The sequence below is a fragment of the Indicator indicator genome, chromosome 3 (genome assembly GCF_027791375.1).
Source record: "Indicator indicator isolate 239-I01 chromosome 3, UM_Iind_1.1, whole genome shotgun sequence".
NCBI lineage: Eukaryota > Metazoa > Chordata > Aves > Piciformes > Indicatoridae > Indicator > Indicator indicator.
The window spans coordinates 39974327-40046415 of NC_072012.1; the positions used below are offsets into that span (position 1 = coordinate 39974327).

The window sequence follows — 72089 nt, forward strand, 5'->3', positions numbered from 1 at the left end:
CAAGTTTAGGATTCAACTTGTGAACTCTTGGGAGAAAGGAAAGGATATACATTTTGCTAAGTCAGAAGCTGAAGTATTTGGATATCTATTAAATTTATTCTTAATATGCAGAGCCTACCTCAACACTTCTATATCATAGGGGATAAACAACTGCAAAAATATACAGCATCCTATTTATTTACAATATATATATGTACATAAAAATGAAATTTCCTACAATACAACACAACTGCATAGATTTGTCTTCAGAAACATAGGCATGAATACAATTTGTGAATTCTAGACTTTTTCAGCCCTGTACTTTTTATTAATTCATTATCTTTTTTCTTTTTTTTTTTTTCACAGTTTTATTACAGAAATCCTTACATTAGATACAAATAAAACATTCTTTGTGTACGTAATAGGAAATAAGGATTTTTCTGACACCAAGGGCTCCAGGAAATTGTTTAAGAAAGCACCCTGGTGCCAGGCGATAAAGCCATCTTGTGGAGCTGCTGATGGAGCTGAGTACATTCTGCTGTGCCTTTCTCTGACAGGCACTGGGGTGGGACAGTAGGACTGGGGGTGGGATATCACCACATGGAAAGTTATTTTTTGACCAAGATGCTCTTTAGCCTTAATGTAAGGTTCAAGCAAATAAATGTATTCATTTAAAGACAAGCTAGAGATACCATTCATTGCTTATTGTTAACACTATCAGAGAGAGCTCTCGTGCTTACGCATTGTAAGGCAGATGTACAGACACAACCCACATATCATCCAACCTGCATTTGCATGTGTGACCACTGCAAGTGGTGCACAAGCTATGGGTCAGTGTGTGGCTCAGGAAAGCAGCCCTCAGGAGCGAATGGGCACCCCTATCCCTGACCTCACAGGATGAGACACACCGTTCTGCCCTGGCCTGCACACAGGCTGGGCACCACTCAGCACATCTCAGCCCCACAAAAGGTTTGTGCCGGTGCACGGATTTGGCATTGGCCCTCTGACCAGGAGCAAGCATCACCCAGAGAGGTCCCTGGTCCTGAAGGACTGTTCTCAAATACCAATTTACTGTGTTTTATTTACTGGTATGTTCACCACTGGACAGAGAAGGGCAGCTGTATTCTGCAGCCTTATGGGTGCTTCAAGCTCACAACTATTTTCTTTGCGATGTCCTGTGGACTAGAAAAAGCAGCAAGACCATCTTTTAAGTCTAGGACTACTACAGTCTCATCAGGAGCTCCTGCCTCTAATTAGTCTTTCCTTGTCCAACACCACTCCATTGTTGTTATTAGGCAAACAAGAATTTTAAAATATTTTGTTGTAGTTATTATTAGGAGCAACTTTGCATCCAGGCTATGACATTTGCAGTTCTCACAATAGTGATAAACTCTCTATGAAAAGAAAGCATGCTACCAGCTACTAAGTAGATATGGTCCTCTGGATCCTATTAATTTAACATCAGAGAAACTCCTACAGCATTTCACTGTGCTCTTAAAATCCTAGCTAAAATGTGGGACTCGTACATTGTTGGCTACAAGTTCACTATTCCAAATGAACTGAATAACAGCAGTACATTTTACAGATAACCTCATACAAATATTGTCATCCATCACTGATGTTGACAGTTACAGCAGGGTCTATTGCATTCTGTTAAGAATGTATAAACCTGATGAGAAAACAAAAAGCACGTTATTTCACGTTCATTACCACAGACATCAATAAACACATGATTCCTTTCCATAAATATCTATAAATATGATGCCAGTAAATCAGTCTAAGCAAAATTCCCTGTGGGTTTTTTTTAATTTTTTTTTCTGCCTTTTTTTTCCCCACAGACCCAGAAACAACGTCTGTTTAAAGACTCCATATTTTGGGTATCTATTTGTCAGTGTCTAAGCTATGCTTTGATGGTCCAGTACCATGGGTAGTTTCACTCTATGCATACACCCAGCTCATTCTTCTCCCTATTTATCCAGTAAAACTCCAGTATACAAATAAACTGGGAAAAAAAAGGTGGCAGAATAATGGGAGAGAGGGATAGCAATGGAGATAGGAGAAGATGAAGGAGCAGTCACCCAACAGCCCTTCAAGTTGAAGCTGGGTGATGAAACACAATAGTTGGTATTTTAAACACAAGACTACAGATTATTTGAGGGTGGGAAGGAGATGTCACAGTTGTGACCTTGCCAGGTCCCTGTGCAGCAGATCAGACTGCTAGCTCATACCTGGGTACTTGCAAGGTGTCTCCAGGATCTGGAATCACAAACCCCTCATGCACAGAGCTGCACTGCTCTTAAAGCAGTACTAGAAAAAGAATAGTATAAGGAGAGAGGAAAGCAGAAGAGTCCTAGAGCATCTTGAGGATAACACTGTACAGCATTCTCAGGTCTCAGTTAGGTTTTTTAGGATAAGATCCAGAGAGATTATAAGGCACCTCAAAACCTGAAATGTGACCCCATCAAGCTGAGTCAGAGAAATGCGAGATGCTGGGCTTCTGCTGCAGTGACCAGGAAGGGCTGGATTCCTGCAAAAGGAGATCTACAAACTTACATCCCAAGGTGGGAAGATGTCTGGAATGAGCTGTGAGGAGAGAGGAACCAAGCATAGGTTCTACTCTCCAGAGCTTGACTAACACCTGGTCTTGTAGGCCATGGTATGGGCTTCTCCATGAATAAGGGTAAAGATCAGGCTCGTACAGAGACAGCCCAAAGAGAAGTGGTGACATGCAGCAGTGCAGGCAAGGGTTTGAGACCAGCTGCAAGAAAGCACAAGTGACCTCAACGCCAGGGTTGCATGCTGGGCTGAGGGGTGCTTGGGAGCCTGTGAGGCCAGGAGAAAAACAGTTATAAGGGAGCCCCAGTCTGCAGTCTAGCAAGGGAGAAGGCTTCCAGTTTTGTTCTTGCTGAAGATCTGGGCAGCCTGCAGAGTCCACACTGCCTTATTTCGGCATCACAGTGGAGCAGAATGAGGTGCTTCACTGCCTAGGCTGAGGTACAGATCTAGAAATCAGGATTTAGTAGGTGTAGTTTCTGCAGCATGAGCTCTCCGCATCTCTATGCCCAAATTCCAAGGAAGGCCCAAAACTAACCTCTCTGGATGTTACCCTTAGAAACCAACTTGCGAGGTCCTGAGAAGTGCTCTTATGCTCTCAACTTCCAGTGATTTCAAGCCATTTATGAAAAGGCTGAGGCAACTGAAGCAATTCAATAGTTCACGGAAATCCCAGGGTGCTGAATTCTCTATCCCTAAACTTAAAAAGAGCAAGCTGCAATGACAAGTTCCCCACAGCTGATGACAGTCTACTTCCACAGTTACAAGAGCTACTGGGAACAAGAGGGTCACTGCATACTGATAGGTATGGCTCAAGCACATCGAGGGCATCACTCAGCCCATGGGTATAAAGTGGGGCTCCCTTTAGCCATTGGTTCTTTCAGTGGGAGCTGGGTTCATATTTTGAGACACATTTCAGCTCACATCATGAATGACACAAAGTAAACACATTTACACTGCTGGCAGTGCACTACTGGAAGATGTCTGCTCAGGATGGTTAACGATCACCTGCTTAGCGTCTGAGTCTCTACAAGCACTTCTCTACACCAGCTATAAGGCATTAGGCAAATGCTTATTTTCTGGATAACAGATGCAAGTTACAGTGTTTTCTGCTAGTAGTAATTGAATGTCTTTAATTGTTCTGGAGAATGAATGAGAAATGCAAATGAACTATTCTGAATATAAAAACGTTTGTTTAAAGAAACTTTACAGATTTCAATTTCCATCAGAAATCCAGCAGTTTGGCAATGTGAGTCAAATCTTGCTCCCATGGCTGTCAAAAATTGTGCTGACATCAGTGGGAGGAGGGTAAGAGAGAGAAGCCAGTCTCTACAAGGTGTGTACAGAATGGAAAAGGCATGAGGTATGATTGAATGCATAGGTTTTGATAAAACTGGAGCTTGGTGGGGTTTTTTGGTGGTGTTTTTTTTTTTTTCCCTGGGAGGAGCAGGACATTAAGAGAGTTTAATATTGAAGACAATGCAGACTTCCCATGGAAATCTCCAAGTGTCTGTGTCTCTTCAGGCCCAAGTGCTTGTGGTTTGGGGTCAAGTCTAGTTCTGGTCAGGCTCCAACTGAACTGTTTGAGGGGAATGATGGCTGGTGGTGGTGGCCGTCCTTCTGCTGCTCCCTGAATCCCCTCACAAACACACACAGAGGGCTGTTCCCCAAAGCTGTAAGAGAGCCAAGCCCTGGGCCTGTCTTCCCAGCCAGAACATCAGAGAGAAGCACCAGATTTAAGACCTACACTATACAACACTCATTTACACTCTCATGGTGCTTTTTGTGCCCATATCCAGAATGCTACACTTAACCCAGTGAAGCAAATGGTGGTCAAAACAGCAAGAGAACAAACAAACCAACAAACCAACTGGATATATACAACTGGAGAGCAGAGTTTTAGCTAAAAGAGAGATGGGAAGGGTGTGAACTGACATCACTTCAGTTGAAAGTGGTAACGACAGGCACTGCTACCCTAAAAGAGCAGAGCTGATGGTTGAAGGGCTAAGGATAACAACAGAATAATGCAGTTCATGGGTGGAAGAGGGGAACCATTAATTGTGATGAATTCCTATGAGCAATGCTCTATATAGTCTCACAGGCAACACAGATTTGGCGCTGGTCTGACAACTCAGTATCGGGTGACAGAGTGATAACCCTGTTGGAGAAACAGGTCTGTTTTCTGCAAGAAAGTACACCCATAACAGTATTTTCAGTACTGGAAAATCATTATTTGGATTTGATTTGAGTAAACTCACAAAAGATGGAATAGGTAACAGAATGGATGGTTGAGATTTTGGTGTGTAGCAAACGGGGGTGTCTTCTTTTCAGAAGGAGGTGAACTTCAGTGGCCTTCAGCACTGCCTCCTGATTGGACCCAGTCGTAGATGACCAAGGGAATGCTCACTAGGGAAAACATTATTCCCAATGCCAAGAAAAGAGAAGCCTGGAACAAAAAGAAAACAAAATTAATGAATAAAAAGAAAAAGACAATTAATTCAAGTGTGTTAACTTCTCCTCTTAAAGAGATTAACAAGGTGATATATCAAAGTTATCAACTAAAATGGGATAGCGTTTCTGGTAAGGACAAAACCCACAGATAATTAAACAGATTAGTGTCATTAATAATTACTAAGTGAACTCTAAACCAAACTTTTTTCTTTCAATTCACTTCTTAAACACTGTTCATCCTTAAAGAGGATTAAGTGAACATTTTTAGGACTGGTTGTCTCTGCTCTTTTCAAAGCATCAGGGAAGTATCTCATCAGCTATGTGTCCATCAAAGTTCAGCCCTCTTGCCTTGATGTTGTTGGATACAGCCACAAGTGAGACACAGGTTTCCTGCCCGTCTACTCAGAGGGGGAAGGTGTGAACTTACAATGATTCTAGTGCATGCTCTGTTAAGACTGGGAATACACAGGAGCATTCAGCTGCAGCTCTTTCTGGGGCTTAGAGGAAATCTTCCCAAGGCCCATTCCTATCTGCCTATGGATGCCAAAGGGCTAGCACGTCAGCTGGCTGCTTCTGGTGGAAGCACCCTAAGTCTGACCTGGGTCAATTAAAACCATGAGGAAAACTGCAAAGAGCACTTTGCATGTTGTCTGGATCAACACACTGGAATAGAGAAAACTTGCTGGGCTGAAAGGGTTGCTGAAGCAGGCTGGAAAGGTACCTGTACCCGGCTGACAGCTACAGCTGTTTGCAGAGCTGCTGTCTGCCAGCTGGGGAAGGAGGTCTCACCCTGCAGAAGAAGGCCCCCCCACAGAACACAAGCTGCCCTGTGTGGTACCTGCACTGGAAGACCCCAAAGTTAAGCAAAGGAGAAGGGCAAATGTGGCTGCTGACTGACTGAAGCAAGGAGGGAAAGTAACATAAAGAAGCTCACACATATTTTCAGATTAAATGTTTTGCATCTAATATATTTTAAGAATGACAAGATGAAAATGTTGTTTTGATGGGAAAGGAATGCATACCCAAATCCTCTGAGTCAACTTTGATCCGTCCTGCTGTGTAATTTTTAAATACAATGATGAAGGAAGAATGAAAATCAGCATGTTGGCAGAAGTGACCCCTGCAAAATTAAAGTAAATGAGTTTTATTAGCTGTCAGCACCAGCTAGCTATTGTGTTGCTCTGATTACCAAGTGTCTTTTATTAGTAGTACAAAACCAGGATACTGTACCTACAACTCCAAAAATATCCTTCATGGATGGGATAAAAATGACTAGCAGGTTGATGATAACCAAAAGAACCAAAGTAACCAAAACATGGCGGTATAAATCAAATTTTGTTTTCCTAGCCAGCTCAAATAATGATGAACGCACCTGTAGGAGGAGAGAGTGTTCTGTTAGAAACAGTCCATAGGCCAATTCAAAGCTTCCTGTGTCTATTTTAACTGGATTTTCATGTGACAAGTATTTCACAGACATGTTAAGGGTCTCTGATGTAATGTCCTTTGAAATAATACTTAATATATTTCAAAACTGTAGGTGTACATGCAATAGGCATATGCATATATTCCTCTAACATGGAATCATTCTGCACTTAAACATGAACTTCACCTCTGAGCCTGCTCCAATGAAGTCGTGTCAAGTAAGAGAGGACGCTCATGGATTCAATTTAAAACAGATTTAAACCCCAAAGCGATTAATTTATTTCCTGCAGGGAGAACTTTTCCAGAAGTTAGTGGGAGTCTAGTGTGGGAAAAGACTGATCCAAGCTCAAGCTCTTTTTGTAGCTGCAACAGCTCTGTCTGTGGTCAAATGATGAGCTGTGGTTTGCAGAAAGGCACCCTGTACATCCCTTGCCGAGATCCAAGCCATGTGGAGGTTTTTACTTACAGTGAAAAACAGCACTGGCACCGTGAGTATCACCGCAACAATCACAGCCAAGCGCACGGTCAGGATAAGGATGTCATCTTTGCTCTGATACTTGTGAAGCAGATCTGACTGCACATCGTCTATGGAAAAGACAGCAAGGTAAATGTTCTGGGAAAGGGCAAGTTTCTTCACAAAAATCATTGCTTAACAACAGCCTTCTTGAACAACAAGTGATTTGTCTGCAAACGAAAGAGTATGGAATGAAACATTCTTGAGTTAAAACAGTGCTTTGAACCAAATCCTAATGATCCCATTATTCCAGATTAATCCTTTGGAGGGCTGATTTAGGAATGCATCTTAATTCATGACAGCGTGTGCCTAACTCTAAGGTAAATTTCACTGTAGGGAAGACAACAGTGAGACATACACAAAAGTTTGCTTACATGTATGAAAAAATAAGTGAAGTGAAATAAGCTATTTCTAATTGTTCCTGTGGGCCTTTTTTTTTTTTTTTTTTTTTTTACATTTCCAACGGTCTAAAAATAATTGCATGCACTGCCAAGGCTGAACTGAATATAAACCACAAGGTTTTGAGCTAAGTTAGTCTAAACAGCAAATAAATGTCCAGCAAAAAGCAGTGCCCCTATTCTCAACCAAGAACAAAGCTATTGGGTCAGCTCTCAGTGGGATGTTCTGACATTTGCACTCAAATCCCTCAGCAGCTCTTCTGAGGGCTGCCCTGATGTTTTTTTTCTCCTGAGCCTGCCACCCTACAGCAGTGCTTGCAACCTCGGCTCCACGCCAGCTGGCAGCCCCAGCAGCCAAGACAAATCACAGGGGGTGCCTGATGGGGAGGTACTGGCTGTATTTTAATATGACCTCCTGCAAAAATGTTTCCTTGAAGCTGTGATAAATAGTGCAGAGCTGGTCTGCGTCTGCTAACCAACAGGAAAACCAAGTTGCTGAGGGATCTTTGCTTTGTAACTTCTAAAAACAATAACCTAAGGGGGCAGCTGTTAAGCGTGCCAGGAAACATACTCACTGCCCCTTTTTAGGCTCATGTTTTGTTTCTGCCTGCTAATCTTAGAAAGCTGGTGGTAGAACATAACAGCTATTAAACCAAAGTCCTTAAAGGGAGCTTGGCAGCCAGGTCTCATTTAAAACCTTTGGCACTTGGTAAAATCTCAACTATTCTAGAGGCATGGGGATCTGTCTTGTGGCTAAATGCCTGCACTCCACCCAGGACGCCCTTCTGGGGAGAGGCATGGGTCAACATCACCTAGACAGTGCTTGAATCCCCACTAGGAGAAAGAAAATGCTCTCCCACCTCCCTGCAGATTAGGAGTGGGGTTTTCAAGCCGGGCACATGCACAGCTTCTGCAACACAGAGCTTACTCTGCTCCTGCAAGCACAGACTGCAACTTCTGTACCGCTCACGGACTGCAGCCAGGTAGGAAGTGAAGGGCAAGGCTTACAGTTGAAGGTCTGTTTTCCTTTCAGCTAGATACACCACAGAGCCCAACCACAGTGTGACCTTTTAGGGGAAGAAAAACACCTCTTTTCTGTAATTCTGCAATGTAAATATAGTCATCACTGCATCACTTTCGAGAACATAGCAAACAGACAAGTACTATTGGTGTAAAGAAGAAAAGGCCACAATAAAAAGGCTGTTCTTACCCAGGTAAGGGTAGAGAAGAGGGTTAGAAAACTGTAAGCGCATATATGACAGGTAAGGTCTTGTCAATCTCAAGGGGAAGAAGGATCAAAGTGGAAGAATTTTATATTCCAGAAGAATTTTATATTCCCTCAATGTCTTTTTTCTGCCTGTCATGGTACTGACCCTTGCAGAAGCCCCTGCAGAGCCACACAGCTTCCACCTGCAGGCTCTCGGTGCTGGGGAGCAGGGACGCCTGATGTGGGGAGAGAGAGGCACATGAGACACCCCAGGGATTCCTCCGCCATTCCCCCTCAGGAGGGCCAGAAGGTCGCAGCCCCTACCTCCTCCATGGACTCCAGACCCTCGTCCAGAGAGGAGCGCCACGGATCTGCCTCCTCAGATCCCTGGGGCAATCACATCAGAATCTCCTCCCTGCCAAAGCGAAGGGGTCCATGCTGATTTACACCCACTTGCTCCCTGGGGCTGCTAATTTGATGCATTTCTATGAAAATGTGTTAGACAGGAGCAGTTGGATGAGAACGGCTGTAGCTGTTGCCACTTACAGCATATTCGTGATTTTATTGGGAAAATTAGAACAGATGACCCCAAGTTACTTCAATACATGCAGACTCAAGGCCTCATAATACAAATGAGAGCCTGAGAAAATGCATGTCAGATAGGTACACCTTAAAAAAGAAAACCCACATTTATTTACTTATTTTCTTTTGCTTGCTTACATGGGTCACAATGAGGAAATTGTAATAAAAAGGTCACTTGGAATAGGGTGGAGAAGACTAATGACCTTTTGTGACTCTGAGGTAAAAGGCAAACATCATCTTGTCATCTGTCTTGTAACCCCTTAATGGGACATGGAAAAAGACACTACTTTCCAATATTTCCATTATACTGGAACAGGGAGTAGCTTCCTGGGCAACATTCATATTTTCCCCTACTTAATGATTATGCCTTTAGGGAATACATGATATCCTTTTGTGATACAACATCATTTGTGGTTGTTTTTTCCTTTCAGTGAATTGATATGTGTGAAAAGAGGGTGCAGGTCTCAAACACTGAAATAACCATCCTTTGGCAGCTGAGCTGGGACAAACACTGGAAGCTTCCCAACCTTCACTGCTGGTTTATTTAACCAGGACCTGAAGGGGTCAGCTCTAGGGACACAGGGAAAACATTTGGTCCTTAATGTCTGTGATGAATGCATCAAGAAGAAAATGAAAAAGCTGTGATCATAGAATCATGGAATGGTCTGGGTTGGAAGGGACCTCCAAAGGTCATCTAGTCCAACCCCCCCTTCAGTCAGCAGGGACATCCTCAACTTAGACCAGGTTGCCCAGAACCCTGTCAAACCTCACCTTGAATGGCTGATTTTATCCTCATTTCCTAGGACCTACTCTCAAATCTGTCTCATTTTATACAGATATGTACGCTTCAGGTGTTACCAATGTACACAACATTCGGGTGAGGACCTTGGAACAAGTATCTTAGTGGAACCCAGCTAATCCTCAATTCTATTAAACAAATCTCTCCCTCATATTTTGAATGTGTCCTTTTGCAAATAATATTTTCACTTGTGCTTTTCATCCACAGGATGAAAGGAGGGAAGGATTTGTACTATCAATGTGAAAACTTCAAGGAAAATTATTTGCAAAAGTTTTTGAATAGAAGTAGCTGGGACCTTCCTTTCCAACTGGGCTAATGCTATTAATTTTCCATGTATACCTTTTTTACTTTGATCAGTAAAGAACTGCATACTTACCATAGAAAGTCAAATAGCCAAATATGGCAGTCATAAAGTACATCACAAACATGGCAAAAAATGAGATATTAGAAACCAACTGCATTTTTTTCTGAGAACGACTGGAGAAAAGAAAAAAAGACATAAAATCATCAGGTCAGATTTTTCAATAGCTATTTTAAAAATGTATTAAGTTTTTGCACAAACAGTAATTCTAGGGAGATGCATGAATACATTTTAATTTAAATCAGGAATTCGTTGACAGCTGCACAAGGAAGTGAAACACTGGGGCTTAAATCAAGAAAGAAATGGTCTGCTCTGTGGCTCTGCTCCCTGGCCATACCTGCTTAAACAGTGAAGGGTGAAGCTGAGTGGAGAGGGAGAGCCCTTAAACACTTCGGTAATTAAATTAAAGGTAAAAATAAAGGAAGAGTAAAACTATAGAGTGAAAAACCCCAACATTCTGAATGTTTGCTGAGTACTTGAGTACCCATGGATAGAAAATCACAGAATAGGAATGTGTACAGACCACTGTAGACCTGTTAAGTAGGTTAAGTGTAAACATTTCATTTTTGGGTATTTGTTCTGAAATATTCACACTCCAGCACCTAGATTTAAGACTTTTAAATCCACACAGGGCTGCCTAAATAGGCACCTGGGAACGTCTGGGAGCCACTTGAAACTCAAAAGCACCAGGCAAGTGGTCAGGATGTAAGGGCACCCATGGGTCTGAGTGACCCTGACCCCTCCCTCCATAGTCCAGGACTCCACTGCAGCTTCCCACCAGCGATGTTGCGGCAGGCCCAGTCTCCAGCTCCCCATAAGCCCTGCCTCCATAGCTCTGGCCAACCATAGTTGTCAGTGACACAGCCATAACAGCAAATGTCTTTTCATATAGGTGAGGCTTGAAGTACTTTTTTCTTTTTTTTCAACCCCTTCCCCTGGTACGACAGAAGGTTTTTAGTTGCACTGGAACAAACACCATTAGCTAAACACACCTCTCTCCTATGCCAAATAACAATCGGCACAACTTGGCTCTCCTCAGGCTGCTGTGTACTTCCAGAGAAAACACCCAAAGTGCTGCATTATCCTCAACCTCCCTCACCCCCTCCCCAGCAGCACGCCTGGAAGCCCAGATTTCCTAGCCGACAGCCATGCTCATTGGTTTGTTGGGTGTTATTGAAGCACACCTCCTCCAAATGGCACAAATGACTCAGAGCACCTCTGCACTAACATTTTCCATGTAAAGTGATTCAAAACAATGAACTGGGAAGAAAAAAGGGGAAAAAAAAAGAAAAAAAGAGAAAGGCTTACTCTTTAAGCTCGCTGTAAATCGGGAGGACTGATGGGTGGCACACAAACGCAAAAGCAATGGTGGGCAAAGCATACACGGTCTGTTGGGAGAGAATTTCAGAAAATAAACTAAGGAGAAGTATTTCCCCCTGTGGCATGAAGAAATGATCCACGTTCAACTACCTCAGCTCCCAGCTCTCTGGACTCTTCAACCTAGTGTTGAGAGCCTTCAGAGAAGGCAGAGGAGCTGTCATTTAGCCTGTATTTAATCAAACATGGAGAGCAGCGCTCTTTCAACAGAAGGATAAAGTCTTGGCGCTGGTCGTGCAAACACAATCCTGCCTGTTCACAGAGCGCAGTGCTGAGTGCCACGTGGCTGCTGGTTTTTCTCCCTGGGATAGGTTTCCCTGCCCAGCTACTGCCTTGGTAACTAGCACACCGCCACGCGTAAAAGGGACGTATGGTGAGTCACCGCTACGCTACCCTGCCTTGGCATGGAGAGGGGCGCACACCCGTGGTGCTAAGGCTGAAGTCCTGAAGTTGAAGCCCATATCCAGACTGTAAGAAAAGAGAAGAGGAATGCAGAACTTACAAATAAATGGATATTTCAAGGTACCAGACTGAGTCCCTTCATTTCCCAGGCCAACAAAAGGGCTAGGAAGGCTGTGGAGGGAGCATGCTTTTCCTTGGGGAAAGAGAGAGACCATTATGTCACCAGGAAGCGCAGGAGGCCTCTGGGAGGGACCTTACCAAAAACCTGAGTGGGTTTTAGTCCTCACCATACAGCCAAACTTAACAAATGATCTCAGTGCCCAAGCACTTCCATTCTCTCCAGGGAATCGATATGAGCAGAGATCACACAAAAAAATATGTCCTCCTGGGAGGACAAAATGAGTCCATCCCTACATGCAGCTCTCCTCTGCCCTCTGAGATCTGCTTGTGCTAGCCACAGGCAATCCCTTCCCACAGAAGCTGTCCTGGAGTATGTCCCAGGCTCCACAGATTCAGTGGTCCTTCCTCACTCAGGCCTGTGCCACAGCCTCTCTTTCACTCAGAGAATGCAAATGTAGAATCTCTATCTGTGGAGATATTCAGAAGTTGCCTGGACACAGTGATGGTAACCATCTCTAGGCAGCCTCTCCTGAGCACAAGGGTTGGAACAGATGACCTCCAGAGGTTCCTGACAACCTTGGCCATCCCCTGATTCTGTGAAACTGTCTCTCTTCTCACACACCAAAGCTGCTAAAATACCAAACTGTTGACTCTGAGGGTAACTCTATAGAGTTCAGCTCTAGGGTGACTAATTCAGATGGACCAATCCTTCCAGTGTGCATCCATCAACTCTGAGGCGAATATTAACACTTGTTGTAGGAGAAGATTGTCCTTCAATGCAATCTAAAATATACCTACACCTAAGCTGCTAGTGCTCTTAATTAATTCTTGGTCTGTCACACTGTATCTGAGTTGATGCTAACCCCAACTAAAGAAAAGTGCTTGAATTGGCTTCTTCGACTGATGCTGGTATATAAAAAATTTTAAACAAAAATTTAAAAGATTGTTTATTGCATTCATGTGCTACACATGCATATTGCCTATGAATGCAGCTGTGACACCCTGAGGAGCCTGTTGGGTAAGGTGCTGTTTGATGAGCCCTGCTCCCCAGCACAGCTGACAGGAGCAACCTTCCTGCTCCCACAGCTGCAACCAGTTGCTCTTTCGCTTTCTCTTGACACAACTTTTCCTGCAGCTGTGTGGCAATGGAGGAAAGCATCCAGCTGAAAGGCAATAAGATCTTTGCTGGGTTAGCTTTCAACTGTATCCTTTTTGCAATCCAGTTCACCATACAGAAACACATATCCTGTCACAAAGTGGTCTGTGTGCAGAATGACAGAGGGATTACTTCTGAACTTTGGATGCAGGAATGGCTTACTCAGCCTCTGTTGAACCACAAGCCTAAAGGCACAGTTGCAGCATAGACAGTAAGAAGCAGTGGAAAGGAAAACTCTCCCAAGGAATACATTAGTCATCCAGTAGCAGCTTGGGCTCACAGCCATAGCACATCTACTACCAGGGCAGAGCAAGACTGTGAGGTGGTACATTCAACGCAGCATCTCCATAGGTCTGGGCTAGGAGACACAATGTGCATTCTACTGTATGGAAGCATGGAGATTCAGGCTCTATGTAGTGCTGATTGGATTAAGAACACAGGGTGCAGGTGTATATATAATGTGAAATAAAAATAAGTATTATAAAAAGAAACATACCTTGGAATTAAAGATAACATACTTTGGCTTACACATATGTTCATGTGCTGAGCTATTTAATAGGATAGATGAAGTTGCATTTAGCTCTGGTACACCACAGGAAATTTGAAACTTCTTGTAAATAACCTGGAATAAGAGTGGAAGACAGCTCATTGCTAAAAATAGTAATAAAAAGAAAATTTAAAACTAAAACATCAAGAGAAATTGTGAATGCCCCATTAAATGACTATCACCTAACAAATAAAGCAGGCTGAACTTACCACAACCAGGAAAAATACCATGCAGCTTAATGAAAATCCACTGGTGTAGCCAAGATACCCTGAAAAATTTGAAAGGAAATCTCATACAAAACTATTTTATTACCCATATCTTGGTTTTTACTTCTTTTTGCTGCTTCATGAACAGTTTAAATGTATCATACATTTAATATGTATCCTGAGCTTCTGAGCAGGACAAAAGCATGTCCTGCAGGTGTGGGAGTCTGGCATGTTGCAAGCCTTCCAGCTTTCTGACAGACCTAAGCTTTGCTGTGGCTGGTTTGACTTACTGAGAGTAAAACTTTACAGCAGTTTAAGTAACTTTACTTTTGAAGAATTTTACTTGAAAGAAACCTGAAAATGTGTAACTGCAAATGTAACATGACCCTGATTCCTGATAGGAGCCCCGTTAGTCAAGTACATTTTTTTTTTCTCAAAAGGATGATTCCCAACAGGAGTTCAGAACCAAAATTTGTTACATGGTTTTAAAAAATATATAGTGCACCTAATGGCATGTTTGTAGACCCACATCTGAAAATGCCATCCTCTATACACATCTTACTTCAAAGTCCAATATCACCCATTGACCTTATCACTAAGAATTTCAATACTGATAGAAAAATAATTTATTTTTTGTAATCTCACAATTTGTGAACTTATTTTTACAGGATACACATAATATAGAATTTCCTTATGAAATGAAGAACCTCTTAGCTATATTTTTTTAAAATCGATTTCCACCATTGAATGGATGAATCTGGTTTTTACTGAGATCAACTGGTGTGACAATTTAAGCCCACTTGTTCCAACATGATGAAAACATAGCTTATTTCTGGAACAGAGAGGCTGTTTAGATTACAATGACAGAACTTTAAAAAATTTTGTTATTTTAAAATATAGTTGAATTGCCAGTGTGGCTGTCAGTGTCTAAGCTCCTTTATTTCATTCCTGCAATGGCATTTGCATCTTACCTAAGTTCTTAAGGAGGCATAAAGGGAGTATTATACCAAATGTCACTGTGACAACAAGAATCCGTCCATCCACGTACCATTCCCTGTACAAAACATCAAAAAAACCCAATATAAGCACACCTTGAACCCTCTCTAGTTTTGCTCACATTCAGTCATCCTTTTATCGATGCAGTTACAGAACTATCTTTGTTCTCCTTATCCTACAAGCTCCTACAAAAGGAGAGATGGGAGCTACATCTAAATCTTGTAGACTCTTTAAGTATCTAGTCTTCAAAACATTGCACTGCTCTGACTCAGACAGAGATTTTCATAGCCACTAGACAAAATATCACACTACTGCTGTGATCAGCGAGTGGGACTGAGACAAAGAACATCATCCTCTGTAACCTGATACAAGCTACTCTTCCAGGACAAAGAAAGATCATGCAAAGGGCCACATATACAGCACAGTGGGACAGGGAAGGCCACCAGGATTCCTTTGCTAAACCACATCAGCACATGCTTGTGCCAGCAAACCAGGCTCCTGTGGACTGGCATGCATTAGCCAGCCCAAGGCTGTATCTCTTTCTAGCAAAGTGTTTTGAATCCTGCTGGAAAGCAGGAAAGGGGAGAAGGGTAGTTAGTGACGTTCTGAATGACCTATTTCCAGTGCGTGGTCCAATTTAGCATAGAAGTCAGAGGAATAGGATCTCTACCTTCTTCTCATGAAGTATGGCACACTATATAACCCAGTGCAAAGGATATGTACCACTACAAAAAAATACTGCCCCTCTACTAAAGAAGCTGGTTAAATGTCAAGGAGTGAGTCGTGGCAGAAATCCAAACATAATATTCTGCTATTGTCATATACTGGAATGGAAGAACCTCACACTACAGACAGTATTTCAGGGGAAAAATCCTGTAACATGTTAAGAATGCAGGGAAATACGTAATTCCTTGAACTTGCATTGTTCCAAATATCTTCAAGTGCTGCCTAACACTGTAGAAGATTGGATCCCATGGTAAAAGGTTTGCATAAATCACAATTCTTAAAAAGATATGTATATGAAGAGAGTGACTACTCATTATTTAGCCTTTCATTTCCTATCCCTCCTCTTTTCCTTCCCAAAGCTGTTTTGGTTTTCATCAATCTCCTGAGATATTCCTATGAAATTCTACTTTGATGACACTAAAAAGTACCTAGTGCTTAAGAACTTTTACAAACATATGCTTAAACTTATACAGATAACTTTAAATTCTAGAATCTAATGACCAAAATTAATTCAGTTTACCAGAAATTTTCTTCTTTTCCCATTAGAAACTTTATGGCAGAGGGCAGCTCATTTTTGACTATGAAGAGATAGCTCAACATTGCTGGAGGAATAAAAAAAACAGTTTAGAAAATAAGATATTTTGTGGAACAAGTACACAGAAGCATCCTGAACTTTTCCCATATCGTCATCTGATGATAAAAAAACCCAAACTGTAACTGTCTGTAAACTACTGATCATTCAGTAATACTGCATTTTTAAAGGAATGCATGCAAAGTGTTAGCCACAGCTATGCTAAGGAGCATAAAGATAGAATCATAGTCACAGAAATGTCAGAGAGCTCAAAAACAATCCAGTTCCAACCCCCCTGCTGAGGGCAGGGACACCTCACACTCGATCAGGTTGCTCAGAGCCACATCCAGCCTGGCCTTAAAAACTGCCAGGGATGAGGCTTCCATCACCTCCCTGGGCAACCTGTTCCAGGGTCTCACCACCCTCATGGTGAAGAACTTCCTAACATCCAATCTGAATCTACCCACTTCTAGTTTTGCTCTGTTCCCCCTAGTCCTACCACAACCTAATATCCTAAAAAGTCCCTCCCCAGCTTTCTTGTAGGCCCCCTTCAGATACTGGAAGGCCACAATAAGGTCTCCTTGGAGCCTTCTCCTCTCCAGACTGAATAGCCCCAACTCTCTCAGTCTGTCTCCACAGGAGAGGTACTCCAGCCCTCTGATCATCTTTGTGGCCCTTCTTTGGACATGTTCTAGCACGTCCAGATCTTGTAATAGAAATCCCAAGATGCTACTGAGAGAAGGAGGAGCCTGACTGGTTGCAGCCGCAACATTATAAAGATTTTCATGCTGTTTGTTTTTCAATACCCCTCAGTCTCCTTTACCTCCAACATTCTGGAGAGATGTGGATCCAAAGATAATGATTTTCCCTGGGGTACCAAAGACCTGCTCACCCAGCTTTTCATACACCATGCAGCCTGCATGAAAAGAAACGAGGAAAAACATTCACAAATACACCAGTGAAAGCTACCAAAAGAAAGCCTTATGATTCCTTTTCAGCTAACCACCCATCTGTGCAGCTGTATCTGCCCTTTGCAGGTAAATAGAAAGCTCTCTTGTAATTACTAGGGCTGAAACTTACGTAGGAATGTTTTCTTGACGTCTATAAATGTTATTGTTGGCTACTAGTCACTTTTGAAATTGAAGCTCTTAATGAAGCTATTACACTCCTTTAATGAGTCTGCCTATACCCTTAGTGACATGTTAAGTTCTGGTAGCCCCATCCTGGCATATTAGGTTTGCACCCATGGTGGGAGTGACGTAAAAAGCCACCTCTCCAGACAAACCTGGGTACAGCAGGATTCACAACTCAGCACTGGCAGCCTGGCCACAGCAGACACAGTTCCGTGTTTCTGCAGTTTTGTTTGCTTTGACTAAATGATCCAAACAAGGGCAGTCACTGGTTTACAGGATGTTTCACAATTTCTAATGGCAAAGCCATAACTTGTGAAATTCTCAGTGTGCTGTGTTTTCGGTAAAAGCAGGGAAAGGTGAAAATTATAACTAAAACTTCTTTTAAAGTATCTGTCAGCCTTGAGGAATTCCTCTATTAATTGGTTTGTGTTTCTGTTAAATGTTTGTTTCCTTACCTGTGTGCTGTGGTTTTAGAGCAGACAGAAACTCTTTTACCCCTCCCCAAAGGAGTAAAAGAAAATGCTTCATGCAGGATTGTAAATTTAAATTGAAGTACTATCCACAATTATGCATAACAATACAAAATACACAAATTTCATATTCAGCCTTAGCCCAGCTCTTCAGCCAAAACCTCACTAAGCTTCCAAAACCTTCCCCCCACAACCAGTCCTCAATGCCCTGGCCTCAAAGCCCCCCCCCAGCCAGGCCCGAATGATGCAGTAAAAATTAGCCAGGCCATTCAAAGCCAAAAAGCCTCAACTCCTCCGAAATACCAGCTCGACAGGCTGGGAGAATAGAGAGGGAGAAACAAAGAAACTGACTATGCAGCCAGTTTATATAGGGAAGGGAGATGCAGGCTGATGGGAATGAAGTGCACAGATTACACCTTTCCCGTGTCCACTTCCTGGGCTAGCTGGTCCCTTGGAGGACTTTCAACTCTGTGGTTAAGACATCCCAGTCTTAAACCCACAACACTGTGATTTAGGCTGAGAAAAAGACTGGACTTTGCAAAGATGGCAAGATACATGAGAACAGAAAGAGAAATGCTGCAAATGTTACACTGTACGAATGATTTAAAAAATGCATCCCATTGTTTGGTTTTCTCTGTGTTCCCTTACAGCTGACATTTCTGCTTTGAAGCTTGTATAAACAATATGTTTGAGCTTAAATCTACCAGCAGCAGCAAAACCAGAGCTTAGATTCTGGGAACTAACAGGACACAAATGTGTCCACAACTAGGCGTATCTACTTAATTTAAATAGGCAGTTGCTGTCATTATACATGCTGCAACAGTAACTCATGTGTGTCTAAATCACACATTAAAATATTACAGTGTTCTTGTGCACAGATAATTTAAAAAATCTGGTTTCAGAGATGACTACCCAATGACAGAGAATCATAGAATTGTTAGGGTTGGAAGGGAGCTCAAGGATCATCCAGTTCCAACCCACCTGCCACAGGCAGGACACCTCACACTAGATCAGGTTGCTCAGAGCCACATCAAGCCTGGCCTTAAAAACTGCCAGGGACAGGGCTTCCACCACCTCCCTGGGCAACCTGTTCCAGTGTCTCACCACCCTCATGGTGAAGAACTTCCCCCTAACATACAATCGGAATCTACCCATTTCTAGTTTTGCTCCATTCCCCCTAGTCCTATCACTACCTGACATCCTAATCTTAGATTTCAGAGCACAGTGACATTTAATACTTACTGTAGGCAACTTCTAATTTCTGTGTTTAGAATATATTTTGCTTACAAATACACTTCTCTCTGTGCAGCAACTGTTCCCTTTTGTTTTATTTTAGGAAACCTCTTACTACACCATAAAGGTGATCAGGAATTTCACATTAACCCTTAAGGACAAAAGGTATTTGCAGGCAAGCTTATTCATAGGCAGAGATTTGTTATATTTCATCTTGCAAGTGGCTTTGTAATGCAAAGAAACAACATGAGCTGTTTCTTCTAACTCACTGAAGACAACATCTCACAGTAGCAAAATCCACTCTTTGTTCTAAGTTTTTCTCTTTATAGTGATGGTCAAATGCTGTTCTCTGTTGCCATGTCATAAAGTCTTGCTAATTCTGGGCTTCTGGCCCAAAATGTTTCAGGATTTTCTATTGAGTCTGCAAAGTGATAGCTCCTCCATCTTGCATGAAGCACTTGGCCTTATTTGAGAACTGTTCACCTCTTGTTCTTCATTGTTCTACTGAAATGGTATAACAACATCTTAAATTACCTGTTTCCTTTGCACACACCAACAGGAGATATATTGAATAAATAGACAGCAGTGTCACCGAAACCAAAAGCAGCCTGCAAAAGAATGGCAAATAAAACTTACTGTAAGAGCTGAGCTCTAACATTGCAATATTTCACATCAGGTCATATTCCTGTTGACTCTCAGGTAATTTTTATACTTTGACAACGCAAAAAGTATGTAATTCATGTGCTGTTTGCAGGTCCACTACAGCACTGTGAGAAAGCCCTGCATGTGGGGGATTCAACCAAGTAGAACGTAGCAGAGCTGCAGAGCACAGCTTGTTAGTGAGTTACACCTCCCCATACTGAAAGAAGAAGGAATAAAGATATCTTAGCAGGTAAGAATCAAGATTTAATCAGAGCAGGGATGAGCCAAGTATGTCCCTCACCATACACTCTAAAGACTTTTTTCTGGAAGCAGAGATTTCAAAGGGACATCCTCTATTTAAGGACTTCCATACCAAATGGAAGCACGTTTTCCTAGGACATGTTTCATTTGCTACCAAACAGGTGCCAAAATGGCTTTTTACGTGCCTCTCAGTGCCCAAGGAGAGGGTAGAAGACAGAAATTAAGGCTCAGCTGGTTCTCCTTTGGAATAAAGGCAGAAACCAAAGGCTTATACTTTGTCTAGGTGGGGACTGGTATTCCCTCACTGATGTCACTCCTGGTCTGCTGTGATCCATAATTTGACTTCACACAGAAGAACTGCAGGAAGTAATGACCAAACTGTTTATGTAGAGAACTTGCTGGCACAAAGGATAATTAGTCAGTGCTGGGGGCTAAGTGCATAAAACCACATTTGCTTATTGCTCTATGTCTTTAAGCCAAGCACCATGTGTGCCTTCCCTTCCAACACTCTGACACACAAAGACCTGATGATGTTTTCATGATGTGTGACGAGCATTCAGATAATCTGTTGGCAATTCCGCTTTTTATTATGACAACTACCCTCAGGACACTGAGAAAAACAAGCCCAAAATTTAAGAGAAGACAAACTGCTGTCATAGATAGACAGCAATACATCTTTTTCATAGGAATATTTATAAAGAACAGGATGAGAAGCCACCTCCCCTGACTTTTTAATAGTTTTAGACTAGAAATACTTCAGCGCCAAATAATAAACCACAAGTTTCTTGGGACCAGAGGAGCAGAGAGAAACATAAAGAGATTCTAGGAGAAATTGCTCTTTTGCCAATAAAGAATGATGGTTGACAATAACAACACACTCTTTGTACAGCCCAAAGGGTGTTTCTCCTCAAGGAGGAGAAGGGAAGAGACATTGCACTGGCTGAGGTCACTCTGCTCTGTTTTTCACAGATTTGCTAAGCCCTGCTCCTGCCCGTATTCCCTACAGAGCTGTTACACCCCTGTCTGCCTGCAGGCATGGTGCTCACAGCCCCCAGTACTTGGCTGCTGGGTTGACTCACTCCCAGCCCCAAATGGCTCCAGCTCCACATGCCAGCATCAAGTCTATTTTAATATTAAAAACTCCTGTTTTTCAGGGTCTGAGCTCATGGAGCCTTTGCAGCAGTAAAAATAACACTCCCAAGCAGCCAGGTATTTATCTGATCTGTTGTCCTTAGCTCTCCATAGGGTTCTTACAGAGACACTTGGCATTTTCATTAGGACTATATGAAAAACTTGTTTGTGTTAGTACTGTGGTATGGACAGGAGTACTCATGCCAGAACCACCCCTTGGAAAGGAATGAAAAAGTCTGTGCCGCTCACTCTGCACAAATTCAAAACAGAAGCAGGGGAGCTTGCTCTGCACTCCCAAAAGCACTCCCCTAATTTTTCTTTTTCCTGCATTTAAAGAAGTACTGCCAGCTATGCAAGCAACCAGAAGATATAAAAGTCACCTTCCCCCCCACAAATCCAGAATAAACAGTTTAGTGCAGGGGACTGGTACAGTGCTGGGAAGAACAAACTGTTCCTGCAATGCCATTGCTGTTTGCTCCCAGCTGCCACATTACCCAGTCAGCTGAAGCATGCATTGGCCCCAGCCCTCTGTGATGTCCCTAACTTTGGAACAGAAGACCCATGAGGCTCATGCACAGAACAGCTCTGAACCCTTATAAGTTACTGGGTGCAGAAAAGTATGGCAGAGCACAGGGTTTGCAGCAGTACAGCCTCCCAGAGAATCAGTCTCAGATTGCCCTAAACCTCTGGAGGAGTTAGGTTGCAGCTTCATGACTGCTTCCAGACAACCCTAGCAGAAGCAGCTGTAGAAAGGAGTGTGAGACTTCAGCTGCAGTCTCATCTATCAAGCCTCTGTGCCTCAGCAGGGTTTTTCAGATCACACGCAGTGCTGGCTAAATGAAGGTTGAAGGCACCTTGCATGTGGCCAGCCTGTGTTTCTGCAACATGATCCATCACTCTGGTCCTGGCTCTCCAGGATGAAACCACAGGCAACAATAAGTGCTCCTGACGTCGCAAGGTGGCCTGACCTATCTCTAACTTTCCAAGCCTTTTGTAACATCTTTCTGCAAAAAAGTTTTCTCCCATTTCACATACACAAAAGGATGTTCTTCTTTGGTCTAGGCTGCAGTTATCAACAATACTGAGATTAAGTTCCTCTGGGCTCAGTTGTTTTGCCTAAAAAGTGTGACACTTTGCTATGGCACTGAGTTATGCAAATAGGATGTGAGAGTATACACTCATTGCCATGTTATTTTGCATGTCTTATGCCAAGAATATAGGATCTGAACTGATCCAGGTGTGCATAGCAGTGCACACTTCACACTGCAGAAGCCTAAAAGCTGTGAGTATGGATCAAGCTGGGTCTGCTTTGCTGGCACTGAAAATGCTTATTTGATTTTCCTGCCTCTGCTTTCTGCTTTTCAGGGTTGGTGTATGCCAGCACTGGATAAAGCACCTAGAAACTTTCCAGAACTGTGCTACTTAAGAGCAATGAATTTAAGTGCTTTCTCATGTTCAAAAAGCAATTAAAGTATTGCTAAGACTCTGATCACTTGTAAAGCAGAAATGTTTCTTAAATCTATCTGTTACAGTGATAGTGGAGCAATACATTTATGGGAAAAATGCATTGAGTGAGTGTGAGAAAAGATCTAAGACTGTTGGACCCAGTTTAACTCTGAAATTATTGCATGACAAAGAAACATTTCAAGCCATTCAACTTTCAAATGCAACAACAGACACCACATTAGGATCCTGTCTCTCCAGGCTTCAAAGGAGAAAGCTCTGCTTGCGTGGTCAGTTAGGTCCTGCTAGCTTCCTTACCTGTGATCTCACCAGGCTGGTCTATCTCCAGGCCAACACATCTAAAGGCATTATAAAGCCAAGAGAAACAATTGTCCATGTGTGTAGAATTAACACAGAGTTAATTCTGTAGAGAATGATGCTGTTATTTATTGTATAGAATCCCTACATTCAGGTTTGGCAGCTTTTTGTACAGTGTAGTGGTACAGACCTATACACTCACTACTTGGGCCAAAGTGAACCCACGCACCATCATGCATCACTAGAAATTTCTCTGGTGTTCACATTACTGGTCTGATCTACTTAAAAGAAACTGCCTTTTTACATGCTTCAGAGCAAATTTTCATACTGCACTTAACTTGCATTAAAAACTACTGAAAGAATGGGAAGTGGATGAGATTGTAGAAAACTAAAGCGCAGAGGAGAAACTGAGGATGCCCCTTGGCTGAGACACGACTCTCACAGAAGAGGTAACAAGGCTGAAGAAAGGGGACTGTTTTTTTTCTGATTACAGAAGTTTTAGCAGCTACCAGTCTGTGCCCTCAGAGGTATGCCTGTCAGAGCAGGGGTGGAGTATCACATGCAGGTTAGAGGGTTTGGTGAAAAAAAGCAGCAAAAATAAAATAACCTAAGAAACATGTACAATATACTCCAGCTACTTTATAGCCTAGTTTGGTCACAACACAATTATGAGAGTTTGTACATTCTTAATATAAATGGAGGAACTCCTTTCATTATTTCTAGATTTTACCCAACCACAGCAAATTGTAAGCTAGCAGCATGGATGTAGCTGTCCTGGCATAAAACCCCCAGAACAGATGGCTATTCACCATCCACTCTGCTATGTACATGGCTTACATTATGAATGTCCCAAAAAATTAAGTAATAAACAAAGTCCTGTATTTTTAGAGTTGACATCCAAGAAATGTCACCTCTTAAGAGTAATCTGTAAACTCAGTAACTGTGTTGAACAGTCCTCAGACACTGTAGATTATTGTATTTTCTCCCTCAATGAACATTTATCACTGGAATTGGCACACAATTCCCGGCTGATTTCCTAACAATTGCTTTTCACAATGAAATGTCTCATACTGCAATCCAGAATAACACAGAACAGCTCTGTGTCTTACTCATTCACTGGCACCATTTCATTGTTAAGCTATAAAATTCTCTTTTGCAAAATGCCTCCTTTTTTTCTTTCCTTTGCTGAAGTACTCTTTTAATACTAAAATCTTGGCTATATTTATGTTGGCTCTCTAGGACTGTCACAGAAGAAACTGTAGGAGCGAGATGAAAATATTATATGTAATATATAAAAAAATATAAATATTCTTTTCTTGGGTTAAAAAAAGGGTAGTTATTGCACCATGCTTTGACGAAAGTTCCAGAGATCTTGTGACACAAGCAAGAACTATCCCACTGCAACTACTGCCACTGAGTATTTCTATGTATGTGTACTATAAGACAAATCCCTAGCTAGGCTCAGGTCTGTAGTAAATAACATGGACTTAATTAGCATTACAAGTAGTGGCTTTCCCAGTCCCCTCTCCCCACCACCAAAAAAAAAAAAAAAAAAAAAAAAAAGGGAAAAAAATGTCCAAAACTTGTAGCTAACATTTTCAGGCTTGAATTAAAGATGGAGTGTAAGAGCCTCTGATTGGTGGCAGTCTACTTGAAACACAATGAAACTGCATGGGGATCAGCTGCTCACCATGCAAATACTTACAGAAAAAGGAGAATTCCTGTGTTGGCTAAGGCAAAAGCAAGACCCAGAATCCCACTGCCCATAATCGCATTGCTGAGGTTGAAGACAGACATCCCCAGCGAAGTAGTTCCTGGGATCTGGAGAAGTAAAGACAGACAGGTCAGCAACAACTTGGAACAGAGCAGAGAAATGCATCTATGCTTCAAACTAAGCATTTTGCAGTATATCAGAGAAAAGTAACTACTGTTATGGAAGTAATTTAAATTGGTTTGAAAGAGGAAAAGCATCACTGAACCCTGTCACAGCCACACTCTTGATTGCGGTCCTATAGATTTTGCCAACTGACATCAATGGTGTAGGCAATACACAACTCATACCACACTTTCAATTTTAAACCTTGTCTTTAACTGTGCCTGTGAAACATCTTAGGCACTATATTGTAAGACCATCAGGAACCGTCAGGATTTCCTGCCTAACACAGGCTAGAGGGATTCCCTTGCCTCAACTCAACCAAAATGCTTGGGGTGTGTTTTTTCCAGTTTTTTTCCTTTGAGTGGTCAGCACTGGCAGTTCCTAAGTGGAACCTGAATTTCAGTTACAATTGTGTGTGCCCAGCACATCTGAAGACACTATCTAAAAGCCCATGGCAGACACAACATGTATTTCATTTTGACAGGGAAAAGAACAACAACTGAGACTTACATATTCATCACATTTCTTCTTCTCCAGGTGGCTGTTTGTGAGACTTCTTCTGCTTTCCCGATCCGAAATAAACTTACTGAAAGAAGTGAGAGGATTTATTTCCAGCAGGTGTTTAGGAAATGTGAAAGCATTAATTCTGTCAGCAGCATGTGATTACAAAATATGCAACATATAAAGACTATATGCAAAACCAGGTCAAACTTGTAACTGTTTAGTGAGTCAGATTAAGCTCCACTGATACCTACAGACATTTGGCATCAAGAAAAGTTACACTAGCACAACATCCAAATAAATCTATATATACAGAATGTTTTTAAAGAAGATTTAGGAAAGCAGCAGCACCAATTTTGTGGACAGGGAAGAGATTTATTTTCACAGATATGAAGGGGAGATACTTCTCCAGGTGTCCTGTGGACATGTATGTGACCGATACCCATCCTCCCCCAACGCCTGCTCATGTGGTTAACATAACTAACACCATTTTATAAGACAAGAAGCTGTTCCCTGTAACTGAGTGGGTCACATATCTATTCTCTTCTCCTCATTATCAAGTCCTGAAGGTCCTGTGAACCAAGCAGACAAACCAAATAGCTTTATTCTTCCCCCCACTATTGGCCCTCAAGGCTTCTAGGCGTCAGCCTGATTACTCACTTCCTTGCCAGACTTGAAGGTCCCAGGCACCCAGCCTGGCAGGCAGTGGTGATGACCCCTCACAGAAGAGGGAAATGTAACAGCACTGAGAATACTCTCTGTACAATCAAGCAGTTACGAGTCCTACGTGGGGAACTTGGACTGGAGCTGCTGCTGGACAGTGAGATGTGGGACCCTCCAGGGACCAGAGACACCTCCACTGTCTTCTGCTTCTTTCAAGGACTGAGGGAGTGATTTGTATTTTTTAAGATGATTTTTGAGTCTACACTATGGTTGCCACACTGATACAGAAAAATATGTGTTAAGATTTGACCTGATCTGCAGAGGGTCCAAGTGATTAGAAATCATAAGTTAAGCTGCATTATAAATTCTCTATTATGCTACTTACAGACTGTACTATGTTGATTCTGCTTGTAGAAATCCTGTGCCATTCTAATAACAAATTCTGTCCTACATTTATAATATCCCAATATGAAAAAAAAAAGAATTGTTGCTATGATTTAGTGCTGACTCCATAAAGGATCTCTTAAAGAGTCTGTCTGTCCCCTCAGTGTTGGGTTATGGCATGGCACCCTGAGAAACCCTAAACTGCCACGATAAGGTCCATATGGCCAGAGTTAAGAGGAGGAAGAGATGCTGCATGCATCCAGACCATCCTCAATCAGGTGATGTGTTCTTTTGGAGCACCATTCTGGGCTACTGCACTTTCATTTAAGTGTCTTTCAGAACTCAATACCGAATTTACCAAACTGCAAAATTTAGACATGTCTGTACAGGGAAACATTGAATAAACAACTTTTCTTTCTCTGAATCCTTTACTTGTTTATATCCTTGATATATCCACATTTAGGAACTTGCAGTCATAAGAACAAGATTTGTCTCCTGCAGCTGTGTCAGTATCCTTGGGATTTACGACACCTCTGATTTGGATGAGCTGTTATTTACTCCCAGATCTTCTCTTCAGCAAACATTTTAGTTTGTATAGAACATTCTTTCAGCATTTCATCTTTTGAAGGTTTATGCACAATTAAGTCCTTGGTATCCTCATTAATCCACAGATGGTTCTTAGGCTGCACAGGATCAGCCATTGTACATGTTACAGATCTAACCAGGGGCTGTCACCAGGTTGTCAGAGACTCTTTTTGTTGTAGGTAAATTAAGGTAGCTCTTCTTAAATTAAAACAGACAAACAACATGCTGAACAGAGAGAAACACTGCTGTCCTTTCCCGCAGCTGGAAACTTCTACTGGCCAGGAATGTATAGTTTGAATTGTGACTCAAGACTGCATCATTGAGCAAATCCAGAAGTATTCAGGCTGCTAATATAACACAAAACCAGAGCTCCATCAAACTTCTTTACTACCCCAAGTGTGACCTAATTACTAGTGATAGGTGCTAGCCCAGCGTCTAAGTGTATGCCAAATTACACAGTTGCAATGCTGCTGACTTGGCTCCCACAGATGACAGACTGTGCCCAGTGCTTTTAACATTTTGGGTACTACGTACACATTTTGAGTTTATCCCTTAAATCTGGACATAGCTGGCAAAATACATGTAGGACTTCTGCTGGTTTTGTTGTCATTTGGACTCCCACCTGTTGGCCTGCCTTGACTTTTCTGGTATCAGTAAAAACCTGCTATAGGCTTCTCCCATATATTGGAAACTACTAACTTCAGTATCTAATTTGCTGCCATACCATGCCAGGTTTACCAATCCTAATGCAGCTGGAATGGATAGCTGAATCTCCCCCACCCTCTGAAGAAGTAAAAATTAATTGCTTCTAAGACAGAGTGATCGAAAAGTAACTCTCCAAAGTTCACCATGTAGGTATTTCATCCTCATAGAATAAAATCTCAAGCTGATTCAGACTGTGTGATTTTTTTTTTTTTAGTGTGTCAGTTTAAAGCCCATCTCTTGAACACAGGCAGCAGAGTGTGAACAGTTTGAAAAAGACATTCCAGCTCTCTCTCGAAACACCCCGCAGGCAGTTTGTACAGGCAGGAGCACAGAGAAGAGTTTTGTCTCTTTTGCATTTGTAAGTGCTGCTGGGAACATCTGTGGGCTTTGCCTTTTTCTGTCATTTACGGAGATCATGTGTCATTTTAGATTTTGTCAGAGTTATGATAGAAGTAACTGGTCTGCTCCCTCTACTTTTCATCCCTTTGCAGCCAGTTTGCTCCCCACCCCGTAATAATTTTACAAAGATAACAAATTTGCAGATACTGTTATTATTGCCATAATTGCTGACAAAAAACATTGTTAAAGAACTAACACATGATAAAGACAACTCTTGAATAATATTGCTTGAACAAAAAGTGACCATGGGACTTTCCATTTGAATACTTCTGTCAGAACAAACAGCTTTTGGAGAACCAGTATCTTCTTCGGCCAACAAACACATTATTTCCTTCTGGATGGGACCTATTAGAAAACCAGTCTGATTTGATAAATTGATTCAAAGTACTTTCTTCTGAGTTAGTCCTACATGGAAACAGGCTGGGCTTACGGCCAAGCCTCTCATTTTTTATTACAAGTTGTTCTCCTCATCCACCCCACGTTTACCTTGTCACACTGCGCATTTTTCTCCATTTAGGCTGTGATGTGTACGGGAGGGCAAAGTCAGACAGGAGAATGTGCTTACCAGGCTCCCAAATCACAAGGTACATAGCATTGTGCCCAGCTTTTTTACAGGGTGCTTCCTAGCTACTGCCTCCCAGCCCCAGGATGACTTGCTCAGAATGCTGAGCAGCGATGGGGACTGTGGGGTCTGCTTGATCCAGAGGCTGTGCTGCATTTGCTATTGTGGGCAACTTAACCTGCAAGTCCAGACAAGAAAGTTGCCTTGGGACCACATTTGGCAGGTAATACAGATGTACTGCATGACAGCCTAAGTTTTCCATAAATGGTATACACTACAGAACATAAAAAAATAGATGTAAAAAAAGTAGGGGGGAGGTAATCCAATTAATTCAACAGAAACAAATTTTCCCAAGTTTTTGTAATTTTTTTAAACTTTTTTTTTAATTTAGTTTGAGGGATTTTCTTTTCCCCTGTAACATATAAAAGGGAACATATGTTGAAATACTGGAATTTCTAGTTAAACCGTGACATCCATCCGCTCTGCTTAAGATTTGTGCTTAGAAAATGAGCTATTCATTGTCACAGAACGTTGTATATCTGACCTAAATATGACATGGATTAAATGAAGTAACTGTTTACTCCAGCTTCTTGCAGCCCTCCCAAGGACTAGAAGCTACTGTGACAGGTGCTGTGGAAATGCTCAGTAGGACCGTCTGTGCTACCAAAACCTTGTGACTCCCTGACAATCACAAAATCCATTTGTGCTGTTTGTTTTCTTCGCCTCAAAAGCTTTACTCAGCATCAAAAAACATAACCTGTTCTATTTTTCTGCTTTTGTGTTGTGTTTCCTACAACACAGCCAAGTATGAACAGCTTATACAAAACTTTTCAGATACGTTAATACCCAATCAGCTCATCCTTGTGGCATGAAGCCTCATGGTTGGCTTGGAAAGAATTTCTTTATCTAATTCTTTTCCTGTTTTGATTTAGAACAAAGTAGAAACTAGGTTTGACTGTTAAAGTGGTTTTAAAAGGATCATCTTTTACCGTGGTTTCCAATTTTAATTATTAAAGGACTTAAATGAAAAATGTTTGATTAAGGCAATATATCTGGCTAAACAGCATTAGCCAAAACCAATTTAGCCATCTCAGATATGTTTAAACATAATTAAAGTAATATTTGACAATGCCTTAAAATATTTCTTAAGGAAAGCTAGTTTTGCCCAGATGATAGAACTTTATCCTTAGGTAGCTTCTTAAACCAAGCATTGATTCAAGAAAAGGAAAGGATTTCCAGGCAGGAACAAGAAATACAGAAGAAACCCTGATCTGACTTAACACTATTAAACTTGGACCAGATCTGGGTATACCTACTTACAACCCTGTTAACTGAACAAAGGCTGCTGCTAATTTACTAGTAGCTGTACACCAAGACAGACATTCATCCAGCAGCTTCCCCAGGGCAGCATCATAGTTACAGATAAGGAATAAGTCATCTAGATATGGGTTTACAGTTATGTGCAGAGACAGCTAAGTTTTATAGCCAGGATACACTGTTAAAAGTCACCAAATCCATGTCTGGATTTGATGCAAGTATCTTTATTGAAGTTCTCAGAAGAGATTTAACATCTGCATACAAAGAAAAGCCCCTCCAGTACAGACCCTTTCAAACAACATCTCCAACTACATATACACCTGCATATTTAGGCCCAGGAAAAGGTGAAAATTCAACATGAACTAGGAAATTATTTTCCAAGATCAAGAAATATTTGGAGTTTACAACTAGACCTAGAATCAGCTTCTCCTTGGTGTACATTCTCCAAAAGACCCTTAAAAACTACATTCTACATTGAGCTTGAAAAATGATGAACCGGCAAAACCAAAATAGGTTAACATGAAATACAAAGTACAAAATCAGACTGAAACAACAAAATGTTAATTGAAAATTACAGATCTAATCTAAAGCTCAAGTGAAATCAACAGAAAAAGTCCCACTGATTTTGTTGGACTTTGGAGTTTCACAATGCCTCTCACCATGTGTGAGACAGTACAAAATGTGTTCTTCCATACGCCCATTAATCTCTTACGCCATGGGGACATGGTGTTTGCCAAATGTCATGGAAAGGGAATAACCACAACCTTGCAGGATGCATTTGGCATAGGGGAGGGTCTCCCCACCTGCTCATCACCTGTGCCAGCAATTAGGTGCTTGCACAGGGCAGCAACCATGGGTGGCTCAGCCATAGCCTCAGCCCAAAGGAACGTTATCAGGCCTGTGCCAGTGTGCTGCTGTGCTTGGAAGCCAAGGCCAGTCCAAGCTAACAATGGAGGGGAACATGAATGCACCTGGCTATGTAAGCCAAAATACTCATGTGTTGGGTACATGGCTCTTACACGAGCACCTCAGCAGAGGAAGAATAGTCAACCATATTGTGCTACATCCTACAGCCAAATAATAGTCTGAAGAGGAAAAAAGTTATCCAGAAAGAAATGGAAAACTGTGGAATATGTTTTCCTGCCTTAAGAGCTAGAACAGTAATAAACTTATGCCTCTGGATTTCTGGAGCCTTTTGCTCATCCCACTTTTCTTCTTACCTTTGCAGGCAGCCTGGATCCAACCCAGACCTTGCCACACATACTACACCCTAACTCCACAGAGCCCATTGTGACTGCAGAGGATTAGGCACATACAGTTCCCTCCTTCCCAACCCTCCATAATGTTCAACTGAAAGACAAAGCACTAAAAGCATTTTTGCTTTGTAACAGCTACCGGTGGCACCAGCCAAAATGCTGGAGAGGTGCAGCTAGACTGGTACAGCCACTCCCTCTCTCAAGGATATAAATCCTCAGCAGGCTCAAGAGAGTGAATTTACCACTGTCAGCTCCTGAGCTCCTTGCCTTATAAAGAAAGGCAGCAGTAAATCCAGCAAGTCCAAACTGGAACTGGGTTGGTTTGGCAAAGTTTTGGTTTTGTTTTTGGTTTTTTTTTTTTGTCTTTCTCTACGTTGTTTTTTTTTTTTTTTTGTTGTTGTTACAGAAGTGGTTTGTGTTTTGTTGTGCCACTTTTTATCAAAGCAGTTGCATCAGAGAATTGAAAATTCCTGACCAGCTCTAATCTTCATCAGTGCAGCTGCGTTGCGGTCGCACCCCTACACGGTGCAGCTGGCGCCAGCCCCAGGACTTCCCCCAGGTGGGTGGTGGGGCGAGCAGGCTGACACACTCTTGCTGAGGGGCCTTACCCGTGCCACAAACCAGAGCCCCTTGCTCAGTCCCAGGGTACAGCTGGCTAGTTTTGCTATGTGCATGGTATGGCCAACTCCATGTGCTTACTCCCACTCCAGCCACCAAGCTCCCTGCCCACCTGCATGGCTGTGAGTGCCGTATGATTCTACCCTCACTTAGAAAAAAAAATAGGTCTTAATTTTGTTATTACTCTAGAAGGAGTTTCTCCAAGTAGACAGAGAAGCTACTTCCAAAAGGAAAAGGGCAAGGGAAGAGGTTTATTTAAAGACCATAAACACAGGTGGTGGCAGCCCAGCAGTTAAGGAGCAGGATGATGCCACCAGCGGCTTCTCAGCAGCACCAGTGCTGGATCCCTATACAGACACTGGCCAGCTGGTGTGCTCCACCTTGGTTTGCAATATTTGAACAGGAAGTCTGATTGAACAGCTTCTTGTTTTACACCTCTCAGAACCCAAACAGGGTCTGTCAGCAGGTCTGTTCTGTAAACAGGACAGCTCAGCACCTGTTGGAGGCTGGTAGGAAGGCCTGAAGGACCTCTGTCAGGTGGAACAGCCCACTCTTTGGAAACGACTGTATAGCTCATAGGAAAGCCCAACAGCTTAATAATTTAAACCTAAAGGTTTTCACTGATACTAAGAAATGCGTTTTTAAAACTCGACGAGTTAGGTGCAAGTCTTTGTTTTGCCATCTTCTTGCCATCGCTGCCTCAGGGAGGCACAGCTGCTGCCTGGTTTTATCTCACTGAATTGCAAACGTGGACCAGGACTACATTTGCTGCCAACTACACCAGCTGTAAATTCCCAGGAGGTTAGATGCAGGGAGGTGGTCAGGCTGGTAAAAGTTGTTCTATCAGAGATCGAAGGTCAGCAAAGAGATTTGTTCCTAATTATGCCCTTGATTTAATTGTATTAATTATTATTACTTCTTTGCTATGTGCGAGCAGACATTTCAAAATGTTGGCTTTTTGTTACATTGTATGTTTGTGCTTTTTATTAGACTAATTTGAAAGATTCAAAACGATGAATAAATTGTCACTCAGCTTGCTTTATCTGCTGTTGCAGCCTATGCCCAACAGATGTCACATATGAAATTCAAATTACGTCTTCAAATGGAGCATGACTTGATAATGAATAATTCAAGACATATACTGAAAATTAGAATGCTGTTTTTAAACAGTGTGTTTCTTAGCACAGGCAATATCAGTGGAAAAATACTCACCTATTTATTTGGCCATTTTCCACCTCTGTGAAATCATTTGAATCATTGCTGATGTTATCATCTTCAGGGACAGTCATATTCTGCAATTCAGTCAGTTCTAATCCAGCTTTGAAAGGCATCCTGGGTGAGGAACTGTACCTATACAAGTGTTTCTCCAAATATGAGTGTTTGGTTGGTATCTGGTGAGTAAACTGCAGCCCCTGTGCCAGCAACCTAAATAAAACACAAGGAAAAAAAACCCAAGATATATATCACCAACAGCAGGCAATATCACCAGAAGAAACCAGTGAAACCTGGACAGGAAGGACCATCCTTGCCCACCAATTTTGTATTGTTAGAAGGATCTCAGATTATAGCCTAAATACACTGCAGAACAGCAGTAACCTTATTTGCCTTAATGAGGTCTGCTTCACTGATCTTATAAACTTACCCAGTCCTGCAAACAGCTTCTGAAGGCAGTACTCATACTTTTAAACTAGTGAGAAAATTTCCTGTTTGTTTCAGGAAAAAAAAAATTAACCACCTACAAATTAAGGATAAAAATAATTTGCTCGTCCAAGTACCATTTTCAACATTCACTGTTCATCTTCTGTGTATTTTCCATTCTTACTTAAAAAGATAAAATATATTGTGTCTGTTCTGTTACTAAGTGGACAGAACAGAGGGATGGAATTACACCAGTACCCTGTTCTACTAATATCTGTATTGCAGGTATAGGAATATGCAAGGATTTTGGGTTGGTTTTTTTTGTTTTGGTTTGGTTTTGGGTTGTTTTTTTTTTTTGTAAAGTGGATGTGCAGAAGATGCTTTGTGTATGGTTAAACTTATTCTGAACAAGAACAGAAACAGACAAAGCCAAATCCCTAAGATCATGTATCACAGGAAGACAGAGTAATACGTATCTTGTGTCAAACAGTTATTATCTAGAGATCAGGTGATCTCTCCTCTGATAGATGTGTTTCATAAAAGCACCAAGAAAATAACACCAAAGGCAGATCAGACAAGTCTACTACAGTGACATATATTTCCTCATCAGCAATGCAAATCAACTGAAAGACCAATATTTTCCAGAGTCTGGCCACTCTTGGATGAGCTACAACTGCAGCACAATGCTGAGGCAACAGGATGTTATTCACAAACAAGCTCCTGCACCACAACTCTCAATTCCCATTTTATGAATGAATTTCCTGCAGTATTGCCAAATAGTTATACACCCTGGGGTATGTGGCAAATGCTCAGTTGCCAGATTAATTTGAGGATATTTTCAAATTCTCAGACTACCTCAAACCTATCAAATGGCTTGCACGAATTAGGAGCATCCCTGGCTTTTGCAGGGCACTATGTCAGGCAGGACATAGTTCACTCGTTCAGCTATGATGTCTGCCCATTTTGAACTAAGTTTTCAGGGCCAAATCCTTCTGATTTATACCATATCCCCATGCCATAGAGAAAAAAGTTTTGCAAATGAGCAGGGTTTTTTCCTGCAAATACTTTCTCAGAACTGTAGTTTTAAAGTTTATACATGTGCTGGTAACATTTCCTTAAGAGCCCAAATTGTTCAAATTTCAGGAGCAAAGTTAAAAGGTGAGCTTTGAGGCTTGTAGTAGGGCAAGATCTGCTCTTTTCTACCCAAGGAGCAACTAAGCCCATGGTTATGCTAGCAGATGGGGCCTGGTACAGCCTGGTGCAAGGATGGTGTTGAGAAGATGCAAGCCTCCTTTTCAATGCCTCTGCAAAAGAGATTCCCACTACAGCTACCAGGGGAGTGACCACTCATGTATTAAAATGCTGTCACAAGATTAAAAAAAAAAAAAAATAAAAAAAAAAAATTCAGGCTTCTGATAAATAAATGCAGACTGGCAAGCAAAGGGTGTTTTTAGCAGTGACATTCTAGAACAGTCTTCCCAGAGGCTGCAGGGATAAAATAGTCTACCTATTTTGGAAGAGAAGCACCATCTTTTTATAAAAGGATAAAGCCACAGGAGACGGCGACTGCTGAGGTGGCAAGGACCAAGCCTGCTGAATCCTAAAGCTTCTTGTGACCATGAGTTCCTAAAATAAACAGTTCCTTAATAGATCTGACAACCTCTGTACTGAGACCTGTATCCCCTGGCATTTAAAAATCCATGTAAATGTTCGTCTAAGATTCAAGCAAGGAAGCTTTCCCTCTGGGTGTCATTTTGCATCATGGTTCCCCAGGAGGATTTTTCAGAACTGCCTTGACATTTCCTGTGCTTAATAAAACTTCCCATTAAGTGTTTCAAAAGCAGGTGCTGAAATTAGTACTCCAGTGAGGTAAACAGTGTGCTGGAGAGCAGACTTCACAGCTCACTGGTGCAGCTCTGGCTTCACTGTTCGCTGCTCTGTAGCTGAAACACTGCAAGGCCAGACTGGCAGGAAAACAGCTTCCTGATTTATTTGCAAGGAATCTTTGCCATGCAAAAGTGACCACCTTTTTTATTCAACAGAAAACTGACTGAATGAAGATGGAGTTAAATCTTAGAGCATGCAATGCCAGCTGAAGCACCAGCAATCATTTCAGCAGATCCTAGGTTTCAGGCAGATGAGTTGCTCCTGAAGCAGCGTGACACCAAGCACAATAAGCTTTGAATCTTGCCTTGGGTTCTTTCTAAGTTAAGTGATTTATTCAAACTAACAAAAAAAAACACCCCACCAACAGCAAACCCCCAAAACAAAAACAACCTTGAGTGAAATAATGCATTCTGTTTCTGAGTGAGCACCAAAACACAATGAGAGTGAAGAGACAGTGGTGGGGCTAGGGACTGAAGCTTTAGCTGTCACAGCATGAACTCATCACAAATCTTTGGAAAAGGATAACCACCTTGTCTTTAGCACCTCCATCTGTAAAATTAAGGTAATAATAGCAATGGCAACACTCGGTTTGTGAAGTGCTTACAGATTCAGAGGGAAAAGATGGTAGAAGTGTGATATCTGGAAAAAACACTATGTGAAATGCAATTTTTTTTTTTTTTGCAAAGATAACTTTCCTTAATATATACACAGAGCAAGCACTTTGTCATTGCTGTTCACTCTAGGCACCCTTCACAGTCAGTAGAGTACAGGTGGTCACATGAATTTCACCCCTAAATCACCTATTTTAAATTTCTAATTCATAGATGTGACAAATTGGAGTTTAAATAAAAACCTACAACCCCAAGGGTTAGGGTTCATGTCAACCAGCTTTGCTCCCTACAAGTCAAGTGTCTGCTCTAGTCTCATCGCTTGGCCTCTATAGCGGAGCCTGGCACTGCCAGAGGACAACCCACCCCAGCCCACTAGAGAGGTTTGCAGCCACAATGAGGCTGTTCTCTGCAAATGCAATTATCCTTTCTCCCAAAGGGATCTTTGATACTGGCATAGGCAAGCTAAGCGAGTCACCACCTCAGGTGTAGGTGACACTAATGCTGTGGGAAGAAAAAACAAAATGCTTCAACTAGCTGATCTATATTAGAAGCAGTATGGTAATATTTGTACTTTAAGGCCTTTGAATTCAAGAAATGCCATGAAAGAAACGCAAATAAAAATACTGCATTGGCAGAAGTTCCCAGACTGAGCTTTATTTACAATTCATACTGAAAGGCAGTTAATAATAATCTGAAGAGTAACTCTAGCAATACCAATCACTTCCATTCACTGTGCCTAATACTCTGCTCAGCCTTAAACCTCTCAAAAAAAGGAAAACTTCCAGAGAACTGTCATCAAACCTCTCTTTCCAGACACAGACATAGTAGTGCGAATTTTGCTCTTACTTCGAAGTTTTCTACTCAGAAGAGCAAAAGTTCCTTCTCAAAGCAAGAACCACCTCCAAAGAAAACCAAGAAAGAGCTAATGACCCTTCTAAAGGAACCTCAAAGGTCTGTGTTTGGTAGCTGATCCAGCCCCTCCATTTAGTAGAAGGAGCACTGTTCTGGCCTAGAAGGTTGTCTTTCTCTTTAAACATCCCATGACATGCCTTAGATAGTTTATTCATCATGTGTTCCTTGCAGAATATAAGAAAGATTACAACTGGTCACAGACTTCAGAAGGAGGACTATGAGATGACACAAGAAGATAAAATGAGTTTATTTTTCTCAGGGACACCAAGACCTTCATGAGCCATCAAAACATATTTCAAGAACTGGGGTTATTTTCTCTATTGCCCTCTGAAACATTAAAAAAACAACCAAACAAACAAAAAAAACCCAAACAAAAAAATTCCCCCCGAACCAAACAAAAAACCCAACACCAAAAAAACCCCAACCCAACGAAAACAACTAAAATCCCTGCAGTAATAGGCTCAAAAAGTTTGTATGTGAAAAAAAAAAAAAGTGATAATTCAGGCAATCTAACTTTATTTCTTCTGCTGGCTCAAGCACAAGTCCTTCCTGGACAGGATCTGGAAGAGGTGTAATACCAGAAAACACTTTGCTAGAAGTGGCATTTTTAACAGTAACATCATCACTCCTAGTGGTAATGGTGATGGCTTCATTTACAGGCCCTTTTTTTCCCCGCATCCTGCAAATGACATAATTGGAAAAGTGCCATCTAAGACACACAGCTGCCCCAAAGCAGACCAAATATGTGAGAGGTGTTTGGGTAAGTGGTTCAGTTGGACACCATCTTGCCCATCTCTGGGTATAGCTTTTGTCACATGCCCTTGCACACTCACCATGCATTTTGCTCACTGCATGCTTCCTGCAGTCTTGGGGATGGCAAATATCCAAGACACGCTAAGCAAGTTTAACTGTGGAGTTCAAGATAATTTGCTTAAAAGCTGAAATATGATTCAACTTTCTTCTCAAAGGGAGTTTTGCCAAGAACTCCTCTTGGTCAGTTAAGAGTCATCAGGATCCAGCGCTTGAGTTTCACACAAGCTGGTTTTATTCCCGCAAAGCCTGAGATGTGATACATCTTTCTTCGCTCATACTTTTGAAAGTTCTTTCAAATAAGGGCAAGATGACCAGCAAGACACCATGTATATAAATAATGAAACACTGACCCTGAAACTATGTGTACAGACTATTCACTTAAATGACAAAAACCAATTATAGGCTTCATACGTAACAGTATCACGTTGGAAGGTGGGGAAGCAGCTATCTCCTTTTTGTTCAGCATCAGTGACACCTGACTTGTGGAACATAAAGCTCCCAATTTACTCCTCCTCTACAGGAAGGACAAAACGGAGAGATTAGAGAAGAGCAGTGCAGATAACAAAGAGCTTGGAAATTGAAGACTGACTCACATCCACTGAGTAAACATCTGCAGTGCTTGAAATGTCATTGCCTCCAGCTTCTTGGTACTGCCCTTCTGCAGCAGGCTGCAGCCACAGGAGAGCCAGAAGAATGAGAGTCCACTCTGGCCCCACCAACGGCCCAGTCTTAGCAGGCTCTAGGCTGCCACAGAGAACCATGGAGGTGCTGGCACAAGCCTGTCCTGCCCACAAGCAACAACACCAGGCCGAGGGTAATGTGGTGGCCCTAAGGCCTTACAGCTGCTGCAGCTGTTTGCTTGATGGCTGCAAGCCATCACTCTTTATTTCCAAGTTCCTTCTCTTTCACACAGCCCCATGGTGCAAGGGATGGAAACAGTTAAAAGATAAGGTGGAGGAGGAAACAAACAAGTAGCCAAAGACTTAAGAAGAAAGGTCAGAAAATGCTATAAAAAAGAAGCAATTAACACAAATGTGGATTCTCAACCTTTATCCTGGTACTGTATGACCTTGCACTGAAACAGGAAAATGTTCCTGCTCTGCCCTGTCACTCCCCACACTGCTCTTCCATGCTGCCATAAAGAAAGGGAAGACAGTCCCAAATTAAGTCTCGACAGGCTACTCAGCTGATCAAAGGCAGACAAATAAGAAATCATAAAATCCCAGCCTGATTCACCCAGTGATTCATTACTTTAGGCAAAACACTTAAAGATGAGCCATAAAGGAGAATGGATTTAACTACATTTTTGGTTTGAGCCCTTCCCAGTCAATTTAGGAAAAGCATTTGGCAAAGGAATACAGTCACATTTTTTCCTAATTATATTTCTCTGTGAAATCCTCTCAACAGTCTCAGTTTTGCTGAAGAGGTCCCAGAACACACTGCTACAAATAAATGAACTCTTTGTCTTCCATAAAAAGTTGAAGGACTGTACAATTGGGGCTTTAAGAGCAACAGCAATAAAATGGACTGTCCAGATGTGTTTGTAGGGGCTAAATAGCAGCACTGAAATTCTTATTTAAAATAAGTTTTGCACTACAAAGGAAGATCCATTTGCGTAAGTTCATATGTAGCCCACTTCCTTCTGCCCCAGGTTACAATTTCTTTGCTTCAATTTTCCGTACTGTAAGAGACTCTCAGTGATATTTGCCTGATAAACTTGCACAAATATTATGCAAGCTAACTGCAAAAGGGCTGTGAAACACTTCCAATGTGAGTTTTCAACCAGCTGCCAGTTTTCCCAAGAACAGCCACTCAAACTTCTTGGATTGGATTAAGGTCACAGCAATAAAAACTTACCAGAAATGAAATAGAATTCAAGCTTAGAATATTTAAATATTCCTACAACATTTCATTTACCTTCACAATACAAACTTTTGAACATGGTAGTTATTGTCATGCTGTGTGCTAAACATATTTCTAGAGAAATGAGCAAACAGGAGAAAAAAAAAAAAGGGGGAGGGTGAGGGGAGCATGGGAAGAAGGAGAGTCCCATTTCTGCTTCAGTCATCACTCTTCCTTTGGTAAAGGCAAAAACCCTAAACCAGAAAAGCCCAATGAAATGTAAGACAGAGACTCAGGATGAGCAGCCCACAAGCAGCCCAGCTAAGAGAACCTTGCCTCCCTTTCCATCCTTTAAAACCCTTGTAAAAAGCAGGATTTGGACATGAAGGACAATTGATCCTCCATGTTGTTCAGTTGTCTGCAGAAAGCCTTGAACAACTCAGAGGATTATCCTCTGCCCAGGGGCATGTGGAGCGTGGCACTGGCTGCCAACATGTCTCCTGTCCTCACCCTGGGGAGAACCCAGTTGGTCCAACTACAGCATAAATAGTCTCAAACGACAAGCCAGAGGATGCTGCAATGTGCTTCAGCGAAGTGCTCTCTCTATGGTGCCTCTTGAAATGGAAAAAAAAAAAAAATCCAAAAAGGCAAAGTCAAATAGGAGTCATTCAGTACGACAGTGAAGCAGATCCCATTTTAGTCAGTGAATTTCCATGGAGTCACAGCAGAAGGCCTCTGCTCACCAACATGGCAATCCCTAGATTTCTGACAGGTTTTGTCTGTCGATTTCATCACAATTTCAGCAGGGGCTCTTATCCTGAAAAGGGCGGTTACTGATACTCTGTATCCTTCAGCAACAAATAGATTTTCATTTTGGATGCTTTTTAAACAAAGTTGGTTCTTTGGGGGCAAATGAAGGATAGAAGAACATTCTTTCTCCTCTTGTAGCTATTTTTACTCCTGATCTAAGATGGTTAGACTCGCAATGTCTTTTTTCCCTTTTTTTCTTTTCCTTCCAGAATGGATTTTATCCATTGATAAAGATCTTTTTCTAACATTTTACTTTTGCAGCAATGGCTGCTCCATGTTGTTTTCTTTTGCCTTTCAAGCACACGTAAAACCCAAACAAACCTATGGTAAATGAAGCGCCACAACGCAAAGGTTACTATCATTTGGAAGAGAGGTTAGAAATGCCCCAAAGCAGTCCGTTGGACACTGAATAGCCTAAGGAAATGTGGCAGGCTCAGCTGGTGGCCCAAGCAGACTATAGCTTTGCCTACCATAAACCAGCTGCCAAACACGGGGCTTATTTCAGTCCTAACGTCACACAAACAGAGCACGGGTTTACACACCGCCTCGTCTCCTCTTTCACAAGGAGACACATCCTAGCTACAGGTTGTATTGCAAACTCTACAAAACAATGGAACAAACCTTCTATCACAGAAGCAAGCTGGACTCGTACACACACGTGAGCAAATGCATACCCAGGCCTTTGAACCTGCCTCTTTTTGTTCTCGCCTCCGGCCCATTACGAACCAACAGCTTAGCTGTTACTATGTATTTACGGCCAAACACACGCGTACGCGCCGTGGGCCCAGCCTGCATTTTCCGAATACCGCAAAACTTACACTGCCCCTATGGCATCGCTGGACTTAAGCGAAATGCAAGAACGCTTCCCAGCAAGGCAGGGCTGAACCCGCGGCCGGGGGCTCACGGGGGCTGCGGCACAGACGGCCCAGCAGCGCAGCTCCCGCCATCACGCTTCCAGGGTCTCAAACTCTGATGGTTTTTTTGGGGGTCTTTTTTGGGGGATGTTGGTGATGGGTTTTTTTGGTGCTGCCAGCGAAAGCTCGTAGCTGCCGACTGCCTTTTTAGGGGTTTTCTGAAGGCATGCCGCAGCAGCTCGCTAGAAGAGCAACCCGGCAGCCAGCCCCGCCGCCGCCGCCCCGCCGCGCGCCCCAGCCGCGGGCAGATGCCGCATGGCGAGCTCGCTCCCTCTCCCGTCCCCTCCAGCCGCGCCGCAACGACGTCGCCGGGCTCAGCCATCCCCTCCCCGGCTCGCAGCGCGCATTTCTAGGGTTTGAAATCCTCCGCGCCCGGGGCCAAGAGGCACGTTTGGCGGCTGGAGGGTGCGCACACGGCGGAGACAAAGCGCGGCCGGCAGCGCGTTGCTGCGCGGCTGCGGCGCGGAGACAAAGGCTGCGCGGGGAGCCTCGTCCCCGTTCCCCCCGATTGCATCAGCTACTGCCTACCTTCCCCAGGAGCTGTGGAGATCCCCCAGGGAATAATCCACTCTCTCCGGCGGGAGCCAGCCGGAGTACCACGACAAACGATTACAGTGATGATATAAAATGAAATGTTAAGAAAAAAAATTAAGAAAAAAAAGGTGAGGACAGGGGAAATGAAATTGGCGGAACGAAGAAGGCGAGGAAGATGCCGCTCCTCCTCCTGCCGCGGGTGTGTGCATGTGGAGGTGGGCGGGTGGGCGGGTTGGCGGGAGCGCGCCGGCCGCGCCGCCGCGGCCGGGGCCGCGCCTCCAGGTGCTGCGGGATGCGGAGCCCCCGTGGCACCGCCCACCCTCTGCCGCACGTGGCCACGAGCCGGGCACCCGCGGGCCTGCCCGGGCACCCTCTGCTCCTGGGCAGGCCCCACTCCCCGGCACCGCTCCGCACCCAGGCACCCCCCGCTCCCCAGCACACCGTCCCTCCTCCCCGTCTCCGCTGCTCCCCGGTACGCCCTCGCTCCCCGGTATCCCCTCCTCCACGTTACCCCCCTACACCACGATACGTCCCCGCTCCCCGGCACCACCCTGTTCCCTGGCACTCCCACCCCGCTGCCCGGCCGCACCTTCGTTCAGCACCTTTATTTTTAAATAAAACATTTCAAAAGTCTTTTTAAAACAACAACAACAGAAAAAACAATTTTCTCTCTCTTTTTTTACACCACGGCTTGCCCACGCCAGAATCCCTCCTGGCCGACAGGCTTTTTTTTTTTTGTGCCGTTTTCCCTGAAATGGCCACGGAAGATCTGGCACCATCACGTTACCCAATTTCCTGTTTCGTCATGCAAAATGTATATACTGAAAATGCTGCCATTTGTGTGAGAGGTCAGAGCGTTTCCAACTGGGGCAAGACACGCTTTTCAGATACCAGGGGGGATTTGATGCCCAGAGGATTTGCTGTAGCTTGTTATTTCCATACTAATCTCTAGAAAGCACTATATGAGCTTTTTGGCTTGCAAAACCCACTTTTAAAGAACAAACCTGAAGCAAGGTGGCATTGCAGCTGACAGTTTGAGGGCACAGCCCATGCGATGCACAGGATATCTCAAGGCAAAGAGTGAAAGGTTGCTGGAGCGTGCAGGTTTGGGGGAGGTTTGCTGTTGCCCTCCAGAGAGAGGAGACAGCTTCTGGGAAGCTCTCACGGCAGTGCTGCCAGCAGGAACTTGAGGTGTTTGCACTGGAAGTTCCCCTACCAGGTCTCCTAAATGTCAAGCCAAAAACCCAGATGACACACATGAAGAACTGTGGTTTTCAAATTACCATCTTTGCACGTCCAGGTTGGATTCCTGCTCTGGTGCTTGTACTGTGTTGTTGTTGGGGTTCTGCTTGCTTGTTTGTTTTTCACTGGGGTAGTTCTTTGAATATGAAGTGCTGTCAAAGAGTAATTTAATTAATACCCATCACACCCCTCTAGGTGAAGAGCCGTATCATCCCAGTAACAAGAGTGAAGCTAGAGAAGAGCTAGCTGCCCAAAGTCATTAAGCAAAGGGCTACACTTTCAATACTTCCTTTAGTGAATAAAACTCTCTGGGGCTCACACAAGCACGCTCTGCAGCCTCAAAGAAATTTCAGATCAACAAAAAACGAGGAGCTGGATTCTAAGCCAAGGACTTCTCTTCGTCCAGTCTGATGTGCAAGGCACCATGCTCCAAAGCAGAGAAGAAAGTATTTGTAAGTCACTCTTACTCAATTAGACTTACTTCTCTTAAACTGACAATCAACCTCCCCCTCAAATTACTGAATACTACATAGTAGACATGATCAGGTGGTATTATAGGGAGTAAGAAGAAACTACTTCGTTTCTTTGAAACAAAACCTGTATCAGAATGACTATCAATTAAATGGTTATTGATTTGATGCTTCCTGTTACTACCATCTATTTATACCTGTAAAGGCAGGCATTTTCTACCTCACAGATAATTTGATCTTACCTTGTCATGCATGTGGAAAGGACCTTAAAGACCATTTAGTTCCAGCCCCCCTGCCACAGGCAAGGACACCTTCTCCTAGACCAGGTTGCTCAAAGCCTCATCCAGCCTGGTCTTCAATGCTTCCAGGTATGAGGCATCCACAACTTCTCCAGGCAACCTACTCCTGTCTCACCACCCTCATAGTGAAGAACTTCTTCCTAATGCCTAATCTAAATCTACTCCCTTCTAGTTTTAAACTGTTGGCCCTTATCCTGTCACCATATGCCCTTATAAATAGTCCCTCTTCAGCCTTCCTTGTAAAGGCTCCTTTCAGGTATTGGAAGACCTTTATAAGGTCTTCCTGGAGCCTTCTTTTTTCCAGGATGAACAGACTCAACTCACTCAGCCTGTCCTCACAGGAGAGGTCCTCCAGCCTTTCAGTCATCTTTGTGGCCACCCTCTGGACCCTCTCCAACAGATCCATGTCTCTCTTGTGTTGGAGGCTCCAGAACTGGACATAGTACTCCAGTGGGGGTCTCAAAAGAGCTGAAGAGAGGGTCACAATCACCTCTCTTGACCTTCCGGCCATGCATCTTTTGAAGCAGCCCAGGGTACAGTTGGCTTTTGGGCTGCCAGAGCACATTGCTGGCTCATGTCAAGTGCTTCATACTCAATCAGCACCTCTAAAACCTTCTCTGTAGGGCTGCTTTCAATCCACTCATCACCTGGCCTGTATTTGTGCTTGTGATTGCCCTGACCCAGATGCAGGACCTTGTGCTTTGCCCTGTTGAACTTCATAAGGTTGGCACAGGCCCACCTCTCCAGCCTGTCAAGGTCCTTCTGGATGGCATCCCTTCCCTGCAGCATGTTGACCACACCACACAGCTTGGTGCCACCAGAAAACTTGCACTCAATCCCACTGTCCATATCACTGACAAAGATGTTAGATTATTAGAACCAAAGTAATTATTTTCACAAAATTTGGAAAAAAAGATCTTTTTGGCATATCTTTTCACAACTCCACAAAATGATAGCACTTCTCAGAAATGAAAACTGGTTTACCTTGCGCTTTTAGTGTTTCAAATTTCTGCACTCTTGCTTTCAATATCTTGCTGATTTTTTAGCACTGTTGGTTCTGTCTGCCTTGATACGCTGTTAAACGTCCATGCTCATGATCACCATCTTCTAGTTCTAGGTTTTATGATTTCTTGTATACCTTTTTCAATATTTTTTTGTGCCATTCACTTCTTATTTAACTTATTTACTCCCCTGGGCTTTTCTCTTTATCCTTTTCACATATAATCCTGTTCTTATATCTGTTTTCAGATATACTGAAGGTTCAAGAATTTTCTCGTATATTTCAGGCCCAGTGTTTTTCTTCCTCCTGTCCATCTAGAACTGGCATTTCTCTTCTTGGATGTCTTTCAATGAACTTTTATCTAGTCAAAATGGATTCTCTTCTCTGAAATAGCCCTGAGCTTTTCTCTGTTTATGATAACACCATTCCCTCTTTTTGTTCAGACTTGCAACTTCCAAATGTTCTTTAGATTATATTTCGGCTGCCTAAAATGCATCAACAGCAACATTCATTTTCAGAACAACACTCTGAAGTGCAATGTTCTTCCAGAGCCTGGAAAATTCCCTTCTGAACTGTCCTTCAAGAATTTATGTTTACAGACTAACTTAAACCATAATAGAATCTGTGGGTATGCAACAAAAACTATACCTACATAATAAAAGCAAACTTAAATCAAAAGACAACAAATATTTCTTCAGTTGACTAAACTATCATACATGTGATCATTTGGCAAGCTTCTCTGTGTACAGTTTCTGAATCTTCTTTGAGTGCATTTTGTTGAAAGTGGGTCAAGGTTGGCCTCTGTTGTTTTTTGCTTCCAAATTGCAGTGAAGACAACAAGAGATTCTGAGCACAATTATTGCACCTGGCAGAAAGCTAATGACAGAGGGTCATTAAACTTGGATGATTACCCATTCAAATATTTTACCCTTGGGCAAATACATGGCTACAGCCCAGGGGAAAGCAGTTGCTGGAACCTGGGTTGGGGAGATTCATGGCTGGCATGCCAATCCTCATAGAGGGAACTGGAGATGCTTACTGAGTTCTCTTCACCTCTGTTTTAGTACATCCATCATTGGCACGTTTGAACTTATGTACTAGTGCTTGTGTGAAAGAGCACTGAATAGAAGAGAACAGATCCAAAGTGGAAAGCCATCTGAAGGAGAAACACTTGTGTCTGGCAGAGAAACTACTTGCTGCCAGAAAATGACCTTGAGCATCTTTGAAGTCTCTGATTGCCCTTCAGGAACAACCAAGAGTGATGATAAAGCACGGGGTGTAGGCAATAGCTATTTTTGCACCTCAGTACTATATCTAAATCCTGTGCAAATTGAACTAAAATGCAGATAGACTCCTGGGTTGTTTTTTTTATTATTTTATTTTTGTTTGGGTTTTTTTGTTTGTTTGCGGGGTTGTTTGTTTTGTTTTGTTTTGTACTTGGTGGGCTGGTTTTGCTGCAGAGAACCCCAAAGCTAGGGTTTGATAAGGCAGCATCTAAGCTATGGGGCTGTTCACAGGAGGGGGCAGTACTGGTCCTCGTTTAGGAAGTAGACAGTGAGATCCTCTTCCCAAAAAGGCTTCATAGAGCCTGAGTACTCAGAGTGTTGCAGATGTGCTGCAAGGAGGAACAAAGGGCTGGTACCTCCTTGGGCTCAGAGTAGTTCAAGCCCAAACACACCTTGGGGCCCACTGAGGTAGATGAACTCTTCCAGGACGGTACAGTGAACTATTGCAGGGCCCAGTGCAACTTTCTTCTTGGAAATAAAGTAAATTTTTCAACAAGTGTCTATAACTTCTCTAGCCTGTAATACCAGGATTTGCTATCAGATGAAGATAAAGGTTTCTTGGAAATCTACTGCCACGTTAAAAGCCTTCTGGTTCTAGCAGGATCTGATGTTGATTATGTGACATTAGCTGAGATGGATATTTTGCCTAGCAGCTGAGCAAGGGAAAACATCACTGACTACTTATGATGCATAATGTACGATGTGTACATGACTGGTCTTGCACGATACTCTGAGAACTGCCCACACTTGTCACACATTTTGTGAACACTGATAGCATCGGGTGTGTTTGAACATGTGTTCAGCCGCCTCCAACTCTGCATGTTCAGACAATCAGTTTTCAAGGGCTGTGAAATCTTGCATGCATGTCTGTGACTCTCTGATCATGAGATGTTATCGTTTGTTGGTTTCCTGACCGAAGTTTGGTATACAGCTACAATGACTAATCTTGGTTTAATAGGAGGAGTTCTCCTCTGCTTTTCCTCTTTAGATTCAGGAATTCATGCAACAAACCAGGTAGTTGTGCTTTTCCTCCTTACCTTCTAATCACCTCCTCTAGCTCTTTCATGTAGTCAGAATGAACGTTCTGTTGCAATACAAAGGTTTCAAACTTACATGAGACTAAGGAAATAGCAATGTCTAAACCAAAGAAATTTAAAAGTATGAGATATGCCTGTAGTGATAGTAAAATCTTAATTTAAACACATTTTAAACGTGTGTATAACGAAGTACTCTTTTTTAAATCACTTTTAAAGTGTTGCTTCTTACCACCAATTTATAGTGCTACTGACTAATGTATATGGTCTGAGTAGACAATAAAACTTTGATCTTTCTGAAATGAATAGATTCAGACTTTGTTTTAACCATATACCTACTTGTATTACAGCACAAAGAGGAGGTCCTCTCTCCTTTTCTCCAGAAAAGGATTTTTTTTTCCATTCCGTTTGTATAGAGTGACTTTAAAGTCTTGCTCAGGGGATAGCAATATTCCTCAGAGTTTTGAGGGATAGTAGTTGCTATGCTGAAATGGTCCTGGAAATTTGTAACTTCTAGTCCCAGCATATGGCATGGCAATGGAAGATGGAATGCATCTAGGAACACGAAATAATTGATAACTATTGCAAATTAAATCATACTAAAGATAATTTCTTTAATTCAGGACAGGCCTGCTAGCTCACAGCCCAGTAATTGAATTCTCCTCTGTTAAAAAGTTAAATTAAAAGATATATATATATATATATAATAAAAGAATATGGATAAGTATGAAATATGAAGCTGTAATTCAGTGTTTGGGTGCCAATACTATGTGTCTCAATCTATATAATTAGAAGCACTCAAAGTTGCTAAGCATCTCTTTCTGCTGCTTAAATTCTTGGGAGCTGAGGGAACTTAGTACATCCAGAAATCAGAGTGCTCATTTACCTGACTGTATATGAAATTAGATGCTAATCTGTAAGTATGCAGGCTTCATGTACTGACCTTATTATAATCTAACAATAATGTATCCTGGAGAAGTTATGGGATCATGAAACATCATGAAATAAGTGAATTTGGAAAGAAAAAAAAAAAGAGTGAATTCATATTTTTGACAATTTCCCTTTAATCAGCTTTTGAGGATGATGGTAAAATTATGAACTCACTGTAAACAGCCAGCAAGCAACCAATAAAGATTACCTTAACACACAAATTCACAGTCAAGGAGTAAGGGGGCTAGCTCAAAATGAAGTCCTTTAAGAGCATCTTGATGGCTAATATTTTTTGAAAGGATAAATCAAAGTAAAGCTATTGACATTCCCAAGGGCATGTCGGGAAGCATGGCTGAAATGCAGCAAAAATAGTAAGTTTATTTAAAAGCTGAGCTTGTTAACATATCTGTAAGACCAGGCAGGTGCCTAATGAGGTGCCTGCTACCCATCCCATTGTTCCTCTGCTATTTACATTGGCTTTTGCAGTTCTCTAAAATGCAAACAAATTCCATTTTCATTAAACCTAAATGAAATCAGTGAGAGCAAAATTTAATCCATAATTTACAAGGCTTTGGGTATCATGTATTCTGTGAAAGTCCTCCCCTAGAGACTGAACGTGCTGTAGGCGAAAGCAGTGCTCTGTGTCTGTGTTCCATGGCTATTAAATGTGCATGCATTTAATAATGTGTTTATGGAGGAGTCAGGCTCTGTGGAAAAAAAAAAAAACACTGAACAGATAAAATTAAGCTAACTGGAACTTCATGTTTTAAATATAGTAAAACTTCCTGATCTGCTTGAGACAGGGAAGTCTCCAGAGCTTGCTGGGGTGGCTGCTTCCCCAGAGGCTCCCTTGTGGCACAGAGCTGGTCAATGCCAGCCACACCTCCCTGACATGCTATTGAGCTGAAGCTGCAAATAAGGCAAAAACACAAATAGCAGACAGCTCTGCTAGCAGTCGTGCTTAAAAAACATTCTGAGGTACCTGTGCAGTAACCTATTTCTCTCTCTGGTTTTGGGCTTCGTGTAGCAGCTGTCATTACAGTAATGAAGTGATTAAATCTGCTCTGTTGCCTAATTACAGGACTAGAAATGGCATGCATGTCTGCAATCTACTTAAGTACTCCATACCTGAATCCTCTGATTTCAAGGATAATCTTTGGGAAATTATCTTCAAAGCACATTTTTTTAAAAGTGCACTTGATTGAAGAGTCTGTCATATTGTAGAATTATTGATTATGATAAGTATTTTGAACTTACACAGTGATTTTCATCTAAGATCCTTCTACTATTTTTCTACAAGGAGAAAATATTATTAGTCCCATTGCAAATTGAAGACATGGAGGAGGAGGAATGAGAAAATGCATTACTTATTTAGGATTACTGTCAAATGGTGGAGCAAGACTAGGTAGCTCAAGATTTGCTACCCTTTCCTTTAATGTCCTTGATGGGATCCTACAAGGAAAACACCTTCTGCTGTATTTCTTTAGGGTGGAAGAGTCTTCCATGCAAGTCCTGCTGCTGTAGATTTTGCATGCAAAACAAGACTGCTCACTGCCACCAGCTGGAGACCTCTGCATGTATTCTTTCCCAAGGCAGTTCCACTCTTTGTACAATAACCAGGAAGTTCTGTGTGGTCATATTAATGACAGGAGCACAGTATTACAAGAGAAAAGACTTCTTAAAAGACCTTAAGTGCCTGCCTTAATTATTAATACATGCTTCTACAGAGGTAGGTTTGCCCTCATGTGTGCTCCTGAAATTTTTGGAAATGGAAAGCTGAACCTGCTCCTTACCAACATTTATTTTATTGTGTTCCAGCATCCCACCTAAAATGCAGTGAAGAATTGTGGGCTTACATCCCTCTGCTATCTGAGTTTACATGTCTATAGCACCTATGTTGGACATATGGTATGACTGGAAGTTGAACACCCAGGTCAACACTTGTCCTACAGCCTCTTCTGGTAAATGCAGGCTAGTGGATGTGATGGTTTGAGACTGTCTTTTTAATTTTTCTTCACAAAGTTTGAGCAGAGAAAGTGAAAGAATGTAAATAAATCACTATTGTGTATAAGAAAGCAATATTATGATTATTCTAAACACTTCCATTGGAGAGATAGAAATGTTTAAGAATCTCTACTCAAAACAAGGTCAGGGAGTTGGGCAACCTCAGCTTGCTCAGCTTCTGTCTGCCTGCTTCTTCTTTTCTGGCTGAAGATAACACACTGACCTTGACAAGCTAAGTCTAACAGCCTCTCTGCTTCTTGACTCTCTGCCTTCTGTCAGGGGGACCTGGTGGGATTCCTTCTGGCTGGGGGGGGGCCCTTGGGGGAAGCAAAGGCGGCTTGGTTGTGCTTTTCTGCTGATTGTACATATTTGTGAATGTTGTGAATAGTGTATATTTGTACATATTCATTGCATTTCATCATAGATTGTAGATTTGCTTGTAAATACAGCTTTCATTTGCTTCCAGACTGAGCTAGCCTGGTCATTGTCAGTGTGAGAGGGGGATTTCAGCTCTCACACTGTTACAGTGGAAGATGCTGTTCACTTAGCAATGTGTAAAACTAATTGTGCACATTCTTACAGGAAACAGTAAAATTATAATCATTGGAACATACACAGCTCAAACTTTGTTAGAACCTCTTCATACCAGCAAAGGGATTCAGTAGTTTTGTTTCCAAATGCTTTATCTCGGCTACAAGTTTCTCTTGTTTTTCATCTGTTTCAGATCGCTAAATCAGAAGATGAGGAAAACAGGTAACATTTTAACAAAGCCACATCAGGGGAAAAGTACAATAAAATTTCTAAGACCCGTGTCTAAAAGTTTGTTTAAAAGGAATTACTCTGAGATAAGGGGTAATAGAAAAAAATCTTACAGGATCAGAGTACACACATGCTTTACCAGTAGGCCTAGTGCATAAAGCTTTGGGTAACTTGAAGGCAGAAGATACATTACAATATGTGGAATATCTAAATTGATATATGGTACTGTTTGATAGCAAAAATTTACACATAAATATATAGTGTATATTATATGTTAGCAGATGTCAACTGTATCTCTTATAATACATTTAAAAATCCCTGCAAGTGGGTTTAGAATTTGTATTTGACTCCTGAACTTGACTGCACTTTTTTAGGGTATTCTTAGTCCAAAAGGGCCATTTAGAAAACAATCTCATCCCAAAGCCTTGCCTTGGCAGCAAATCATAGCTTGCAAATTTTGTGCACTCCAGTACTAAGGTTGCACTGGAAATGTTATGGACCAGCATATGTGATGCTGCCTGACTCAGTATGTTTTCACTATTACCATTATGGCCTAATGCAATTAGAAAGGGAAGGAGTAAGTGCATTTTGTAAATGTGTTCTGAAATATTCATGATCATTGCAAATGCTACCTGGTTCAGGTTGTAGATGCTTTAAAAAAACCCAAACAAACAACATCTAAAAATGCTGTTTTCAGAAAGGGTTGTGGTGCTGGTTTTGCGGAGGTCATCACACTGCCTCACTCTCTGTGGTGAGGGGCTGCGGGATCTTGTGTCTTGGGCAATCTCAGGCACTGTAAGGGCTAATTGGAAGCTTGTTAAAATTAATGAAGATAGACACATGCACAAAATATAGCCTGGTCTGAAACACTTCCCTGAATTTGATCCATAATGGGGAGACCAGGACACAATGATGCAAATAAGTGCTCAGAAGTTACAAGGATTCAGGGATAAGCAGCAGTCTGGGGAGGAGCACATCTCTGTCACAGGCTGTGGTGGCACAGACATGTCTTTTGTTTTAAGCCAGGCTGGGGCACATGTCAAGGTTAAGAACAACTCTCCAGGCCCTGAGCTCAGATAAGTTCCCAGCAGGGCCAGTGTAGAGGCAGGTGTACAGGTGGCTTTGTTGCCCAAAAGTCTGTACTAGCAGTTTTAATCTGTGTGGACTGTCTACAAGAACTTGTTTGAGACCTAGCTTCCCACCGCTGCACAAGGGACTTTTTCTCACACTCCTCCTTGTCTGATTCCCAGCCTGGGTTGTTTATTTTCACCAGGCAGGTTTTGGACCCAGGCAGCCTCAGTAGGGGCATGTCTGTGCTGGAGGTAGCAGGGGCAGGACCAGAGTAATGGGGACCAGAGTAATGGGGACCAGAGCAGGGTCATAGTGTTGCTGGACTTAATGAGGCTGCCTGAAATTACAGGTGAAGTAGCAGATGATGCAAACCTCTGGTAAGGCCAAGAAAGGACACTTCAGACAACAGTCTGGAAGGAGCACTGAAGTTTGCCCTGAGCCCTGCAGTGGGAAGCACAGCCCTACCAGAGCTACATGGCTCTCTGGATTATAAACCCACATTAATTCTTGTCCCAGGTAAATGAAACAGTTCTGAGATTTTGGGGAGGTTTTGCACTCTGTTCTTTTTTTGCAGGAAAGCTTATGGTTTAATGCAAAGATGAGAGGTGTGGAAAACCCAGGTACTGAGTGACAGATCCACTGCTAGTAGCTGAACTCAGCCACAGACTCACCTCCTCCTGTCTTCCTGGCTGACAGGACAAATCCAGCCCCACGAATTCTCCTAAACTGCCTATTGTCTGGAGCAGGCTTGGCATCAGAAATGCCACGATTTTGACTGTGGCTTTAAGAAACCCAAATCAGGACTGTAAATGGAAGAGTGATCAGGCTTCTGGGCATGCCCACCACCCGAAGTGAGAAAAACCCGAACAAAATCAGCAGCCTTATGTACAGGGAAGAAAGAAACTGAATTTATGGTATATCATAACTTGTTTCACTTGCATAATTCTGTTTGAAAATATTCTGAATTTAACCAGGGGAGTGACTGATATAAATTTCTGGGAACCTTGCCCCACTCACAGTAAACATTCAGCAGGAGGAGAGGCAGTATCCATAAATGATCAAGAAGCTCTTGAAGCTTGCAGCTCTGTGCCATTATTACAATCTGAGCATTTTTTTTAAAGGGGAGCAAATATTTGCTTTCAATTTCACAGCTACGCAGTCTTTATGGGCACAAGCATTCATTTCTTGTTTGCCTTTTGGTTTGCATGCAGGAGGGTTCAGTGCCAGTGTGTAGTACTACATATATAAAGCTATTTGCTTTTCTGTGACGTTCATCTAGTTTGAAATGGCTACTGATGCTTTTGATTTGACTCCTCACGAGGATTAAACAAACATGTGCCACTCACAACAAACATTGATGCTCATGACTCATTAAGTTGTGTTTCCTAACCAGGTAATCAATTGCCTGAAAATGCTGTGACAACAGAGTTGATGAGCTGTGCAATGTGAAGAGGATGATGACACAACCAAAGGCCGCCTTCTTCAGACCTTTTGCACACAACAGTGCTGCATTGGAAATGATAAAAATGGAAGGATTTTTCCTCATAATTTTAATTTCATGTGTGGAAAATTTCTGGACTCAAATTGCTGTTTTTTTCCTTACCTTTTTTCCCTTTATTAAGGCTAGGTTATATTATATATAACACTCTATCATTTTGTGTTGTGGAAAGGGTGGAGCACCAATGTCATTAGTTAAGGGCAGGCAACACTTTCTCTTTCCATTAGTGTCAGGACCTAACACTTTGCTAATTAAAATACCCATCTGCCAGCTCACCTGCCTTGCCCAGTCCTCTGGGGTTGCCAAGCTGATCCAGACCTCACTCTATGTATGCCTGATGGGACACAGTGACAGCAAGCACACACCATACCCTTCCTCATCTTGGTGACAATATGCAAAACCTAGGTGGTCCATTCAGGGCTGCTTAAGTATGGATATTCATTTATGTGCGCTCCAAATGCTGAACATTTGGAGAACAAAATAAAACATTTTTAAAACAACTTTTCAATCTAGCCTTGAGCTGCTCTTGGAACATATTTGACTAACAAAAATGATCGCTCCCTGCTGCATTTATCCAGCCTAAAAATATTGTGTCATGCAGAATGAATTAATATTTCATTCACAAGCCTGTGATTTTCACTAAGAAATTAGTTCTTACTGTAGATGTATTTATTCTGTCCTATGCCAGTGACACAAGGCTCTTAATATTGTTATGCCTACACTTGAACTGTCATGTTTCTGCAGTAAAACTTGCCCTCTGGTTCCTGTTAATTTGGGTTATCCTGTGTTAGTACATTGTGTGGGATGGCAATGACCCAGGACACCTCATGCAGATGATGTGAACTAACACACAGTGACAAGCCAAGGTCTGTATGCTGAGTAAAGCAACCTTTTGAGCACACCCAGCCTTCTTCAGGTAAGATGTAGGGGGCAAACTTCAAAGCTTGGTAGAAGTGGAAGAAAGCTTCTCTAATCTAGACTGTATATAAATTGGGCCACCTGATAGAAAGGGTTGATGGTATTTTGTGCAGCAAAATGGATAGGTTTGATAAATTTATCACCTGAAGTGTGGAAAGGGGTAATGCATCATCTGCCTGATGGAAGACTGGGAAAGGAGCAGATTCTTTTGTGCAGTGAAACTTGGTTTCATAGCAAAGTATGCTGCTTCTATTTTAGGCCTCCACAAGAGCTTTTAAAATAATAATAATTGTTATTTTAAAAATTATTCTACTTCACCTAATAAAAGATGCGATCTTTACTTACAAAACTTGTCTTGTTTATGTCCTCACACCTTTTTGAGTACATAATACTGTGTCTATCGATATAAATATTCCCTGACTACAACTTGCTCTGATATGTGACAGCATATTCCCTTTCTTCATTTTACATCATGTGAAGGAAACAATACCTTCTTGTAACAAAGTTCACAGAGGTAAATAACAGAATGAAATCATTATTCTCAGTAGGAAACTCCAGGTTTTGTAATGGACTTTTCTGAGAATATGTGCTCCTCTCTTATACTGCAGTTTTTCTGCAGTCCTGTTTAAGATGTATAGAAAGGTTTCAATGTTAGTTCTTCGATGGACAGCTTGAAAATTTAGTTTATTTCTGTTTTCTACATCAGTTTTGATATACAACTTTTTGGGGGTTTTTTTGATACATCATTTTTTCTCTTTTAATTTTACTGTTCCAGGAGCTAGGTGTACATATTTCAGAGAAGTGGGAAATGCTTTGTCTTTAATAGAAATTTGCTATGACATGTAATACTTTTATTGATCTCTTGTGGTGTTGTCCTCAGATATGCTTTCCTTGCAGAGCTTTTTTCAGAGTCCAGAGTTAAAGAAATGAGCAGCTGAAGTTCTGATAATCCCAAGCAAAACCATCCTTATAAGTCTAAATATAAAATTAATAGCAAGATGTGATCAGGGTTGGTGTATGTCAGATTTGTTTGTCAAATCAAATTCTGACAGGAAATGGAAAACTAGAAAAGCATCCTCAAGAGGATTCTAATAACTCTGAAATTTGAATATTTTAATTTTTTTTCCATTTGATCCTCTTTAAGGATTTATAGAGTGCATCAGGACAGTGCCTCCTGCATAAGAAAATTAATAGACAATAATGCTAAAAGGTCTTATATCACAGCAGAATGAAAAAATATTTGTAACAAGAGGAAGATGAAAAATTAATTTAAAGGAAATAGTTGCTTTTAAAAACTCAGTTACTTAGCAGCATCAGACAGGAATTGTCCTAATTTTCTCCGAGGTATGGGGTTAGCCTGTAATTAGTCAGCTGGAGGGAAACAGAGCAATATTGTTCTGTGTGCTGTCATATGACAGAATCACAGAAATGTCAGGGTTGGAAGGGACCTCAAGGATCATCTAGTTCCAACCCCCCTGCCATGGGCAGGGACACTTTCCACTAGTCTAGGTTGCCCAACAGATAATGATGGCTTTGCCAGCCTACACTAGGGGCTCAGGGAGGCCTTGGTGCATGCAGCCTTCCCACTCAGTGGCCGCTTTGTGTGCAGACACTTGCACAGGGTGGTAGTGGCTGCAGGGTGACACCAGTTTTTTTATCAGATATTCACATAGCAGCCATGTTGAGGTGGTTCTCTTTGGTTCTCTTTAACTTTCTAACTCCCTGCTGAGAAGTTTCCTTGTAAAAGTGGCTGTGCTTTCCTGGAAATACCTTCATGTCCATCATCTGAGAAGTTCCTTGAGTGGTACAGTTGGAGCAATGTCTGGGAATATTTTAAGAGCTCATAAAACTGAAAAGGCGGTTCATGCAAAGGCCAAATACCTGGTAAATTCATCGCAGAAACACATCTTGTTTTACCACCACTGGCCTGCCTGACCATGCAGACACCATACCCTCTTTTCCAAATGCCACATCCAACACTATGAAATACATGCAGGAGTTTTGGCCTCGAAATGGAAATTACCATGGGAAGAGTTTTGGTAAGGATCGAGGCACAATTTGTACCACCACTAGGTATCAACAGCAGGCCCTGGAGTTGGGGTAACCCTTCTCGTGCTGCTGGGCTTTTCCCTCTCACCTTTCTCAGCACATGCCTGAGGTATTTGCTTGTTTGGGTGAGAAGTTTGAATTCCACATTCTCTTTTCAGTTCCCAGATTAATTCCTCATAGAAGGACCTGAGTACAGAAATAACTTATTTTAGGCTCAAGCCCAAAACTGTTTTAAAATGAGTTTTAAAGTTAGTCAGACCATTCAAGCTGCTTAAAACGTATACTTAATTTGGATTCCCAGAGCCTCAATCACAGTCCAGTTAATGTAAACTTTGCCTTTAAGTTCTGGTCCCATTTCAAGTGATGATATTCCTCTCCAGCACCACCATTGTGCTTGGAGTATAAATGTTTACATTCCATAAAAAAAAACCCAACACTGAGACTGTCATAATGATGCTGTCAGGTTTGAAGATGTTTTGAACAAGCCCTGGTCAAGTTGATTAGAAGTTGAGTGAGTCCCTTCAGTGGGTTTTGGAGGGGATTTTCAACTCTGTTTCTGTTATTTTCTCAATTAATCCTTGTTAAGTTTGTGGCAGGCTTAGAACAATATGAGCTGGAGTAAATATATGACAGCTAGTACCAGCATTATGGGTGAGATCACCACTGTTATGGCTGAAATCTCTTCAGAGCAAAGAATTTCTCTATTTTGGTGTCTTCTAGATAAGTGAACAGCTTGACAACAGCAACATAACCCTTCTTAATTATTCAAAATCTAAATGTCTTTCAAATTCTGTGTTTCTACGCTCTTTATAATAATTCATCACTGTCAACTGCCTTTGGTGCAGCTTGCTATAAAGAAAAATGAAAATGTTCTCCAATTCCATTAAAATACTTCTTCACCTTCTTATTTGCAACAGGCAAAGTTATTCTTCCTTGAACTACAGGCATAGCTCAGGCCACTTTTTTTTTCCACAAAGGCTGTTTTTAAATTGCTGAGAACAAAGGTATTTCCTGTGAGTCAAGGCAAATTCCTCCCTTCAAATATGAATATCACCATCAATCTCTCTTGGGCAGAAGAAAATACCCTCTCTTCCTTCCTGTCTTGTTCCTGGAAAATTGCATCCAACCTACCATTTTCTGTTGATTTATCTTCAGGAAGTGAATTTACTAACCAAGGCCAGAACCTAGTTTGTGACTTTGCAATTTTAATGTGATCCTTGTGTTTCCTAACATTTTAATTGACTGTGATTAGAAAAGCATACAGCATTGATGGCCTATGGGGGGGGTGACAAACCCGAGGTCCCTCAGGACTGTGAATGAGGCTGACCATTTCTGTGGGGAGTAACTTGTATATCTTGTATTTGTAGCACCAAAGCTCATCACTGCAAAAGCTTTCCATAACCTGAGAGTATTTTCCTGGAGAGGGGCATACATGTGCCTGTGTGTTTGATGTGTGCCTGTTTAGAAGGAGGAATGAGCTGCTGGCAGTTTGTTCTGAAATGGTTGTTGCAGGGCTACACTAGCTTTTGCACCGGCCACAGCTGCTGCATGGCCATTGCAAGGGCCACGGCTGCTACATCAGCTGTTGCTTCCCACCACTTCTTGGCTGTCCTGGGATGTTTTGTCATGCCAGGAGCCAGTGCTCCTTTGTTTTCTAGGATGAGTTTACTCGTTGTCAGCTTGAAAACTATGACAAGGAGAGATTTGTGTATCTTTGGATAAGAGTCAGAAACAAGGGGAATCTGAAAAAATTTACTCGTTCCTTTTTGGCTTGTTTCTAATACTTATCCACTCTAAAAGCTCTGTGTTCAGATGGTGATCCAGACCTCCATGCCACTTGGATGAACTATCTCTTTGGTTTCACGGAGCAGATAAATGCCAGTAATTGCTCACAGTCAGCAGGAAAGAGTTCCGGCTCATTGTGATTTATTTTATTATTTATGTTAATGTGCCAGTGGGATAGAAGACAGCCTTGTGGGCACTAAGTAACAAGAGTTAAGTAATGACTCATGTTTCCCTTTGAGACTGTCAATATGTGTGGTTTTTTTCCAACCTTTTTTCACATGATTTCAAAATAATTTAAAATGATTGAGATATTTATTAACTGACTTTTTTTATGAGGCTGGGCTGGCTGATGTTCAGCGCTTCACGCAAAGTCTCTCCTCCCTGCCTGTTCAGGGAAAGCAAGGAGGCAAACAATCATGAAATCACTTTGGGATTTCTCATGTTCTACACAGACATTCTTTTTATCTCCCTTCTCATTTTTGACCAGGTCTACTTTCTCTCTTCTTCACAATCATGAATTTATTCTCTTTTTTTGTTGTTCCTTTCCAGGCCTTTCTTAATTCCTGTGTTTCTTCTGGCTTACTTTCTTCCCCTGTGGCTTGCAGCTTCAGCAAGCCACATTACCAACTCCAAAACAGTAGTCATTGCCTGTGTCTTCTCTCATGCTTGCAGGAGCCCTCAAGGACACTGGCCTGCTTGTGAGCATGCTGGGGAGGAGAAGAAGACCTGAGGGAAGACCTGGAAGCCCACCATGGCAGTAGGTGCTTGGCTGAGGTTGGTGCCTCCTTGCCCTGTGCAAGATAATTGGCTGCCAGCAACTCTCACTCCTATCTTTTGCGGACCTCAAGAGCCTTGAGAGGCTGATTGAGGCAAGGACTTTTGGCTAAGCATCCCTTTCATTAGCACGCCCTTGAGTTTTTATCTTGGACACCTTTCTCTTTTGGGCAGCAGAGCCAATTTGCAGCCTGCCCACTCCTTCACCCCTGCAGCATTTTTCAACATCTGCCAGCTCTCTGGGAGGCTACAGGGTGAGTGGGCTGATGGATGTAACACTGGCTAAAGGAAAAAAGCACAAACCCTGAAGATTTGCAAGCCAGATCAGTATGCAGGGTAGCAGGTAAGAATGGTTGAGCTGCAGCGGGAGGATGAAGAGAAAACTTCATGCAGCTATGTTTTCAATTGTGCTCTCCAGTGTCAAAGGTAAGCCATAGTTTAGCAGTATCAATGCATCAGTTGGCTTCCATACTCAACTGTCAAGATATTGTAATATTTCTCACTGCTTCTTTAGCACCGAGTCTTAAAAAAATTCCCTCTATTTTATGCTGTATGGTAGTCTATTTGCTATACTGGGTGGAAAAGGCCTTATTTACATTGTCTCTGAAATCAGTTTGTCTTTACAGTCTCTGTGAAGATCATATAGGAAACTCTACAAAGCAAATTAAAAGCAAAGACATTTCTTTACAGAAAAAAACCCAACAAAACAACAACAAAACCAAAAAGAAAGCCTAAGAAGTTTGGAAAACATTGATAGTTCGAAAAATGAGTGGTTTTGAGTGTCTGTGGTCGAGTGAATAAGGAAAAGCAACAATGCATTAGTCTGAGAAAGAGTGACAGTAGGAAAGATCTTGCAGAGGAAGTTCTGCGTTTTTATCTCTGTGTTACTGGACTGTGTATAATAATTCACAGTGCACAGACAGGGAAAGCACCATGTGTAGTTAGTTAAGCAAGAGAAAAGTCTGAATCACATGAGCAACTAAATTCAGATTACAGCAGAATGGACAGGAAAAAAAAATCTCTAGAAGTATTTTAGGTTCCATGGGTTTAAATTTTCTCAATATTTACAAAAATAAGATAAACAATCCAAGTAGTTTTTGATGCCCTTTCAGAAGGATTTTGTAGTTCTCCAAAATTTCTGAGTGACAAAGATAGGATCTGATTCTTTCCCACACTATCCACACACAAGTGAGAAAGGAAATACTTCAGAGGGTTAGTTTTGGTCAAGTTGCATCTAGAAAATGCAGAAGAGAAGACTGGTGCTCTCTGCCAAACTAAAACTTCCTGGGGAGGGCAGATGGATATTCTAGCAGTTAGCCATGCTCAGACATAATAACCGTCACAGAACTTCTCCACTGGGACTTGGAGATAAGCAGTGTGTTGATCCAAGATACGGATTGTTTATATGGGTTGAGAAATGTACTGCAATATGGAAACTGGCTCTGTTAAGTGCTGGAGTAGTGAAGTGCTGCATATGACTTATCACAATGGCTGGAAATCTGTGGCAGCAAAAAAGCAAAACCATTTCTTTTGTAAACTACTGACTCAGTTTTGAAACATGGCTCATATGCTAGTGTGACCCACCTGGTGGCATGGCCTGTATTTTCTTTGATAGTTTAAAGGAGCTCACTGCAGAACTTGAGGCTGGATCCTTGAAAAGGAAAGGCTGCTGCATTTACACCTCATAATCAATTTGGTGTTGATGCTGACTGCCTAAGATTTGAAGGAGCCAGGTATGTGAAGTATAACATATGTGAAATGAATGCACTGACAGAAGAAGTGGACATGAAAGGCTGCAGCTACTACATTAAGTACAGACTTCAGAAGTACAATGTGCAAAATGAATTTGGAGAGTCCTGGACATTTCTGGAACCATGAAAAATAATGGAGCCGTGGGAATCAATACTGGTTCCTGTCTGGTTTTTAGAAGAAGAGGCTTGTGGGCTTTATCTCCACATCTGACTTCTTAAAGTCTTTCCAGGGAAGTCCTGTTAGATTAGAAGAGCCCTTGTGCCCTCTATTCCCGTTGTATACACACAGACACTGATGCACTGCAGTCCCCCCAACCACGGTCACTACATCAGGTCTGACTCATTTAGTTGAACATGTTTCTTGGGCCACCTATGGTTTAATAATCTGATTAGGAGAATAGAAGTCTTATTTGTGCTCAGAAATGTCATATTTGCAGTAAAGCCAGAGACCCGCCTAATCTTCGGGAAAAAAGGTAAGTGTCAAAATCCTCCACAGGCAGAAGTGTGCAGCCCCTCTGAGCTGGGCTACTGCAGAAGGCTACAGATAGTCCCCCATGAGTGGCTGGTCAGTGTTAGAGCAGATTTCATCATTTCCTGCAGCCAAGACATTTTGGGTAGATTTCTGCAGGCCTGCTGGTGTATGCAGCAGGCTTGCTGCTTCTGGCTTGCTGCTCCTGGCAGGAAATACCTGCACCCAGTGCTGGCCCCTGGTAGCTCTTCAACAGCTTCTTGTGACGGCTCAGTTTCCTGTGGCTGGTATTCTCAGCAACTTCCTCACTTATTCCCCAAAACCCCACATCTCTCATATGCCATTTTGGTTTGGAGTCCAGCAACCCTTGCAGAGCAGCAGTTTCACAGCTGATGCCTCCCCTGTTGTGTCAAAAGAGCAATGCAAATATTTTAGTGGTGGCTATTTTCAAAACTGTCCTCTGAGGGTCTCTCTGCTGGTTTCTGCTGTTTGCTGAGGGACACGAAGTGAAACTTTGTTCTTTCTCTCTGCAGCTGCTCTTCATGTTTGCACAACATTGTGGCTCTGCTGTGGCCTTTTTGACTGCTGTTTTGCTTCCCTTGGCCCTTGCACAGGGTCTTACCTCTCATGTACTGCCTGCAGTGGAAGCCTATCACCAATTTTATTAATTGCCTGAGTCATAGAATCATAGAATAACCCAGGTTGGAAGGCACCTCCAAAGGTCACCTGCAGTGAGCAGGGACATCCTCAACTAGATCAGACTGCAGAGAACCTTGCCAAGCCTCAGCTTGAATATCTCCAGGAATGGGGACTCAACCACCTCTCTGGGCAACCTGTTCCAGTGCTCAACTACTCTCATTGTAAAGAACTTTTTCCTAATATCCAATCCATATCTATTTGTCTCTAATTTCAAACCATTGCCCCTCATCCTGTCACTACAGGCCTTTGTACACAGTCCCTCTCCAGCCTTCAGGTACCGGAAGGCTGCTATTAGGTCTCCCCAGAGCCTCCTCTTCTCCAGGCTGAACAACCCCAGCTCCCTCAGCCTGTCCTCATAGCAGAGGTGCTCCAGCCCCCTGATCATTTTCATGGTCCTTGATGGGAGTTTGAGTGAGGCCTCCAAGTGACCCACTGCAGGCAAGGCAGGATGCCCAATAGTCAGCTCTCAGCCCACACTACCTCTCAAGAGACCTGTTTGTGTGCCTGTCTGTTCTCTGCAGTGACCTAGGTTCCAGCCCCAAGATACTAACAGTGCACAATTTTGTTTTACTCAAGTGGGCAGGAAGGCGAAATATTGTCTGTTCATCAACCAGTATTTGTTTTAATAAAAAGTAGACACATGGTTGACCATGTTAGCCCAATAACTGCTGATCATTTGGGAATATCCACAGAACCTTACTTGGCTCCATTTAATTTTGCTGCAATGTGAGCTGTTTGGAGATGATGTAAAGAAGATTTGTAAAGATCACTAAAATGGTGGTTCTATAAGCTACACTTCCTTTCCAAGATCCATACTGAATCTCTGCCCTTGTGAGACCACACCTGGAATATTGTGGAATATTTTGGGCTTCCCAGTTCAAGAGAGACAGGTATCTGCTAGAGAGTCTCCAATGGAGAGCCACAAGGTTGATTAGGGGACTTGAACATCTCTCCTATGAAGGTGCACCTGGGGTTGTTTAGTCTGGAGAAGACTGAGGGGATCTCATTAATGTCTATAAATATCTGAGGGGTGGGTGTCAAGCGGAGAGGAAAAATCTCTTTTTGGTGCACAGCAATAAGACAAGGAACAATGGATACAAATTTGAACATAGAAGGTTTCACCTCAACATGAGGAGAAACTTCTTTACAGTGAAGGTGATGGAGCACTGGAACAGGCTGCCCAGGGGGGCTGTGGAGTCTCCTTCTCTGAAGAATTTCAAAACCCACCTGGATGCATTCCAGTGCAAACTGCCCTAAGTGATCCTGCTTTTGGCAGGGGGGTAGGACTCGATGACCTCTGGAGGTCCCTTCCAACCTCTAACATTCTGTGATTCTGTTAGTATCTATCCAACATGTATTACCTATACATTTATGTTCTGTAACTGGAAAAATCTCTTTATCTTTTTTTTTAATTTTATTTTTCAACATTTTAATTAAAAATATGTAATTAATAATGAAAATTTAAAAATAACATTTATTTCTGATTTAAATAATATTTTCAAACATAGTTTATGATGCCACCTCTTACTGGAATACATTTATTTTCTCATAAATGCTACCTGGCTTTGGATATTTCTCCTGACATTCTCCGTTCTGAGTAATGGGCATGAATGATTTGGCCCATTTGAGAATAAAATCAGGGAAAAAGGTTGTCTTACCCTAGTAAATGTGTAATGACTCCTGGAATATGTTACCCTTGTTCTCTGCATCAGGGCTGCAGACTTGGCTAATGGCTGGATGGACAAGAGGTGCCTGAACTGAGTGTGGTAGTGGGCTTCTCCAGGCCACCAAAGGAGGCCATGCAGGACTACTGAGAGCTGGGACTGGAGAGGTGGCCAAGGAACAAGAAACTAAGGCTTAGGGGAGGCCATAAAGATGCCAGTTGGGCAGAGGCTAGGAAAATCAAAGGAATGTTTTTATTGTCTGTGCCTGGGTAAAGTGAATGTGGAAGGATGGGAGCAAGACTTGGGCAGACATATGACTGCAAAGGTAGTAGATGAGTGGAGGAAGTGGTCTGGAAGAGGAGCTGGGAGAGGTAACGCTGCTGGGGTGGCGGTAAACTGGGAATGGAGTCATTAGTTAAGAGTGACAGCACTGACACTTTTGACAGCCAAAGGCAGCTGCACAAGAAGACAGAAGGAAATGGATATGAAAGCAGGTGTCACACTCAAGAGACTGAAACCAGAAAGGTACTGGGCACAGATCTGAACTGGAGATGGGATGGGATGTCTACATTCCTGGGGCAGGACCAGGGGAACTCCTTCGCGTCATCTTAACTCCTTCTGGCACTGAAACTTGGCTGTACATCAGCCATCTCCTGCTCTGTTTCTCCAAAAGGAAACTTGAGTACCTGGACTGAGCGGGAGCTGTGCTGCCCTGCAAACAGGTATCAGATCTAACGGCATGACCTGATGTGATCCAGCCACTGCATGAACACTTGGCGGGGGTGAGGTGCCAAGGCGTGACTAGGATGGAGGAGACTTAGCTAGGCCAAAAAGGAAGAGATGAACTTCGGGGGAACCAGAAAAAAGTAAAGATGCCATCTCCCACCCACAGAGGACTCCAGAGATCCCAGCATTATGAATAAACCCGAAGTGACAGCTTATCCCTTTTCTGGAGCAAAGGTGAATAAAAAAGTTCAAAGCATAGGATTTTAGACACTGTCACAACACGATTTTAAAAAATTTTTCCTTTTTTTAATCATTGCACCATCTCATTCATCCTGCAGCTCTTGGAAGGAATCTGGAGTGTGAAGAAATGATTACTTCACATATTATTTAAATTGATGGAAATGCTTGATAGCAGAGAGGTGGGTTTAATTGTTCAACTAGTCAAACAGTGTTCTAGGGGAAGGGCTTCCCTACTGCTATGAAATTCCTGTGTGATGGTAGGCAAGTTACGAGAATGAACATTTCCAGGCACAAACAACTCACTCAGTTGATGCTTAGGGTTCTTTGGTCAAGAGCAATGACCACTCAAAACTTGATGCAATTATGCATCAGATGCACATAAGCAAATGCTACAATGCAAAACAAGGAAGTGCAGGACATTGAATTGTGGACTCAAACGCATGTCTGCTTCAGTACTGCCTCTCTACACTCCAGTTCCCCAGAGGTGCAGGTTGATCAACACCTTCTTGCAGGCCTCCAACATTGTGAGATTGAGCAATCACTTGTGTTTCACAGAGATGACACCGAAATGACAGCTAGAGAGAAATAAGGACATTCATCCCTCATCAAGAAGGCCTTTGAGCAAATACATAAAACGCTGTGAACACAAAGAAAACATTATTTAAAAGATCGCTGCTCAGTGGGGGTTCCAGTGAAAAATACTACGCAACTGTTGTACGTTGAGGACTAAGTGTCCTACCATAGAGATAAAAAGTCCTCCAGGGGCTAGACAGTCCAGGGAGAGGCACAGGAAACCATAATTTTTGTGATTCCATCCCCTAATCCTGCAATCCCTATAAATGCAGATCTCATAGCCTATTCCTTATCGCCTTTCTCCCAGTAGGTGCAGCTGCTGTTATCCCTGTGGTTTGTGGGGGAGTGTGACTTTTCTGTGGCCCCCTGTTGCCTTCGCAGCAAGCTGACTTCTTGCCGTGCCACTGGGCCTAGGGGGCTCTGCTAGTTTCAAGGGGGAAGGTTTCAACCTGGTAGGCCCAGGTGGAGAACTGGGCTGAGGCTGATCCTGATTTGTGTATTTCCTTTGTGCCTTTACATCGTTTGTACTTCTGGTTATTTTGTTAACAGTGCTTTCCATTTAACCTCCAATTCTGTGAGAGTGATTTTATTTACTCCTTTGGGGTGAAATACTTTGTCCTTCACCCTGGGCAGTTTGTGGCTCAAATCAAGACAACACTCATGTACTAAAGAAACCTTAACTGAGGCCTAATTTCAGGGTACTTAGCAATGCTTCTTTTAATATTCCTTTCATAGTGTTTTGTTGTGTGTGTAACACCATGTTTCACCTCATATCCAGATCTTAGTATTGACTCATATGAATAGATGCAGATTTCTGGAGAACAAAGACCTGGTGTGCCACACTTGGTTTGTATCCAATTGCTAAAATACAAGTAAACCAGATGCACCAGTTCTGAAATTTTTTACAGCAGTGACTCTTCTCCTAGAGATTCAGTTGCAGGAAAATGGCATAAAATTATGGCAAGATTCACTCACTTATTACACTTACACAAAATCTAACACGAGTCTTGTCTTGTACTACAAAAGGCAAAAATAACAAAATGCAAGTTCCTTACAGAATTTAATGTTTCTTTAATGCTCAGACTTGTGTTTACTATTGTAGTGTAGTATGCTATTTTTCCATGTTTTTCTCCCCTCCCTGAAAACTGCTTATAAATTCCAATTAAGCATACATGAAATTAAAGACACTTTTAATTTTTAAAGAACATCCTTCAAATGTAGCACCGCCCCCCCCCCCCCCAAAAAACCAACCAAACAAAAAACCCCCAACCAACACCCAACAAAAACAACCCCACAACATTGCTTAGGATTATCTATTTATTTATTTCAGTTAAAACATACAATGTTTCATTGAAACTGTGTTGCACTCCCTGCCAACAACTGTAGCTAGACTGTTGGCCTCTAACCATACAGTGAGTATTTACATATGTACAGAGAGCTACCCGAGGATGTCCACATTTGGTGGCCTAACCAGTAAGTTAGATCGCAGAGGTTGTTAAGTTGCGACGGTCAGGATATTGCAACATCCACGGTAAATTTTAGAACAAAGGTATTACATGAACCTGAACGATGCTTTTTATGGACCCAAGTGACTCTGTGTTTATTGCAACATATACATTTATAATAAATACAATCTTAGTGTTTTGCTTTTTTACACACCCTAGGTGTGACACATTTCTTCCACCTTTGTAAGCGTTACATTTTGCTGTAGAAGAATCTTTCCTTTGACAGTTGTTACACAGATGTACAACACGAACCACTCCTTGAAATGATGTAGCAATCAGTAATGAGAGAGGAATATATACACAAATCCTGGATCCCCAACCTACATTATATACATTATACTTACAGTATATACACACATACAATTTATGTACATAGACTATCATAAATATTGAAAAATAGGCTTAGTTTTAATGGATTAATGTTTTATAAATAACATGTTACATTTATGACTGAAATATCATGGAAGACAGTGATGTCTAACTGAGGTGACAAAACAGTGGTTTAATACTGAAGCTGCTCTTTTGCGTGGTTTGTCATGTTGGTAACTTTATGCAGACAGGTTTGGAAAATAAATTTGGTATGTTGGAAATCAACCCAGCCAAGTGGAACTCAACTGTTGCAGGTGGAGAGTCAGTCATCAGACAACACATAATGTAAAATCTGGAGATCGCTACATTCAGAGAATTAAATGACATGTATGATACATTATGAGGTGTTATCACAAAAATCTTTCTCCTCTCTGGCTACTGAGGAGTGTGCAGTAACTTCTCATTTACACCTCCTTCCTCTTGTATGGTTACTGCAGGTAAGGAGGCTATTTCTCACTTCCTTTCTCTCATTTTAAATACTGGCAAAGGAAGCGCTTCATCCCTTATGTGCTACAAATTTGCTCAAAGGTAGACAACATTTTAATCCTCTTCCACCTTTACACACTTGTGGAGAGGAAGAAGAAAAGCTGCCAAAGTACTGAGGAGGCAGATGCTCAGCACCTGTGTGGAGATCAGGTAACATGGGATAGTTAGCCATGGATGTACAGTACCTGAGGCAGAGAAGTACCTAAGAGACATTTCATCAGTGCTGACTCCAGGATCGTTAATTGCCAGTTGAGTACCACTGAACTAACAATGCAAACAACACAAGAGGAATCTAACTTCTCATTAAGGTTTTACACTACAGACTTAGTGACCGGTACTTAGAGTCATGCAGAAGTAGCAGTACAAAATACCTGCAATTTTTTTCATAGATTTTTAAATGGCTGGGCAGAGATTGACATTATCTGCCAAGGAGTGACCATCAATCTAGATTTGTTCCCGATTAATTCTATAAAAGCAAAAAAATCTCAGGCACTGTTTAGTCAATTAATTACAGACCTCTACTTGTTCCTTCTGACACTATGACCGAGCGGAACTTTGTGTATCAGATTTTGAAAGTGTCATGTCAGATAAAGACAGTTGACCACATTGCCATGATTATTTCATTAGTAATCTCCATCTAGGCTTTTGTACCCAATATTGTGGTGTTTGAGAACCTCCTGTAAGCCAAGTACACTGTTATACTAGTGTTATTTCTCTTCAACCTGGGATAAGAATGAAAGAGTAAACATGCACTAGAAACAAAACAGCTAACAACAACCATACAGCACCTGTTTCATCAGCTAGCTAGGGCTCATAAGAAAACTTACCTAATTCTGAAGCAAACAAGTATGAGATGACTATCCAGCCTATGAGGTTATCTTTAATACTACTATACAGTATAAATTGAAAGAGGAATCCCAGTTGCATATGTGAAGAGAGTTTGTACCAAGCATGAAATACCGGTGCAGTTGTTTTGTGTATTTGACTCAGAAACAGAATAGTCAAGTAATTCAAAATCCAAAAAAGGATGAGTAATTGAAGAAATACTGTACAGTTTCTGAATATCATACAACTAGTAAACTACATCAGGACCTTTTTGTTTTCCTACAGAGTGTTTCAAGATAGTTTGGACAAAAAAAACCAAAACAAAACAATGCAACAAATATTGCTACAACTGACAATGGACCTTATTCATAAAGAGAACTCCAGGAAGGAGTTTATATTAATGGCATCATATGCTCCAGTGCCATTCAGTTTGTATCCACAACAGGAGAAAAAAAAAAAAAAGGAAAAAAACCAACAAAAATAAACCCCACCCAAAACCCAACCAAAAAGCAAAAGCCCCCAAACCCTGTTTACTCAATTGCACTATTGAGTACCTCAAGAAGGAAATGTTAACACCACCTTTATGATGTCTAGGTTAACTGGTTTTGTTAAACATACCCCTTCCAAAGGGTGTTTTCTTTAAAGCTTGAAAATTTGGGTTTCCACACCATTTTTGGGAACTATGGTAATTGTGGTTACTTAAAAAAGCAGACAAATGATTTTCAGGATTATTTTCACTCTACTTTGACCTAAGTGAATTTCATGAGAAGCATTTATAATTAATAGAATTTTGACTTGAATTGGTTCATTTTATGCTTCAGTCATTAGAGGCATTTTAAAAAATAAAATTTCTTCTAATTACGCCTCTAAAGAAAGGCAAATTAGATTTAATTTAGGACACTAATTAAGTATTTTTTATGAGCTCTTCTGTGTAATTCTTTCATACTTTTTAGAAAAATGTTTCTTAAAGTCAAAATAGTGCTTTTGAGGTCCATAAGAATTTTTGGTACAAAAAAATAATAGCATTTCTCTCTCTCTCTCTCTCATTGGTTATTTAAACACTTTGCTGTAAATTAAAGTTTGTCTCACATCAAATGGTTCCATTAGGCACATTCAAGTAAAATAACAAAATATCCAAGTAACAATGACGAAAGCCCAACATGGCTTGATAAAAGTCTACAGAGTTCTGTCCATTCTCTGGAATGGAATAAAGTTGTCACTTCCTTCAGCCAGACACTCATGTGGTTTGATGTTAATATCCACTTCCATCATGCAGAATAGTTTCTTAAAGACAGAGTTCAAGTATTCTACAATCAGAAGAACCATCAACAAAGAATCTGCATTTTAAAGGAAGCTGAATAGCTCATTTTCATTCTCAGTAGGTATCTGAGTGAACACTGGCGTTTGAAGTGGAGTATTAGAGATTAAACCAGGACAGTTAATGGCCATCAGATGCAACATTCTGGGTCCAGTCTAGAATAATCAGTGTCATACAGCCAGTCATCACAAGTATACCACTTAAAAAGAAGAATGCAGCCTGAAAAAAAGAGAACATAGAAGTAGTTCAGATTCCACTGCTACACCCATAAAGTCATAGCTGTTTATGGCATAAACGTCATTGGTCATGGGAGACAAAGTTCAAGAGACAAGAGATCACAGTAAATGATGAGGAGATAGGTACACTTTGCTCATAGTTGCAGCCCTTTTTCAAATAAAAAAGTACATTTATTTTCAGCATAGCAGACCTCACCATCAGCTGAGGGAAGTTAACGTAGCTGTTGATACCAGTCAGGCTGTGCTGTTGTGCTGACTTCAATGTGACTTACTACATGTAAGATCACTAAGAGCACTAAGAACAGTCAGGATGACCCGTACAATTGGTGGTCAGTTTTTATGGTGTGAATTATGTCAATAATTCTTGAAAGAAAATTTAGGAGGAGAAGGACAAGACTCTCTTAGAATTGCTCTTAAGGGTAATCTGTTCAACTCTGGTTCTTAACTGTTGTTGAGATTGAGGGGCTTGAGAGAAGTCTCTGAAGTGAATCGAGCCTTAGGCTGGGCATCTCCTTGTTTCGAGTACCTGTACAACTCCTGTGTGTTAACTATGAAAACACTAAATGTCAGCTCACTGACTACCTTCACCAGGACTTCAAAATTCTTAAATGGTGAAGAAGGAATGTAAAGCTCTTCCTCTCAATTAGGAAAAAGGTGTAACTATTACGTATTTGCCTATACATACCCCAATCTTTTGCACTGACTTCATTGGTTCCTTCTTCACTAATTTGATATAGAAGGCAGAAGGAAGTATAAAGATCAGCATGGCAGCTGCAGATGCACCTGTATTGAAAAAAAGCACAGAAATAAATATTCACAAACAGATCCATATAATTAGATTAAATTTTCTGCATTTTCTGAGACCTGAAAGACTACTTGAACTGGGGTGATAATGCTTACCAATGAATCCAAAGATGTCTCGAATAGTAGGGACAAAGATAACAAGCATGTTGGTAAACGCCAGAAGAGCAACTGTAATGGAACAGTGACGCCACCATCTAAACTCCTTCCCTGCCCACAGCAGCTGGGTAATGGAACTGCGGATCTTTTGAAGAAGGGAGGGGAAAAAAAAGGTGCAAAACACAATTTAGTCTTCATTGTTCAAGTCAGTGACTGTCATCAGTATTTTAACATCGTTTTCCTGCAAACTTCAATTTTTAATAAAAGCTAACAGGCATTAATTAAAGGTTTTTTGTTGTTGTCTTGCTTTAATTTTGGGGATTTGTTTCTTTTTTTAATTTTTTTTTTTATTATTTACTTCCTGCACTGGAGCAGTCATTCTGCGTTTATGGTTTGTTTCACTTTTCAGTGATTTAAATTTTCGAAGTACAGACAGTCATAGGAAAAAGACAAGGAAAAACATCCATCTTATTTAAAAACAAACAAACCAACCACCCAACCAAAACACCAAACCAAGTAAAAAGCAGTGATTTTTGTAGCATCTAAGGATGCTCCTCAACAATACAGACCAAAATGGCCAGTACTCATGTTCACAAAAGCCATGCTTTTATAAGCAGATAGTACAGTAGTGCAAGTACTTTTATAAATGGACAATTTGTTTCACCTCCCCAGTTAATCCATACCAGGAAAACGATATAACTGAATGCATTTTTATTTACTGCTTTGTAAATTTTGCCTATTGATTTGATTTATTGAATTAACAATATAGAAATATTTAATCAAGCTTATCAAGAGAAAAATTCTATAAATGAATGGGAGTTGCCAAATCAGTAAATGACTGTGGCAGGACAGGTAATGAAAATAAAAAATAGAAGACTAGAAAAATAAATTACTTACTGGAAAAATAACTACAGGTACAGTAAGGGTCACAGCCATAAGTACAGCAAGACGCACAATTAGAAGAAGAACATCAGCACCCAAATAAGCAGAGTAGGTATGAAGCAGTTCTGGTTCAACTTTTCCTATTAAGAAAACAGTATTTTAATTAGATGTAATTGACATACTGCTCAAACAACTGTTTCTGCTCAATATCCTGAGCAAATTTTACAATTATAGCAGTATCAATGGAAAGCCTCCAGAGGTCTTGTAAGCATATCTCCATTTTACACAGGAATAACTGGAGGCACTCAATCTGTTTTAATTCAGTTTTAATCCTGTGCCTTAGGCCTAATGCTACTACTGATTTCTTTTTGTGTGTGTGTTTATACAAGTATTTAAAAACCTCCAACAAACAGTGTATATTTAGAACCCATAGTAAATGCTTACTAGTTGTAACTTAATACTGTGGTTCTGCAGATCAATGAATTTAAACGAAATCAGAGCA

General features: G+C 41.7%; 2 protein-coding genes across 2 annotated transcripts in view; both read right to left on the reverse strand.

Moving 5' to 3' along the window:
* Positions 1-4876: 4876 nt before the first annotated feature.
* Positions 4877-33195, reverse strand: SLC38A1 (solute carrier family 38 member 1). Its single transcript, XM_054399593.1, has 15 exons — positions 33077-33195; positions 25385-25460; positions 24704-24819; positions 19738-19811; positions 17191-17283; positions 16317-16398; positions 15046-15128; positions 14078-14136; positions 13818-13943; positions 11575-11654; positions 10282-10382; positions 6872-6990; positions 6214-6355; positions 6006-6103; positions 4877-4978 (listed from the first exon to the last, which is right to left on the reverse strand). Exons 1-15 carry the CDS (start codon positions 33193-33195, stop codon positions 4877-4879), a joined length of 1470 nt encoding a protein of 489 aa, XP_054255568.1.
* Positions 33196-68695: 35500 nt separating this feature from the next.
* SLC38A2 (solute carrier family 38 member 2) overlaps positions 68696-72089 on the reverse strand; it is a 13736-nt gene continuing 10342 nt past the window's right edge. The window contains exons 13-16 of the mRNA XM_054399876.1: positions 71603-71727; positions 70706-70850; positions 70491-70588; positions 68696-69788 (exon numbers count right to left, since the gene is read on the reverse strand). Of these exons, the coding sequence (XP_054255851.1) occupies positions 69690-69788; positions 70491-70588; positions 70706-70850; positions 71603-71727 (467 nt within the window). The 3' untranslated portion in view covers positions 68696-69689. The remainder of the gene's footprint in view (positions 69789-70490; positions 70589-70705; positions 70851-71602; positions 71728-72089) is intronic.

What these genes read in the sequence shown, in the direction of transcription:
- SLC38A1 (XM_054399593.1), bottom strand. Translation starts at nt 33,195, where the DNA reads ATGCCTTTCAAAGCTGGATTAGAACTGACTGAATTGCAGAATATGACT. An exon ending in ATCTCTCCAGAATGTTGGAG is followed by an intron (nt 16,399 to 17,190) that starts GTAAAGGAGACT and finishes TTATTCCTCCAG; the next exon opens with CAATGTTGAGCTATCTCTTC. An exon ending in ATTTACAGCGAGCTTAAAGA is followed by an intron (nt 10,383 to 11,574) that starts GTAAGCCTTTCT and finishes TCTTTTCTCCAG; the next exon opens with TCGTTCTCAGAAAAAAATGC.